Below are 72,089 nucleotides of genomic sequence, written 5' to 3' on the forward strand. Positions count from 1 at the left end.
TGAAACATATGCCTTTGACTTCCCCATTCAGCAAGGTATTTAAACAACATGTTTAGCTTTTGGGTCTAAAGAGTGTTCTTAAAGTTACTTTACTGAATTTGTGCCGAAATGCTAGTTTTGCTAGTTGCAGCTTCTTGTTTCGTTTGCTCCACATCAACAGCAATAATTTCAATTTACCGTGTGTCTAGACTCTGCTAGCCAGTTCTAATTCACAGACACTTCATTAGATATGTGTTGACTCCGAAAGAAATAGCCTTGTGGTTTACGAATCTTTTTGAGAATTTAAGCAACAGGCTTGCTGGCAACATGTTACTTTCCTCACAAAAGTCAACCTTGTAACTTGTATAACTATGCCTAACCTTAGCAATACTTTCAAAATTACTTGTACACACGTCAGCTTCCCTACATGTTTTGACAAATGACACATTTCCTTTGGTGCTTCTTTGTGGGTAACAGCGTGTGAGGATATGGTAGTGGTAAAATTTATTACGGTTATTTTGTAGTTGATATTAAAGAACATGATGTATTATATCAGGTGTCTGACCTTTAAAGATCTTAGGACCCAATTCATTACAACATAAAATTTACATATTATTCAACATTCTACAGTCCTTTTATGAAGAAGTCATGATGCATACGTACATGAGATTTAAGGCAGAGAACTATCCCTGCACATTGAAGATGTAGAGATTAAAGACAGCGTGAAGTAAAAAATACTGTATGTTGGAAAAGATTCACTTTTTTAACCCATGAAATGGATTTGTCTGGCTGCACCTTTTTGTACAAATTCTTAGGAAAAATAAATGGACCGCACAGAGGCAATGCTGTATTGGATATGAGCTGTACTCCTGCGTCTTTTTTAAATCCTGACAAGACCTACCCGACTCCATTCCTGCATTTGATGAAGTTTTCCACTGATCTGATATATGAAGAGTCAGCCCGGGGGATTTAATCAGTGAGAAATTGATGAGTTTTTACTGTGCATTGTGTTTGCACATACTCAGCTGGAACCCACTCTGAACGCTCTGCCAGCTTTCCTACCTTTTGTGCTCTGCTCTATTATTCTGACTTTGTGGTACAAGCACACACATTCTTTGCCACAGGAGATAGCAGCAGCTGCAGTCTACCACTCTCTGTAGCTGATCCACCTCAGGTCTGCAGCTGATACAGTGCAATCAGTTGCGGATATCTGGAGGTGCTCCAGGTGTTCAGACCGGCAGAACTGAGCTTACTTGTACACTGCATCTGTGCCAGTGCTCTAAGGTCCTGCTGTTACAGAGCACCCTATCATTTCATACCAGTAAAAGTACAAAGGCAACATATGGAGTTGGCTGAGACACTTGATATGGCAACTCTAAATTGTCCAAACTGCAAAATCTGTGTGAGGGAGTGGTAACAACAAATGAGCAGAGCACATTTATTCTTGTTTGAAGTTGGATCGCTCTTTCATTCTAGACATTCAGGTGTCATCTCTTCTCAAGGCTGTGCTGGTTTCTCTACCAGTTTTTGTGATGTTGTTGGCGTTTATGGCATCTCGAGACAGCCTTTTCCAGAGCACCGTAATGTACTGACAGATTCCAGTGCTGTGTCAATATCAAACACTCAACGTGGTTTTCACTTGTGGAAGGCTGGGTCAAGCACTTTGCTTTTTTCTTTTTTACTCTAATGACCAGATTCCTGCTTTGGGGTAAGATCCAGATGCCTAGCTTTAGGGAGGCAGAGCTGCTTTCTAAAGCTCTTCAAAACCCTCTACTTCTCTGCATTAGTTAGGCACTAATGATAGAAATTATTTGCCCACCCCCCACCACCTCCACCAAATTTGTATTCAAGCTCAGTGACCATGTTGTGGGCTGGCTTATCTAAGGGTTACTGATCGTAGAGCCTTTAGCAAAGACTTGGGCTTTGAATTTGAACTGATTCTCTGTGGACTGAAAATTCCACCCTCTGTTAAGATACAGAACATGGGTTCCTTTATCAGTACAGAAAAAGCAGCAATATAGGCAGTAATGTGCATAAGAGATGACAAGGAGGACTGAGACAAGGACATGCCCTGCCTGAGTTAAGCAGGGTTTAGCTTGCAAAGCAAATGTTGAAAGAATGTGTAGGATCAGAAGCTGTGTAGACTGATACAAGGCTCGGACTATGGTTTAATTCACCCCCACTGGACACACAAACTGGGACTGTTTTTATTTATATGCTCCACATACCTAACTCTTGCTGTGTTTAGTTAAGAGAGTGAACCTGGGCACTGGGTGTTTATCAGATTTCTGAGGATGCTGATGTTTTCCATTTATTTTCTTACGGAAAAGAATGTTACTCTGTGAGGTAAGCTAGTCTTCTAAACTCTGGGTGTTTATTTTAAGCCAGTAGTCAGTGGGAAAAGGTGGGCACCTCCTCTCCCATCCCATTTATATTAACAGAGGTTTAGTGTTCCAGCCAATCTGTTGATCATGTCAACAGAGAGGCATGATGACTAGTTCAGGGCTAGCTTCTAGGTGGTTCAAGTTTGATAAAATAATCCCACGCATAGAGGCCAAGATAAGAGACTGAAAAAAAAGGGGAAAAAAAAAGAAAATGAGAAAAAAGAAGGTGTCATGGTTAAGGGAGTCGAATGCAACCATAGGGAATTTTACTCTATCTGTGCATCTGTCAGGGAATTCCTGTGGGATGCTTGGCAAGTCACTGAACAGGTGGTCAATAATTGTGTGTTTCTTGTGTTATGGGTGTCTGGAGTCTGATTTACAGAAGCAATAAGCACTCACAACTGAAATTGAAGTAAATTGTAATTTTATTGTAGAATGCTACGTGCTCATAAATACTTGGTCCTGGTGTTCTTAAACCGAACATTGCATTCTAAAGAATACTTTGGGTCCCACATTCTTTGTGCCATTATTCCCAACTGTAAAATGGGAATGATGGCACTCGTCTCCCTGAGGTGTTATGAAAGTGAACTCACTACTGTCTAGGAAATATTTAGGAAAGTTTTACAAAAAAATCCTTAGGGAAATTAATAATTCTCTACTCAGAGCAGGATTTGAAGAGCATGCAGCAAGACCTTGGGCCATACACTGAACAGTGAGGATGCAACAGTATTGAGTACCTGTTTGTTAACTGAGCATCAGCCTTAACATGAATTGAATGAAACAAGGGAATAAAGTAGAATATGATGATGGCAATTTAAGGACTTCTTAAATTACAGGCATGGGGGAAAATTAGACTAAGGAGGTAACCTTAATTTTGATGTTTCACAGTCTTTGAGTGACAGACTTTTATAAAGTTATTTTCACCATGTTTTGGTTTATTTCTTAGACAATAAAGTGGGAAAAAAAAATCCCACCCAGAAATGTCATTTTATGTCATATGAAGAGCCATCAGTAGTGCTTTCTGGATGGTGGACATCAATCACAAAAACATTAGCCACTTGAGTTAATGGGTAGGAATACTAGATTACTGTGTTTGTCTTGTTAGCTCAGCAGGTTCATCCTCTTCAGTGAATACATCAAGAGTTATGTGGTGCATACAAATAAAGATAGTTGCACAATGCAGATGTCTGGTGGGGGCAATGTGGTTGATTTGATGTATACTGGCTCTTAGCAGACCTAGGAGTACTGGGATTCCTCCTACTCTCTAGGAGGGGTGTACTTCTGCACCAAACTGCATGTCTTCACCCCTAGCCTGGACTTACATTACCCTCTTCCCCCAAGCTGCGCTTTCTAGTGATTTTAACACGTACTTCACATCCAGCTCCCCGTTCTCTTAGCAAATCATGCTCAGTTTCTTGTCCTCAAGCTTTTCATCAAGTGGAGTAAATCCCATTTTCCCACCTTCCTGCTTCCTTTCCAAACTATTCTCCCAAACTATCTGCACACCTATCTCCAGCTCCATTCACTCTCCCAGCCAGTATCCTTTCACATAGTCCTAGTCCCATTTGTCGCCTTGTTTCCTTCCAACAGACTTGCACAAGTACAGCTGCAGTGTAGACACCTACATTTAGATAACCTGAAACACCTACATTTAGATAACCTGAGATCCATTTTCATTTGCCAGGAAAGCCCTTTTCATGTGATGGAGCATGTCTGTCTTGGGTACTATTGCTCAGGAATTAATCTGACCAATCTTCCTGTTTTATAAGCATTTTTCCATGGTTTCAGAGATTTGTAATTCACTTAAACGTGAGGTAGGCATACCAGGGGTGAAAGCATCTGCTCCAATGGTAACCTGGAGTTTCATCGCTCTGCAAATGTCCCCTGAAATATCTGCTTGGGATTGGGTTTGAAACAGCACTCCACTGCAAAATTGCCAGGCCATGTCCCTGCAGGCTGTGTCCTACAGTCCCAAAAAACTTCCCCAGTCTGTGAGAGACAATGAGGAGAGTCTTGGTGCCCTCGAGCCCTTTGCAGTCCTCCTACTCAGTACAGATGTGTGGATTTCTGATGTCCTCTAAGAACATCACTGAAGACAATGACTTTCTTCACAGCCCCACAGAGTTGTGCTTCTGCATGTGGAGTGTGTGAGCTGAAAGGGGAGGCATAAAGCACAGTGAGCAGATGCTTGGCTCAAAGCATCCCACCCAAAAATATTAATTTCAGTCTTGCAAACATCATAATGTCTTGAAGGGAGAAGTTCTGGATAGCCTTCTTAACAGACACTACTGCCATGCCACCTAAAAAGTCCTTGTCTCCTTGGGGACCTCTGTTTGTAATCAATATTTCTAAAATTATTTCATATCCTTCAGTGTGAGAGGCTAAGCATGTCTTGTGCAAATGATCAATATCCTTCTTTAAAAATGTGAATACTAACCCTATGAAAATTATCCCAAACAGCAAAGTTATATGCCCTGCATACTTTTGCTGATCTTTGCCACTAGAGCATTCAACGCATCTTTCTTTGCCCAGCTGTTATAGGGTTTTTTTGAAGTTGAGAGAAATAAAGTGAGCACCTAAACAACAAAGAAATTAAATGAATGACCATTTAAACACAAGAAAATACAAAATATTATAACACTTTTTATTGAAATAATATAAAAGGATAATAAAACTCACAGCACAAGTTTGTGAGATAGCCTAGTAGAGCATATAACTACTATAGAAAAGCTACTGATGATACAAGACATTATTTCCTGTAACCAGGGGAATAAATTGTCACAAAACCCATTGCAGATTTTGATACATTAGCTGTAGTGTGAGGACAGTGTATGAGCAGGCATTTTATAGATGAAATGTCCATTTATGTCCTATTACAGACTCTCATGATCTAAAGAACTTTGCTTTTAAGACCTACGTGCAACTCGCAATTCAGTAACCTTCATCCGAGCCAGGAAGGTGTTTCTCGGCACTCCTCTGGTAGCCATGTTGTGAGCACAAAGATTGCTTCAGCCACAATGCTTTGTCTCCCTAAAAAATGTTGGCCATTATCTCTGACTGGCTAGAAACATAAAGGAAAATGCCCATGAAACCAAGGCAGGGAAAGTGAAATAAACTGCTATGAAAAATAAATGGGAAAAAAAGGTGGGGTGTTTTTTTTGAGAAAAGGATTGATGAAGTGACCTAGAACTTTGTGTCTGTTTCTAAGTAAATTATTTCTTGACATTCTAATACCACATCAGCTTTGGATACTGCATGAATTTCCAAAGATTTTTTCCTTTGATCTGGATTCTCCTCATCAAAGTGCTGCTTGTCTGCAGGCCACCAAGAGGACTGACTGGCATTTCTTTGGTGCTGGGCCTGGAATCTCGGTGTTTGAGTCAGTAAAAGTCTCATTTCATGAATGTAACTCCAGGATCTGGCCTGGATGAATATGCATAAAACTTCACTAAACTTCAGTTAAGTGCTGAACCAGACTCCGTGGCTATGAACAGGTTTAATTTGTGAGTCCTAAAAGGAAACAATTAAATGAATACACAGAAAGTTCCCTGCTGTGCAAAATTAACAAAAAAAGAGAAAATTTAAAACGTTGTTTCTCAGCAGTGACAGCTGCTGGGATTTTTAATAATTTTTTTTTATCACAGTGTTTTTTAAGGAAGACTTCTTTCACAGAATTACTTTTTAACTCTGCGTGCACAGAGGAAATAATACTAGCCCTTCTGAGTCACTGGTTCCCTTTTTTCTTCTCTACTAGGACAAAACAAAGGCAATTTGGGCGTTGTGTGTGCATGCGTGCACATGTGAAAAGTGGAGTGCTCAAGAAAAAATAAATCACTCGTTACTTCAGCCTTTAGTTAAAAAAAAAGAAAAAAAAGTTTAAAAGAATCAACAATTGCTGTTCCAGCTGATTATCACAGTGCAAATCTCCTCTTCAGAAATGAAAGAAAGAACTTGGGCTGTCCTACACAGTACAGCAGTATCAGTCCCACGAACTGTGAGAAAAGAAGACTATTAGAGGAAAGAAACCCCAAGTAAAATTGAAATTTAACAGAAAACTGTGACAAGAAGCTGGAAGAAAGACAATTGGTCCAGAAAGCAATTTTTGATGACAATGTCTATCAATGCTGCTAATAATGAGGCATAAATCATACTCTGGCTGCAGGTATCTGTGTGTCTGTTAGCAGAAGTGAAGCGCACTGCAGAAGTGACAGGGAAGATGGAGTTTGGTCTGGCAGCTCACAGACTGCCCTTACCTGGATCCACACCGCCACGGATGCTGCCCTCCGCTTTGCTGGGTGCAGGATAGCCATGTGGAGAGAGAGGAGGGCACAAAGATTATTTGTGGGGATGTACCCAGGGTAAGATGGCCTGCTAAAAGTTCAAAATCTCTGCTGGGGTCTCTGCTGCCACTGGGAATTCAGTGAGTGTGGAGAGGAGAGCAATGCTCCTGACTGGTGTCCCACATGGAAAGAGCATCAGCCTTCTTGCAGAGGGCAAGTGCAGTGCATAAAACACCCTGAGACCTTGTTTAGTCCCAGAAGTTTAAGACAATATGACTTTGCCAGAGTCAGTACTTTATTGCATGAGAACATTTAAGAGAAAATACAGCTGTGAAAACGGGAGCTGTAGAATAAATGTGAATAATGCAGGAATTATCTGGTGCGAGATAACCACCACGTTTCAAACCTGCGTCACAAATTGGCCTTGTCTCACAGCCACTGTGTTTCCACGTCCCATTGTCTAATTACAGCAAGTTTGTTTTGACTGAGCACCAGTGATTGATTCACTTATTATGTTCTCTTTTGTTAGAAAGCCTGGGTATCTCTATTGCAGTTTGTAGCTTTTTATTTTTGTTGGTTTGTTTCCCCGTGCATTCCCAGCTAAGCATTAGAGTCTCGATAAAAATAGTAAAACAAAGGCATTAAAAATTAAATAAAAGAAAGAAAGAAAAGGGTAGGGAAAAAAAAAAAAAAGAAGTGAATATTATTTTAGATTCCTGTTCCTGCTGGGAAGTGATAAGTGGCTGCTGGGAGAGGCTGCCTGCCCTCAGTAGAGGGTGCTGTCTTCTCATGCTAGAGCTGGCTGAACCAGAAGGTCACTCAGCCTATTGATAAATCACTGTGCCGTGATTCCTAACTGACAGCTCAAACTAACATCAAGCTGGATGAGAGAGAACAAAAGGCCATCAAGCAGCCATTTTCTTGACACTTTTATTCAATCACCAGCAGATTGCTTACGACAGCAATAGCAGCTGTTTTGTCTTCATCTTTCCACATTTGATAAAAGGTGTCAACTCAAATTTTTGTAAATAATTCACTTACCCCTACTGCACACACCAGCACTGTTCAGCATATGTATTCTGTGCGAGCAGATCACTGAGGCAGGTCAGGGCTCAATGATATCAGCTGAAGGTCATCTGTGATCTAAAAGGAAGCACTGATAAAGCTACGGTCCCTCAAGGTCAAAGATAAGAACTACACTGAGATATTTGTAATGTGGACAAAAGGTTAAACAATAGAGAGAAAAGTGTGGCATTGTTTCAGTTAACACACTAATGATTTTTCTATTGTTCTTTAGGAAACACTGTTCCAGCGGGTTCGGGCGGTTAACCCTTTCCGAGCGCGGCGTTGTATTTCAAGTGCCGGACGTGAGCAACGGGAGAATATCACTTCCCAAAGTTGGTAATGTTAGGTAGCAGCTCCCAGCCTTAATATGCTGCTGCTAATACGTCTCAGCTGCAACAGGGAGCAACAGCGATTTTTATTGCAGGCACTGAAAAGAAAAATACCCGGAGAGCGCATCAAACAATAATGGTTACAAAGATTAATGCATTTAAGTAACATGTGGTTTAGCTTGAATTTCTCCTTAAAATAAATTCAGGTCCCAGACCTGAGGAGAATTAGAGAATGTGCCCAACATTTCCCGTTGTAACAGCTTCATTTACTTTAAAGGCTTAGAGAAACTAATAGAGAGATCTTTGAATTATTGCAATATGACACTATATCTGATGTTGGCAGTAGCCAAAGCACTGAGATTAAAAATGATACATCCTTCAATACTAGGTTAGGGATTTTTTTCACCCCGTTATATTTCTCTGAAAATAAATCTAAACAACAAATAGTCACTGTTTATCACTATTCGGTTTATACTTTCTAATAGCCAAAGTATATGTGCATTTGAGATTCTGTCTGTGCTCAAACAGCAGGGAATTTATTGCTTGTAATTGATGTACACGAAGATCAGAGAACAGTTGCCTTACATTTTCCTGTTCTTTCTGCCTCAGTGCTATGGTAAAAGCAACTTTCCTTATTCCAGTGTACTTGTGATAGGGAAATAACAAGATCTGCATAAAAGAAGGTCTCTTATTTTTAAGTTAAGCAGGATGGTACAGGAATACTTTCTGTCTGAAAGAAGGAATCCTTCCTGCATCAATATCATATTCTTTACCTACCCGGTTGTGTATGACCTAACAGAAATGATCTTAATCAGAACTAAGCAAATGATTTTCAGCAGCTCATTTTATTTGTGGACATTGCCTCATTCTCTTCTTGTGGAATACTTACATTGCAGTTTCTTCAAAGATACTTTTTTTCAATTTCTTTAATATTGTTGGTGATTTGAAAGGTATGAGTGAAACAAATAGGAAAGATTTTGGTGATTTTTTAAACTAAAAAAAAACCAAATTGTGTTTTATGGCATGGACTGTCCAAGTAGGTCACATGGTATTGTTTTCATCTGTTGGCTGCTGTGTCCTAGAAACAAAAGGATGGCTTGAAAATAAACTATTAGGATTTTGAAAGTCATCAAGAGTGCAAGATTAAAAACTTCAGAAAACTTTCCAATTTTGGTCTTGCTACTATCTTCTTCAAAGTGTTGTTCTTAGGGGAAAGTAGACCATCAAAAATTAGTGTCTGTGTGAAGAATTAAAATGTGATGTTCTTTCATCACAAAGCCATTGCTCGTGGAAGCACGCTCGTAGCAGTGAAGGGTGCTGTTATATTATTTAATTGTCATTGCAGAATAATACTACTAGAGATTTATGGAGACACTCATAATTTGTTTTAAGTTGTATTATGTTATATAAAAGCAATCAATGTATTCCATTTACCAGTTTACTAATTCTGCATTTACCAGCTGACACATAGTAACTGCAGAGAATGTGTGCTTTAAATCTTTGTGTCTTTAATATTGGTTTAAATCTCTTCTTCCTCAAGCATTAGCATAGGCAAACCTGCATTAATGTTGTTAACTCACGTTTACTTTCCATGAATGTATAAGAAGTATATGCCTGTGTGAAGTAAATTCATGCTATATATAATTTTGCAAATAGGCACAGAATTATTTTTCTGACATTTGCTTCTGGAGCCAGCTATGTATTATGAAACTGCAGCCAGTATGAGTAACTATGTCAGAAATTATCCTCCTGTCCAATACCAGTTTCACTGCCTACACTTCATCTTGACCAGTGCCTGCCAGTCTCCCTGGAATTTCATATGCTGTGTGTTATACATCATTTCAGAGAAAGAGAATCACAGGAAAAATTTAAAATTCTGAGGCTTCTTTCTTAGCTTGTGCAAAGCAACATGTGTTGTTCCAGGGTAAAAGAAGGAAGAAAGTGAAGATCTGTTATGGAATCTTAGATAAAGATGGCAGGAGAACACAGGAGTGCTGGAAAGTGAAGGAGAGAAACATGCAAGGAGCATTGGCACCAAAACTGGCATGGAAGATCCTATGGGACCTGGAACATGGACACAGGAGACAGAAGCTCTGACCAAAAGAGGGTAGGGCACGGCAGAGGACTTAGTAAGATGGAATCTTCCTTCCTTCCCTGTACTGAACTTTAACTCTTCCTTTTTTTCTAAATCTAAAACTATAGGCACTTAAAAAGAATTGCCAGGTATTGTTAATTTATTGCAAGTAATGTGAGTTTGGCCATTGCTGTGGGAGCATTTGTGATAATTGATTCTGGATGAAAATGCCTTTTTCTCATCCCTTAACTTGCACCCAAGGTTAAGACTTGCACTGAGCTCCAAGCCAAGAGATTTTTTACTCAATTCGATGTCCTCCATAATCTTTTTTATTAAACATCTCTCTAGGTAACTATCACTCACCCATTTGCCAAATAAGAAAAATAAGAGCTTGACAATGTCACTGAATTAAATCTATAAACAGAGTGTGTCTTGTAATATCTCAGACCCAAATGCCATTTGCTGTACAGCAATTAATATCAAAAGGAGTAAACGAAATTATGTGCTTAAGTACCACATAGTGTGTGCATTTTTTTTTTTTTTTGTTAACAGAGTGGATTATGGTGCCTGGCAAAAAAAAGCCCCATGAGTGCTTTCTTAACTCCAAAGCGCCAAGTTTTATCCTTACAGAAGGTCAAGTTTACTTATGACATCTGCAATCTTTAGTCCTCACCCTGAAAGGTGCCTGTAAGAAAGCTGGGGAAGAACTGTTCCCAAGGGAATGGAGTGATAGGACAAGGGGTGATGGTTTTAAACTAGAAAAGGGGAGATGTAGGTTGGATATTAGGAAAAAACCCTTCAACCTGAGGGTGGTAGATCAGTGGAACAGGTTGCCCGAGAGGTAGTGGAGGCCCCATCCTGGAGATATTTGAGGTCAGGCTTGATGGGTCTCTGTGTGACCTGATCTAGTGAAGATGTCCCTGTTTACTGTAGGGAAATTGGACTAGATGACCTCTAAAGGTCCCTTCCAACCTAGCACATTCTATGATTCTATGACAGGGAAATCACGTGTCATTGGTTGTCAACCAGTAAAAATCCCAACGCAAGAAAATAAACAACTCCAAATGCAAAGCCGGTTCAAAACTGGGGGGTTAAGTGCTGTGTTCAGTTCTGCAATCCCCAACATAAGAACGACATGGAACTGTAGGAATGGTTCCAGAAGAGGCCGTGATAATGACTAGAGGACTGGAGCACCTCTCCTGTGAAGACAGGCTGAGAGAGTTAGGCTTGTTCATCCTGGAGAAGAGAAGTATCCAGGGACAACTTATAGCAGCTTTCCAGTACCTGAAGGACCATATGAGAGAGCTGGGGAGGGACATTTTCGAAGAGCATGGAGTGATAGGGTCAGGGGAATGGTTTCAAATTGGAAGGGGGTAGATTTGGATAGGATATTAGGAAAAAATTCTTCACTACGAGAGTGGTGAGGCACTGGCACAGGTTGCCCAGGGAAGTGGTGGATGCCCCCTCCCTGGAAGTGTTCAGTGCCAGGTTGGATGGCAGGGGGGTTGGAACTTGGTGATCTTTAAGGTCCCTTCCAACCCTAACCAGTCTGTGATTCTGTAATTTATTCTTCCACCTTTTAAATACTCTTCCAGCCTTAAAAGAAAAGTCTGTGTTGTCTTTCCAAGATCTAAATGGTAAATTTTAAATATTTTTAGAACTGCTTTCTGGCAATAAGGCTAATTCACATAGAATGGCTGGCATCTATGCTGTTAAAACCCTTACCCTCCAAAAATTTACCCACGTGTAAATTGCTATCACTTAATCATGGTCCTTGGTACTTGCTAGGTCCTGAATTATGCCTGGGAATTTCTGCAAGAAAGCTGTTTGTCCTGGGCCAGAGCCACAGCCAAATCTGTTCTGATGGCTCAGCAATGTGAAGAACCAAGATCCAGAGCCTAGCAGTATTTCCAGGCAGCTACAGTTCCTGAGAAAGCACAGCAGACTGCTGCACTCCTTCCTAGCTCTCCTTGCAGTTATAGTGCTTCAGAGATTGGACACAAAATCATCTATGACTATGAAAAGTTTTGGTATGGTTGTGTACAAAAAACTCCATAAATTAATACAAAGTCCTGGCAAAATTTGCTGAAATTTTAACTTGTGATGCACACTTAGGAAGCAATCTAGGATAAATTTTTTGCAATGCTTGTTTACTACTTAATGGGGGTGGATCCTTTAGAAAGGGTTAGAAATATTTTATAGCAGAATGTGTCTGGTACTGAGACCAATGCATGGAGGAGATATTACCTTTGTGTCCAATGGGTGGACAACCTTGTCTGAATACTCAATAAAGGTCAAAAATTGAATTACTAAGCTTATCTTTCCAGAAGACAAGTTTCATTCTAGAAAGCATAACATTAGTGCTTACTAGGCTGCCCTAGGGAATCCCTAATGATGTACAAAGCTTTCTACCAATAGGTCACTGATTTTAATCCAACACATCTCAGCAAAGACCAATTTTTTTCTTATGAATGACTTGTGGCTTATGTGTATGTTGAGTGGGTTTTCCAGCTAGTGAGATTGAAAAGTACTTGTACACTTCAAATCACGCTTGTCTTGCACAGTAGATGTTTTAAAATTTATCCAAGAGGCTTCTGTGTCAAACCTATAACTTTTGGATAGCTGATGATGTTTTCAGAAAGCATCTAATTTAAATGTAAATCTTTCAAGTGGTAGTGTGTCAGCAACATCTCTGAAGAAATTATGCTATTAGTTAATTAATCTCAATTTTAAAAATACTGTATTTCTAATTAGAATTCATTGGAGAAGGAGGGATGTAAGTTCAAGACCAAAATCACAAACTCACTTTCTGTCTTTGGTCTGTGCTGTTAGGTTGAGACAGTAGTTGCCTCATCTCCAACATGTCTTTAAAATGTCTAGTGGAAAACCCTGTAACATAAACCTTAGTCACTTAATGGGTAGAAACTTACAGTTGGGAAAGAAACAATCCAGGACATTTGGATTGGAGCCAATGCAGATGGATAAAGTGGTGCCCTGCTAGAAGAACTGGCTGGGGATGTGACAATCAGTGGTAGTCTTGGGGATAGCTACCATTAAGCAATGCACCCAGCTTGTTCCAGGCCCTGACAACTCTTTCAGTAAAAAATTTTCTTCTAATATCCAATCTAAACCTGCCCTGGCACAGCTTCATGCCATTTCCCCTTGTTCTATCTTCTGTCACCTGGCTGAAGAGACCATCGCCCACCTCTCTACAACCTCCCTTCAGGTAGTTGTAGGTGGTGATAAGGTCTCCCCTCAGCCTCCTCTTCTCCAGAAGAGACTGAATTCATGACTGAATTCCAGTGCAAAAGATGGTGTAACAGGTGATGTTAGTGAGGACATGGTGCAAATAAAAACAGAAACACTGTGAATTTGAAACTGGAAAAGGGCATTAACAGCAAAAAGTAGAGCTTCTACCACCATCTACCCTATTGCTGGGGTTCTTGATGAACAAGGGGTCTAGACCTAAGTCAACATTGTGCCTGGTAGTGATGGAGGCTAGTAGTATCATGGGCTGTAGCTGCAGGAGCATAAAGCTGATCAAGGGACATGATTATTCTCAGATTTTTCAGCAATCTCACATATTCTCACACCTCTCTCTGGCTGCAAATGCTGGTCCTTCATTTTTTCCCCCTTCTTAGTATGCTATCCCAATGACATGTCCACTGTTGCTCATGGCCTTGGCCCTGGCCAGCAGTGAGTCCATCTTGGAACTGGATGGTATTGGTTCTGTCAAACCTAGGGAAAGCTTCTAGCAGCTTCTTAAAGAAGCCACCCCTGTGGAACCCCGACTACCAAAACCTTGCCATGCAAACCCAATACAACAGTATACCAAGGTGGCAATGGATCACTCTTGGTCCTTAGTTTGAATAACAAATATTTGTCACCAGTTATTATTACCTGATTGTGTTAGAAGCAGCTCCATCTGGTATGTAGTTCAATAACCTCTACTGAGATATTTGAGAGCTGAATGGGCAGGGTGCAAAAAGAGCAGCCCACAATCTCCAAACAAATGCGTTTGATGCTTATTATTGAGACAGCGTGGGAAAAATGTGTGCAGCCAGTGCTGGCGATGTACCTGTAATGTGCTTTAATAGAGCACTTCAGTCTTTGGGGCTGTCAATTTCTTAAGGACTGAATTTACTTTAAAAAATAACTGACAGATGAATTTAGAGAGCGTTTTGTTGCTCCAGTCCTGGAGTGGGGACCAGGAGACCTGGGTTCTATTCCCACGTCTGTCACAGACTTCCTGGACCATCATCTTACATCTTTGTTTCTCAGTTTCCCCTTGGGCATAATATGGATAATACTTACCCACTTTACAGGGCTTAATTCATTAATGTCTGTGAGGTGTCTTGAGATCTGTGTGCACGAGGCACATTAGCACTGCAAAGCATTTAGTATATTATTTTATTATTTAAGACATCTGGGACCATTTTCACTGATGTTCTCTAGCCATTTTGCACTGCTTTGGTGTTGCAGAGCAGCCGTATCCCTCTTTTACAGGGAGGCTGAGTTTACGACTAGCTTAAAATACCAGCCATCCAAAGCATCCGAAGCCTACTACCAAATGTGGCTCTTCTTTCTCTATCCTTTTGTTAAATTGATGAGCACTGATTTTTTTTTTTTTCCTTTGGGGGAGTGGGATCTGTGGAATTTTGCTTGTTTAATGATGGACGTTATTCCAGCAGTGGTACAATATTTTGGCAAAGTAAACACAGGAATGACATTGGTACAAAGTGACTCCCCTGTGTCTATGCTGGGTAACTTTTAAAGGTTAACTACCCTGAAACTCTGACATGGATGAGAATGTGAGATCTTCTGGAAACCTGGGATTGGCCTGAAAAACCAGTGGAGGCACACTGGCACAAGCTCTGCTAAGTTCAATGCGCTATTAATAAATCTCTTTCTTCTTTGTTTTTTTTCTTTAAAATGCTGATTTTTGTTTCTACATTGCCTTCTTAAATATGATCCCTGAAATTTCTTAAATGAAGTAGTGTACAGCAGTTGCTATTGCTGTAGAATAGCAATTGTGCACCATGGGGGTGATTCTCATTAAAATTATAGTCATTCGACTTCATACATGTCTATTCACATACACAAACACACATATGTGTGTGCACACATTTACGTGTTCAGTGTGAGATAGGCCTAAATATCAGTTAGCCAGTCCTAGGTCCTCTGAATGATAAAATTGTCATTCATTTATTTAAAATGACAATAAAAAGGAATGGTGAGCAAGGGTTTTACCCTTTTGTGGGACACATGGAATGGAGCCCAAGTTGCAGCACAATCTTGATATTGATCTCTCAGAGAGAGAGTTAATTTGTCAATGACTGTAATTTGCCAAGCTTTATGAATCCATTCTTCTTCCTATGGAGGAATATTTCTCTTCCAGATCTGCGCGATTACATTTTTTTTAATGCAGTAAAGATAAAAAATGATATAAATTTCTGAAGTCTTTCATAGACATAGAAACAAGTATCAGATTGGTAAAAGAATATGGGACCAGAAGGCATACTGGCAGTCTTCTGTCTATCTCCTTTCTTTTAAGGGCACTGTGCCATCTCTTATTAGTTATTAACCTATCATATCCCCTTGGAAACTGGCAAAAAGTTTTGCTCTCGCTACTTCTATAAGAAGGAAACTCCAAAAGCTCAGTCTCCTTTCTGCGCTCTCCTCCTCATCCCCCAGACTATTTCATTAGCCTTTCTCTAGACTTTTTTTTTTCATTTGAGTTCATCTTTCCTGAATAAACAGAGCTGCACACAGTATTCCAGGGGAAATGTGAATTGCATGTGATGACATGAATATTTTCCTATCCCTGCTGGGTATATCTTCCCTGATATGCTCTAGGAACTGTCTTTTTGCAACTAAAACACACATAAGTATTCTGTGATTGACTGACACAGTCTGCTCTTTCTTTTCTGTCATTTCCAATTTATAAACTCCCAGCTCATAATCCACATTCTTGTTACTAGTCCTCAGTTGTGCGACCTTCCATTTTCTACAATAATCCATTTCAGCCCATTTCTTGTATTCCAGCATTGAAGGTCACCCAGTCCCTCCTGTAGGATATTTAATTTCTTTTCCAGCCTGGATTTATTTTGTGGCAGGGGCAGAGATGTTGAGCCAGGTGGAAAACTGAGCTCCAGTGGTGCCCACACATGGGCCCTTAGAAACATGTGGATAAGGCTTGTCTCTACAGCTCAGAAGGGACAACTCCCCTCATTGATCCAAGCCACCACAACATTCTACTAGGTTCCTAAGGAAGCTCATAAAGGTCTCTACAGTCTGGACAGCTAGGTACTCTGAACTGGCAGAATTTATCTTCACCTTGTGTTTTGACTAATACGTGAATAATTTTTCAGTTATTAAAACCAGTGAGTTGACACTTGCATAGAAAATGTTCCCCTAAACCAACATCAAGAAAGATTTCAAAGTAGTGCTTGAAGTTACATTGAGAATATAATTTCTGAATTAATAGATTATATTTGTCATGGATTGGACTGAATCCAGATTGGGAATTATCCTGCTGGTTGTAAGAAATTCCAGCCATGTAATCTGGTCACAAATTCACACCTGGTGGGTACCTGAGTGGTCTTTACGTGATTAGTATTTCTAGGCAACACTCAAGGATGCAAGAAGTAGTTATTTATTGATTGACCTATGCAAGTGAATCTCTCCACACTAATTTTTTAGCTGTATTTGAATATGATCAGATAGGTAAGTACTACTGAAATTTTATTGTTGTATTTGCTGCCTGGCTCGGTTCTTTTTTATCTTCTTACAAGACTGTAGATTTAATTTTATATCTCTAGCTCTGGCAGCTGCTTGTTACAGTTTTACCACAAGCACTTCCTTTTCTTTTATTTCCAAAGGTCTTGAAAATACTTATCTTTAAAAGCACCTAAAATTCATAAGTCTATTGTCATGTCTGTATAAGAGATAAACTTCAACCCTGATAGTTTAGTGTACACTTCTTTATATTTTCAAAGGTAGATATTTGCAAAGAAAAGGTCCACGAATCTCCGTTATTAAAACCTGACACTAGCTATAATATTTTCCAGACCTCTGAATGAAGATGAGGGGGTTTGATAGCTGTACATTTTTTTATTTATGTTATGAGATGCAACTACTCTTATCACATCTCACCGCTTCCGTAACAAAAAAGGCTGATGAACTGTAGGGTGGTCAGAGGGCAAATGTGACTGGCTTTGACCAGTGAGTCAGCTCTTGTCTTAATGTAGACTGTCAGTGTGGAAAGAACAGAGATACTTAGCAACCACACTCACTAGACATAACCTTCAGAGTCATGCAGCAACACTGGCTCTCATTCCCTGAAGCCCACATATTACTGGCTTTAGAACTAAGAAATTATAGATGACTGGTGATCTCATGAAATAACACTTTATTTTTCAGAGCTTTGATGATGTATTGTTCAAAGAAATGCATGGAACTTTTTATACTAGTCTAATGCAGCATCACGATTAGAAACACTGTTTTGTGACATGGTATTGATGTTTAGCTGATGTCAAGTAACTCTATCCCTTGCCTGAAAGTGAACATAGATAAGGACCTTAAACAGACATGAGACGAGGTGCCTTCTTCCAAGTAACATCCTTTTACCAAACAGAAATGGATACAAAGGAGATCAGATGGTAGCACTTGAATCTGCCTATTTGTCCATTACGATAAGACAAACAGCAGTGATGTAATTACATACAGATACATTACATATTTGGTAACCATACTGAGACAGTAATGATGCTAATGAACAGCAAATTGATGGTCAGCATGGAAAGACTGCCAGTTTTCAGGGCAGAGCTGATCATACCACTGCAAATGCAAGTGCTTTGGTTCATACCTTTAAGGACTTGCATGTGTGGTGCAGATTTTAACTGAAGTGTGATGATGCTACAACAAAATTTGTGTTAGGCTGTCATCCAAATTAAATTTGTAGTATTTTGTGCAGTTGCCACAGCTGAGCTTGAATATATATCCCCATGCACATGCCAGTTGCTGGCTAGAATGCACACACAAAAAGAAGCACACATTTGAGGTTGAATTTTTAAAATGGGTTGAGGTACTCAGTAATTCTCAACTTTACTGAAAGGACTGCAGTTAGTACCTCTTCACCTCCACATCTGAGAAGCAGAGATTTTCTTGAACTCCCACTCCATAGCCTCCCTGCCATAATCAGTGTTCAAGGTGATTCTTGTCTCTAAGATTCAGTTACCCTGCTCTTACCTTGCTTTTATTCTTGCAGACATAAAAAAAGAAGAAGAAAAAGAAGTAAATTCTTAACAACCTGAAGATATTTAAGACCAAGCTGCCCCCAGATTGGTGTGCATTTACCTGTAATATCCTCGCTTTACCTGAGAACTTGGACTCCAGCAGCTGTGCCAGAAGGATCTGGGTTTCCCACAGGTTCTGTCATTTCTGTCAGCCCCATGTTGATGCCCAACATACTGAAGGCACCTCAAAAGGGACTGGGTGGCTATGCATAGGCAGCTGAGCCACTCCTATGGTGTCCACAGGGTGTGGTGTCTAGGCTACCACTGTACTCAAAGGTTTATGGTGAGATTTATAACTAAAAATATGTTTATACTGCCATGTTAGAATTTAGTGTAATTCCAGTTGTGGCCACAGGAGGTTACAGGTCTCTCAAAAATTCTGTGTCAGATCTACCAGTCTTGAGAGGATGTCTCAGATTCATGAGGATCTCTGAAATGGCCACAAGTGCCTTTTTTTAGGCAACTGAATTTCTGAATTTGTCTTTGAAAGTAAGCCAAATAGCTCTCTAGTTTCTATGTACTACACCTGTATTGACTGTAAAGAGACCTCCAACATCTAGGATGGAAGTCAACTGTCTGAAAAGAAGTGTCTTATGCCATTTGAGACACCCTTGACATGCACACAGGGCTGGAAAAAGTGACATAAGACCCATGGGAGACCCGAGCACCTCTGGGACAGCAGCTGTTTCTTCCAACCCAGAGGCACCGGTTCAAATGGCACTGGACACTGACATTTAGACTAAGATGAATTACTCTCCTAGTTTCGGTGGAGACACCTACACATCGACACCGACATATGGAAGATCTGATCTCAAACTGAATCCCACCCTCCAAGCATAATTTAGCTACCTGAGAGGGTGACTGCTGTCACTTGAGGCAACTTGGGTTTTCTGGTTAGTCTCCACCTGCCAATCCAGCCTGGACTTCCCATAAGTTGTGTGTCATGCCTGTCAGCCCTGCAAGCTTTCCTAGATTCCTCGGGGTATCTCAGGTGACTTGATGCCTAACTTGAGTGACTGAATGGCATTGAACCCTTGGTGCTGAACCCTTTTTTCTTTCACCAGCTTCCTCCTTAATCTTATCTTTGTCCTTGCCAAGTCCCAGACCCTCACTATACACAAGTAAGATTTAAAGATATTTTAACCTTTAAAGATATTTTAACCTTTTTGGTCCTAGTCTTAATGATCTACATCTGGACCACTATGATGCATTTAGGAAGGGAAAAATGCACAACAAAATATCCCCCAAACCCTTTACAAGATCGGTGAATCTTCTCAGAAAAATCCCCACAAAAAGCCTACTCCTCAAATTGCTAACCTGCTCAGCAGAGACAAGTGGAGAAATCTCTTCCTCCTGTGATTTTGACATGCAATCTTGATAAAGGAGAGGGCTTTTAAGGAAATGAGCCAGGATATCTTTTTCCTCTTTCCACTGAAGATCTCAGGCAAAGTATTTTCTATGCAAATATCTCTTCTTCCATGCACTGAGATAAAGGGGCAAGCATTTATTCTTACCAAATAACTCCACGCAAGTAACCGATCTGCAAAAGCTATCTGAAAAAATATCCTTTAATTGGTATCAAAAAAGAAGCAAGTGTAAAGATGGAGACATTTAGGATACTGTATTAAGGACATGTCAGTATTTTAGAGGTTCATAACTTAACCATAAAAATTTGCTCCAGGCTGAAACTTGGCATGGAAGGCTGCCATATTTGTAAGTAGGTTATTTAATTTTAGGTTACATTGCTAACACAGTAATGTATCGTGAGCTGTTATATTTATTAACCTGCATTGATTTTTAAATTTTTTTTCTTAAAAAAGGACAAAAGTATTCTTTTCCTGAACAGGTGGAAAGGGGGTAGATGAAGCTAGAATTTACCTTTCTACCTGTCACCATAAAGGAGGAAATAGAAGATAAAGGCTTTTTTCTTTCACACCAAAGGAAAAGCCAGCAGGTATTTCTTTTCAGATCTGGTTCTGTGATATTGTAAATGCATAATGACCCTTCTGATTTTATATTATTGATAAATTAAGGGCTCTGTAGGCAGAATTATCTGTATAAGAAAGCTCAAATCTTGTTTTCAAATGATGTGGAATATTAGGACCCACTATTAATTTTTTGCAAGATTTTTTAATGTTGAAAAAAAAATTGGGGTGGGGAGAAGATACAAAAACAAGTATGAGGAGATGGGGGCATCTAATGACATCAAAGTGGCCTTTAAATGACTTAAAATCTCCGTTTTGGATTGCTAACTGGACGATATTGAAACAGAACATCTATAGCAGATTTCTGAGATAAAAATATAGAAACAGAAATTTCTGTGACTTGTGTAGAGTTCTCTAAATATCCAATCCCCTTCTAAAACACAGGCCAACCACCTCTCCTACAGATTTGTCTGGTACAGAAGCATTGCCAGAATGTAATTTTGGTGAAATTTCTGTCACTGCTCCCTGTCATGAATATTTATTTACTTCCCAATGGAAATCATTGCTCATCTGAAAGGGAGTTAACAGTTCTTAATAGCCCTTTCTGATTTGATTGATGTTTTTGTCACTTCCTCCAGTAAATAGGTTTCTATTAGCATACCAAATATGCTATCTGTCCTTTTGCTTCTGCAGGCACTTAACTGACCACTTACTTAAGATTTAAATATCCCAGCTAGGGGTCTGCTGTCAGATCATGGTCTATTTTTTGCAGGTGAAGGACTTTCTGCGGAGAGCTCAGGTACCTTAGACAGCAACGACATCAGCTCTGCTCAGACTGGTTTTTTGGAGAGATTCTGTAAAACTGACAGAAATTTGTCCATACCTTATACTACAGACTTGTGAGGAGGATAATGTTAGTAGGTGAACGATGTGTAGGGACATATTTCAATTGTCTAATCATATAATGGGATGATCTTTCATAGGCAGAACAGAGAGTAGACTAGGTTTTTCATGGAAATACACCCCAAAGTCATGTATCATTTATATGCCACATGCTAACTTTGAAAAAGAAGTGTTCAAAGCTAGCAATGCAGCATTGCTGCTAACAAATAAAATCTTTCAATTATTATGCACTGTTTTCAGGGCTGAAGGCTCCTGGTTCCAAAACAAATGCCTCAGTGTTTCTCAGATGTTTTTAATACGACAAATAATGTGAATTTTATGTATTGCAGTTAGCATAATGGAATTGACATTTGGGTCTTTTCCCTGTAAAACTCATTTGTGTGAGGTCCAAATGTTTAAATTGTTGCTTATGTATTAAGCAGAGAGATCTTCTGGATGCTCTGGACAAACTAAAGTGAAAGACTTTCCTTTTTTATTAGTGGTAAGTAGTTTGAGGGTGAGGGAGGACTTGCATTAACGAGCAGTTTAAAGTGCAGTTGCGTACTAGTTCGTGTAAATATTACTATTACACTGTAAATCTGCATTCTAGTGAAGATAAAAGAACAGAGGGAGATGAGTTATGGAAGCATAAAATAGGATATATGATTGTTGGCGACACTAATTTTTTGATTGTCCTTATTGCTTAGTAAATTTCTGCCTCAGAAATTCATTTCTTGATCTCAAGCAGAAGCCAGGTTCTTCCCTGTAAGAGACATATAGGGAAAGATTTGTAAAAAAAAAAGTCTTTTGAAGGTCTCTAATGGAGAGAAAATCCAAGAAAAGGAGGTATGTGACTATTATTTAGTGCTTGAAAGTCCATGTATACTCGAGCACGTCAATGAAGTCATCTAGCCACCCTTGCTTCATAAAGGTCAAAGGTACTATCACCTTGTGTGAACTGACAGCCTGGTTCGTGACTGAGAGGTTCATATTGAACATACATAGGTCTGTCTTCAGCAAATCCCTCAGAGTGTAAAACACTTCTTTAAACTAGTCTTAATCTAAAGGAATACCTAGGAAAATATAATGGGATACCTTATGAGCAAAGGAAAGTCTAAGCAGTCCATGGTGCTTGGCCTTAGAGTAAAGCATTGGTTCCTCACCCAATATTACGTAGTGAGGTGGATACTGTTTGGTTCCTCGCTTTAAGGCAAGTATTTGGGTCAAAACACTTTTGATTTACTAGTCTACATTAGGGATGGGTTTACTGTAACAAAAGGGGAGATGTAGTCCTTAGCAACTAGCACTGTCTGATTTCATACTTCTACTTGTAGTTGTGCACAGCGCTGCACATGGTCTTGATCAATTAAGCAGGGAAATTGACATAAAATAAAATCTCCACAGGTAAGCAAGGACCTTACATTTTATTTATTAACTATGCATTTGTTTAAAGCATGTAAGGGCATTGCATTTAGTTTTAATGTACTAGTTGTTCTGTTAGGCTGGAGATAAACAGGACTACCAAATTACCTGAGTTAATGTTGGGCAACTGGTTACTGGCAGCATCACTGGCTACTGTCAGTTTTCATGACTTCCTAAACTCCCATTAAACCAAAATACTATGTTTGTTAAATCAAGCCTTTAACTAGGTCATAGTCTGATACTTCCTGTTTAATTATGAAAATTTTAAAAAATTACATCTATCATACCCTTTTAGCAGAAGGAGAAATGACCTTTGGTAGTTTGTAACCATACCAAAATTCAGTGCAGTATGATCTTATTTGTCTAAAATAAAAAAAGAAAACACCAAATAGTCCTTCACTGTGCCAATGCTACAGCAGCACTGTAATATTTTCTGCATTTTAGCTGTTTTCCAGTTGAAGAACAAGCAAGCAGTACTTAGTCTAAAATATAATCCTATCATTTTTACATAAAATATTGATAAGGAATAAACACTTAGTATCCCTGGTGTGAATTCACTGGACTTCACGAAACCCTAATATATGGATTAAGAAAAGTTAACATAATCCTTTTATGGGAACTAAAATCAATTACATGTCAGCTTTGTAGTATTATAAATGTATTTAGTCAGCATAGAATTTTTCCAGCAGCGCTCGTTGCAGATTGAAATTGACTAACCAGATGTTAAATATTAAATAGAACTAATCAAAGTATGGTTCAAGAGATTTTAAAAACAATGATCAAAGAGAGCTATTTATTACCTGATTCATGTTTCTATTCAAACACTGCTCCTATGATGTTATATCTACCTGAATTTAGCTTGCTGCAAGCTCTTAATTTTTTTTCAGTTTAACATGAATGAGAAATATAATTCAATAAAAGTATGTTAATGTGGTACCATAGACTAAAAAGCACAAAGCTCAGGGAATTACAAGCAAAATTTGCTGGAACAAAGTGTGTGTTAGGAACAAAATGAACCTTAGGTCTGATCTGAAGATGACCAAACCCAAAGATATTCTTTTCATCAGCTACATAGGGTTTATCTTGGGTCCACCCACTGTGCAAAAAGTAGGTTTTATATTATTTACATGATAAATTTCATGCATAACTTAAGCAACATGGTAATATTAATAAGAACAGCCTCTGATTCTGATGTGAAAGCAAGAGGGGCCCAGTCATTGCTAAAGCAAATGATTAGTTATTTTTAACTGTAGCATTGTTTTAACACAGAATATGTAAATTTGGGCTCCTAAATCCACAAGACATCACACAGTTAGCCTGTTTTATTTTAGGGGGCTAAACTCTTCCCAATCCCACTGAAGCCAACAGAAATATACGTGAGGGGCTGGCTGCTACCCCCCTCCCCCTATTCCCCCTTCATGCAAGGACGAAAGAGCTCTCCATGCAGTCAAAGAGCAACATTTAAAATAGATCAAAGGAAATGTTCTTTTACACAATGCATAATTAATATGTGAAACTCATTATGGTAAGAGATGATGGGGACCAAGGGCCTGGTATCCGTTGTAAGAATATAACTTAAAAGTGCTGTTGCACAAAGCGACTGTGCACGCTGTTGTGTTTGATAAAATAATTTCAGAGTGTCTGTCTCTACCCATTTATAGTGTGAAGTACAAGTCATCAGAGGTGGCAGAAAAACTTGCTTTCCAGGGGAAATTTTGTAACTGTCTGTTAGTGAGTTTATGACTTGATTTAACCAGCAGTAGATGCTATCAAAGGCAGATGACTCAAACAGATGGAATATTGTGCCGATTACATGTGGCTTCTCCTGTGCTGTAATGACGGGCTGCTCCCTGGTTTCCTCACACAGTCACAACCACCACATCAGGAGAAATCACAGTGAATATCAAGCAATTATCTCTCATTTCTTGTTCTGGGTGCCTCTTTCCCTTTTGAAACACAGCATTGAGTTAGGAATGTGGCACAGAGCATAGTCCTCCAGGTCCACAGCCAAAGTTACTTTGTATTGTTGATGGGAAGGAAATGACTCACTGATGCTTAAAGTCTCTCTCTCTTCCTTCTTTTGTATTACAGAGAGCCAGCTGGCCACCTAGCTTGAGGAGACTGCAGCACAGCAGATAGCTCTGTCAGTGACTGAGGGACAGGTGCAGATCCCAAAGCAGGGAACAAGCCCTTGGATGTGGGGGGCAGCAGAACCTGAATTCTGTGTGATTTAGTCTAGGAGATTCTGCTCAGGCAGGGGGGTTGGACCAGGTGATCTTTCGAGGTCCCTTCCAACTTGTAATGTTCTGTGATTCTGTGTTTCATCCAGGTACTTGTGGTAGGGACAAAATGCAGTGATGCTGGAGACTTGGGCCCAGGTAAACCTCATGAGTTTCAACAAAGCCAAGTGCAGGGTCCTGCATCTAGGTCAGGACAACTCCCATTATCCGTACAGGTTAGGAGAAGATGTGCTTGAAAGCAGCCCTGAGGAAAAGGACTTGGAAGCACTCATGGATGAGAAACTGGATGTGAGCCAACCACATCCTGTGCTGCATCAAAAGAAGTGTGTTCAGCAGACCAAGAGAGGTGATTTGGCCCCTCTACCCTGCTCTGGTGAGACCTCACCTGGGGCCCTCAAAACAAGAAGGATATGGACCTGTTGGAGCATGTCCAGAGGAAGGCCACAAAAATGATCAAAGGGCTGAAGCACCTCTCCTGTGAAGACAGGCTGAGAGAGTTGGGCTTGTTCAGCCTGAAGAAAAGCAAGGCTCCAGGGGGACCTTTTAGTACCTATCAGAAAAGCTGGGGAACAACTGTTCACAAGGGCATGGAGCAACAGGAGGAGGAGTGGTTTCAAACTGTAAAAGGGGACATTTAGGTTGGATATTAGGAAAAAAATCTTCAATATGAGGGTGGTAGATAAGTGGAACAGGTTGCTCTGAGAGATAGTTGAGGCCCGGTCGCTGGAGATATTCAAGGTCAGGCTTGATGGGGGTTCTGAGAGACATGATCTGGTGAAGATGTCCCTTCTTATTGCAGGGGGGTTGCACTAGGTGAGCTTTAAAGGTCCCTTCCAACCTAGCACATTATATGATTCTGTGATTCTATGTAATTCTGGGCTTCCAGTCAGTAAAACTCAGTTTGATTAAAATATATAATGTTGATACCCCCACAAAATCATTCTGTCCTTACTGTATTCAGTGGCACTGAAAAAAAAAAAAACCCTGAAAATAAATAACTTCTCTTGATTCTTATTTTTTCCCATCCTGGCTTTCTGGAGTGGCAAGTTTCATTATCTCACAAGGCTATGCAAGCTCCATCCAGCCTCTCTGGTCACAGGCAAAAATCTCCTGCCTTCTGTCACACCTAAGGCTCGACTGCATATTCTGCCATCCTCCCCCTGCAACCAGATCCTTTTCTCCTTCAGGAGCCTCCCAAGCCATGCTGCATGTCCCTGTGTCTTCCCATGTCCACCTCCTTTATTTTCCAGGAAATAAATCTCATTCTCAGTAAAGGTGCAGCCCTCTCTTTCTAGAAGTTTCACCTCTGCAACAGTGGAGATGCTAGAGCAAAAGGAACAGACAGCCATCCTTTCTGCTGCTTAGGCATAATTTCGTAACAGAAAAAAAAAAGAAAATGAAAAAAATACACACATCTATCTATCTACATATATTCTTTGAATATGTATGCACATATACATATGTAAATAATGTATGCATATACATAAATATATGTGCAAACACACACTAGAGTATGCAGAGACAGAGCAAATCAAACACAAAAGATGCATTTTTCATCCAACACTATGGGTTAAGAAGGTAACTAAAAAGTACAATCGATGGCAAATAGTCCCTACCTGACTGGGAAGATGTATGGAGTCAACTATAGTCTTTGTGAATAAAAAATTTTCTCTAATCTTTTTTTCTGACAAATTTCCAAAGTCCTCTGCTGAATTGCTTCTTCCTCTCCAACAAACAAGCTATAGCCAGACAGAGGCACAGAAAATTACAGCTTCATGATTCAGCTCCACCAAATTTATGATCATCTGAAAATAATGTTGCATTTATGGAAAATGCTACCTTTGCACTGAAAAGCATTTGCAGTTTTCAATCTTTGTTATTAGCCAAAAAAGAAATTTATCTTCTGAGTAAAGGATCTTTTTAGACTGAGTTTTATGATTAAACAGATTAGATGAGCTTTTTGTCTCCGTGTGTATTATTCTCTCTTTTAGAGTTTAAAAATAGTATTAAGCAATGGATTACTTTTTTTTTTCTTTAAATATTGTGGTAAACTTACTTAGTCAAACCTGGGTACTCCTTGGGAGGTAAAAAGCAAACGAACCACTATTCCTAAAAGCTACAAAATCATTTACTTTTATTACCCTTGCACAAAAAGGCCCCAAAGCCTCAGAGCTGTGATTCTCCAAATCACTGCTTTCTAAGCTTGACTGATTGATTTAAAAGCTTGCAAGAGATTTATAATGATTCACTGTGTAAGCCACTGATTTTATATTTAAGTCAGAAGACTGCCTTTAAATGACAGAAAACTTTAGACCTAACATTGGACTCAGCAGGTGATCCACTGTTAGCTCAGAATTAAAATGGTAGCATTTTGCTGGCACGAGTGTTTGAAGCGGAGTTTTGAAGCACACACACCATGCATTTTATCTCAGATTATTGCAGAAAGCATTGAAATCTATGCCAGAATTTTCAAAGCTCCCCCCTCTGTGTTTAATGCCGTAGGTATGCAAATAGCTGGATGATCAGTATTTTTCCACAGGTATTCTCAAAGATAATTTTAAGCACCTGTCTTTTGAGATTCTGTACAGATGGCCAGAATTTGAAACAAGATTAATTACTCCAGTAATTTATTGTTGGTCTAGGAACAGAATTAGTCTCACAGGCTGGTTGGCTGTGGGGGAAAGAAACAAAAGGCGTATGGGAGATGTAGAAAACCCATCTACATACACCCTAGTAGTGATGTGTTAGTGGGAACAGAAAAGAGAGTGAGGGGGGAAGGAATGAGGGAAAAGAGAAGAAGTCCTGTAAAGCAGTCCCAGGGAATATTTTATTTTATTTTTTTTAATTTTTAAAAATGTTATCCTGGAGTGGAAGATCATAATAGTGGCTTTAAACTGGTTTGTAAAATGAATGGAAATAAATAGAAATGCCACGTATTTATGGATTGAACCCTGAAATGTCTATTTTAAGTTCATCTTAAGTTCTATTTTCAATAGAAATTGAAATTTCTGTTTTAAGTTCTGTGGAAAATTACCAATGACCACAGGATGGTACGATGCAAACTATCTGGAATATATTTCAGCACCTTTTTGCCTCCTGCATGGTGTGTGTTTGGGAGATACCTAGGTGAACACATTGCTTTGCAAGTGCATGGACGAGTACTCTCAGGAGGCATAGGATGGAGGTTACTGCTCCATCTCTTCTAAGGCTGAATCAAGGACACAGTGACTGAGCACAAATGTTCTGTAGGGTGAGAACAGTTCAATAAAACAGCAACTTTTCCAAGGTCACTACAGTTTGTAGCTACAAGGAATAGCAAAGTTGCTAGGGATATTTTGTCAAAAAGACTTCTGCTGCATGGTAGAGCTTTGGAGGGGAAGATAATGTGCTGGGTAACCATCACTTGGGGAGATTCAGGTCTGCAACTCAGGCGTTTCCCGTCTTGATCAGAATGGCAAGAAATATCTGTCATCAATGCTCAGTTCAAACTGGAGTTACCAGCAGTAATCCCTACTGACTTTCCTCCTTCCCCTTCTATATTGGTGGAAGTGAATATTGGCATCATGGTCATCTGCCTTGAAAAGACACCTTGAACCACACCAATATAAAAAATTCAGTGCCAAACACCTGAAAAATTTTCCATATTGTTTCTACAGGATATTTTACCTATTCTTCCCTTCTCCTCTGTGGGCAGCAAGATTTCCCTGAGGTCCCAGTGACTGTAGTTCTTGGTCAAGTGACATGCTTAAAGACTCCATCGAAAGCATTTGCTTGATATTTCTTTACCCAAGATACCTATAAGCAAGGTCAGGATTGTCTTTCAGGTTAGGGACTCTAAGTGCAGCATGGAAAGTTAAGCCACACACTGTAATTTTGAAAGAAGACTTAAACATTTTCAATAACTCTTATGTCAAAAGTAGTGTGGCTTTTGAATAATCAGTGGATGAGATCTTTTACAGACAATAAAAGTGTAGGGGTATCTACCTGAGATGCATATCAGCATGATGAGTGTCTCTGTACAGAAGAAGGCTTTTTTTACTTTTTTAAGAACAGCAAAAAAAAGAGATTTCCTGTAATATTGATTCCATCACAACACATCAAACATGCTTGGGAACAATAATATAGCTATACAGAAGCATGCCCTACCCAAAAGTACGTCCCTTGGTAATTGTGACAAATAGAGAAACACTGTTTTATTGCTTCACATATCAAAAGGCGACTTATTTTCTATTTTTCTTGCATGAAGATTGCAGATTGGGGTCTTGGTTTGGGTTTCATTTATCATTTAAGCTTGTTGCAAAACAGTAAGTCAGGTTGCCTCTCTGTTGGTTAACAGCAGCTACTCACTGACACATTCGCTCAGATAATTTCAGGTCCAGTGCCTTCATACACTTTGGAAAATGAAATCAGCACCTTCTGTTAGCTTTTGGCCAGGTATAACCACCCATCCTCACCATTCATGCTAAAAATAAGGCAGGGCGGGAATTTTCTACTGCTTTCCAATTGGAGTTTGCAGAAAATAGCTTAATAATCATCTGGCCTGTAGCAAGGCAACAGGTCCCTGTAGTCTAACAGGTACCACAGGTTGACAGACTGGAAACAGCCTTAGATGAGAAGGGCTTGCTCGTGATTCCCAATGCATCACTGATAATCAGTCTTTAAATCAAAATGTGTGAACAAAATGACAATGGCACGAACCAGAGTGCAGCTCCTGGACCAAGCCATAGATGTGAGTTGCTCAGCTGGGTGAGGCCACGAGTAGGGAAAGCAGAGCCCTTATGCCACTTGCTTCAGCATTTAATTTCTCAACAAAATCCTATCCATAGCCACCTATTTCTTGTTGACTACTTCTTTTTGAGGGTTTAACATTGTATAGAAATCTTCTTCTAACAGCACTTTTCTGTAACCCAGCCATTAAAACATCATAGAACAATTCTAGTCGTATTAGGGCCATTTTGTGACTTGGTGTCACTGGTACCTCATTCTTAATTGTAGTATCTTCCAGCTTGTAAATAACTGATATATGTTTAGTTCTCCATTTGCCTCATTCTGAGAATCCAGTGTGACTGCACAAACTATTAATCTCCCTACAAATTGGCTGCAATATCTTTTTCCTTAGAAGACAAATTTTATTCCTTTTATCCCTTTTTAACCCAGGGAGTAATATTTTATATTTGAAACTTGAAAGCTGAAAAAGTAAAGGCTAGATTAAAATACCTTTGGAAAATCAGAAAAAAACCCCACCTTGGTTTGTTTTATCTTTTTTGTTCTAAAATCAAACCTTTGTATTCTATGAAATGTATATGAAATGTCTCCTGTCTATGCCCCTGCACTCTAGAAGTGAGCTGATGCCGAGAATTCTTAGTTGTACATTATATATATTTATTTAGAAAAAAAAGAAACCATTATGAAAATTATCTGTATTAACTGTTTCTTGTTAATGGTTTTTCCTTTTCCTTGTTTAATGTTGCATATCTGATAGAAGAGATGTCTGAAACAACAATTCGGGACCTGTCATAATTTCAATCCATTTCTTAATCTCTTTTTTTTTTAATTCATTTTATTTGGGAAGTAGTTGAGACAGGAAGCCAGCTTTCTTATGTGTCTGATGTAATCCTCCTAAAGTCACATCCCAATCCTCATTGGTTTTTGAACACTACAGCAATGCAAACAATACAAAGCATTTTTGTAATTACAATTCAAGATTCAAGTCACAAATGATTTGCATTATAGCCGTTAGCATAGGCTAGATTTACAGCAAACACATTAAAATAATTAGCATTATTCTTAAATATGAGTTGGTATAATTGAAAGTGACAGATACTAAGTTGATGAAGGTAATAAAAAAAACCCCTTAATCTAGTTGAGAGTGGCTGAGCAATAAAAAATATACCTTTGCAGGGAGCAAATGTTTCATGCCAGTGAGTCTGCAGAGAGATCATGTCCTGGGTGTATTCAGTTCAGACACTGCCACTCCTGCGCCTGCCCAGGGCTAAGTCCAGGCTCCCTCCGAGATGACCCAGCCTTTCTATACGTTCAGATCCTCAGGAAAAATGATGGTACAAAGCTGCTCAAAAGGCTCTATCCTTGCAGAGTCTTGGATCAATACCTGTTTTCAGCGAGCTTTGAGGCACACCGTGAGCTACAGGGCAGGAGAGGGAATAAAGCTGAGTTGTCAGTTACTTGGGGATAGGGAAACCTGTGATAGATGGCATCTGGGTTATGTGTTTACTTGCTAGTTTTTCATCAGTGTATGTCATCTTCTTTTTAAAGAAGGAGCCAAGAGAGGCAGCCAAATAGAAAGCGCCTCTTTCTTTGTTTTGGTGGATGCACAGGAGTTGCAGGAAGCTGTCTAAAGGAAGGGGAGAGCTTGATTCATCCTGGGGAGCAAGCGGTGGGAAAAGTTTATTGGGTGCTGCCATGGGCAGGCAGGGAGGAAGAGGTCCTGTGAGGAGGGAGCCCACAGGGTACTGGGGATGGGGAGTGCCCACAGAGAGCGGGAAGCTGACATGCAGCCAGAGTGCTGAAGGGGGACCCCCCTTCCCCAAGACTTTTCCCAAGGACCTGGGGAGTCATTCAGGGCCTGCTGCAATAGAAAGGCTGCTGGACAAAGTACAAGCCCAAAGAAAATAACTCATCCCTCCAGTTGGCAAGGATAATGGTGGTTTATCAACCCTTTCATTTCTATTCTGTGTCATTTTCAGTGGTTTTATTAAACTACACTCTCTGATAAAGAGTCCCTCTCCATCTTTCCTGTATGCCCCCTTCAAGTACTGGAAGGCTGCTATAAGGTCTCCTCTGAGCCTTCTCTTCACCAGGCTGAACAAGCCCAACTCTCTCAGCCTGTCTTCGTAGAAGACATGCTCCAGCCCTCTGATCATTTTTGTGGAACCTCCTCTGGACTCACTCAAAAAGGGCTTAGAAAGATTCACCTGAAAGGCTCTGACTGAATCGGGGTCCCATTGCTCAACTGTATTAGTAAGAAGAGGCAGACATGCTTTATGTGGCAATTTGTCAGCATATTTTATCTTAAGGGCAGACTTTCATTCATATGAATCTTTGTATGCAGTTTTGCTCCACAGTAGCTCACACAGAATATCCAAGGATGTGTAAAACTTGTTAATGTCACCATGCAGAGGCTGCACCATTCCATCCTATTGTCCTGTCTACATTGTCTTGTCTTGCTGCATGGGCCCTTCCCTAAAACTAGCGGCCTATTCATACTGCCACCTGGAGAGGTGCAGTACAAACCCGATTTTGAGCTGCTTCATGCCACCTCAAGTAGGAATAGAGATGGGTGACAGTCACAACCTTATCTTAGCATGAGATGATAGAAAAATGAGGCAGAGTTGAGACTTGATCTTCACCTGCTGGTTGTTTTGCTTTAACTTAAATAAGAACAAACGTAAAGAGTGTGCCAGTGTTTCTGCTTCCGAACTGGACTCCATCAAGGATTCTTCTCTTTGTTCTTTCTAGATTTCTGTGACCTGAAAAAATACCTATGTATCTTGGTGTCAATACACCATAGCTGATCCAACACAACTGAACAGCTCAAGATCCAAACACCTGATAGGAAAGAAAATTGCTGTGAGAGTCTTTCACATCTTCATAGATGTTAGAGACTGATGCTGTGTAGTGTGAGCCAGGAACCAGTGCAGCTCTAAGGAAATGGGCCCATGGAGACTGCCCCAGCTTATCCTACCTGTGCAGAGGTACGAGCACTTGGAGCAGGTGATGACTGGGAGGTTTGAGAACTGCTTACCCTGTACTATCAACCACAGAGCAGAAATCACTCACATTTTGTGTGCACCTATAACACCTGGAAGGGACTCTGTTAACTGCAGGTAAGTTTCAGCTATGAGGATGAGCAGCTATAGTTTTAAGATCAACCAAAAATACCCATGAAGGACTGTGGAGACAACCAAATCATTATAATTACAAGGATAAGTTATGGCTTCCCACAGCTGTTTAGAAATCCCATCTGTGGGATGTGAACAGCTCATGAAAAACTCAGACACGAGCTGCGTGGGTCTGTGAAAGACAAGGCTGTGAGGTTCGTTCCAATGTACTTTTCAGCGGTGTAGAAAATAAAAATTGGTGAATTTTGAGGGGGGAATTTTATCTTAAAATCTGGTTCTTTTTAGCTGCATAATATCACCATAACCCCTAGGTGGTATTCAAACTTTATAAATCAGGTTTGTCTGTTATTTATTCTATTTGTCATGCATTTGATATGTAGTGCAATTTTCAGAGATTAAAATGATATATTCCTAATTCTTGGATGCTCTTTGATCATGTTTATTCCTTTACTCCTTTAAACATTGCTGAATAATTGTATATGCATTCAGTGGCTGACAAGTACATTCCCTGTTTGATGGGCTAATTATGGAGAGACACTAGTCTCTTCATAGTTAAGTTTGTAACTAGCTTTGAGCTGTAAGGCCAGTTTTGATCTCTCTTCTAAATATGCTAGAATAAGTCCATGCAATAGAAACTTAAGATGCATGGTACAGATAAAGAAAATTTTATGAAGTTTTGTGGTTAACTGTATAGCTGCACCAGAGATAATTTCATTATTTTCTACATTGTTGACCTCTCTGAAATACTGCTTATCTCTGTGCTGGGAAAGTACATCGTATTAATTTTGATACTACTGGACATGTTTGGCCTGATTCTGAAAGAATTTTGGACACCCTATTAACTATATTAAGTGTAGGGAGGGGAATTTCAGCACCTCCCTAGTAACCTTTTGGGGATTTTGTACAAGTTTCTGCTAGATTCCAAAGAACAGCAAGCACCCAGGCTCCACAAGGGAGATATGCTCTGGCATGACCTCCCAGTCTCTGTATGGAGTTACACCTCAAAGCTCTACAGAACAAAAAGCAACCTACATAAACCTTCCAAAAATGAGTTCAGAACAGCACTGTCACTGAAAAATCTTCAATATCCCCCCAAATTCCAAAAGAATAGTGTTACTAAGGCGCAGTTGTGTGAGCAGAGCCAGCCCTGAGTATGTACCTGGTAAGAGACGTGCTGCTTGGCTAAATGAGGATGCTGTAGCTGTATATAACAGCTGTTTATCTCCCTGGGGTAAAACCAGCTAATGTTGCTGGCAAAGCTGGATCTCTCTTGGGAATAATAACTTCAACATGGTATATAGAAACAGCCATACTACCTTTGATCTGTCACAGGGGACTCTTCTGAGACAGGAGACACAGCGAGACAGAAACCTTTTATTTCCTTATATATATATATATGTTACACATATACATCTACGCATTCCATTTTATATGTATATAAATATATATATGCTCAGGATTTGCCTGCAGGTGTTCTATCAGGTTGCAGAGCCCTTAGGGCCCTCCCAACCTCCACACACAGCAGAGATGCCCACGGTTGCAGGAATGCTCATTTAAATACCAACAAAACACAGGCCTGCTGGACGCTGAGTAGAAGGCAGAAAAAACCTAAAACTACACAGAGCAGGATCGTTGGTATGGGAAAAATCCTTCCCATCCCTCACACCTGGCAATCAGCCTTTCCATCTGCAACACAAGAGAGCCGGCAATTAGATGCAGGGAGAGGCTGAAGCAGGCAATTGTAAGCAGCAAACCTTCTGAGGATAGGGGCTCCTGTCAGGAAACTCACTGAAGGGGAACCAGTAACTGGCCCAATTACAGGGTAAAGCTGTTTCTGGGAACTTTCATCTCAGCCTAACATTGTAATTCTGGTATTGTACAAGGCTCTGCTTCCCCTCGAAATCTGTGTTGCTCTATCACCTGGTGGAGGGGTCATCTTTATTTTGTGCTAATATACCGATGCAATTTAACTATAAATGTAGTTACATGCATACATGCATGTTTTTATATCCATATGTGCACAGAATGTATATGTATTTTTATCTCTTTCCATATATATAAAAGTTCTATATATAAAAGTTCTGTAACAGGACAGTCTCTTTTCTCTCTGTAACAAGGGAAGTTGTGCTGGTAAACTCATGCATGTAGGTTTATATTCTAAGTGCATTCAACACTGGGGTGGAGGCTATACTGGAAACTTTGGCTTTTATTTTGTGCTGACCAGAATGTGATTTTTACTCTTCACAGTGTTTCCATTTTGACAGAAGCTGAAGTGTAGAGGGAGCAACAACAACCAAAGGAAAAAAAAAAACCAAACCAATAAACCTGCTTTCACTGCTAGAGTTCCTGTTTGAAGAGCTGGCTTAGGAAGTTTTACTAAGTAAAGCACTCTTTTGTCAGCATAAGCTCTATTTATAGTGGAAAGGCTTAGTAGAATGCAACAACAAACCATACACCATCAGGAAACCTCACCAGGGGTTGCACCACTTCTGTTAATGTAGCTTTTCTGGGCAGAGAAAGCCCTCGTGCAATATTCTTTCATGCCTCTGGACAGAAAGGTTTAATGAAAAGGAGGTATGTATGGGTCTGTTGGTTTGGCACTGAATAAATACCTACCTAATTATACTTGATGAAGTTTTCCTCATTCTTTTAACCATTTTTCGTGGCAAATTATGTGGTTTATTCCACAGACCTTCTAGCTGTTTACTACTATCCTGTTTGCAAACCCCATTGTTCTTTTTTTTAGGAGGCAAATATGAAAAAAAAAATATCAGTTTTCCAAGTTGCAATGTCATTCTGACACAATGTTCATTAATACAGTGTGGTGGTGTGGTAAGAGCTATTAATTCAATTTCTTTCTCATGATCTTTTTTCTTTTCCCAGAGAAGCTCAGCCTGTTTCATCTTTTGAAAGTCTAATAAGTATTTTGAACAGGTTAGAACTATAAATCTAGTATTGCTAAATCCTACAGAAAAGAAATTGCTTATGAAATATATTGACTACAACTGATAATGATTTCCACCCCCCCCCCCTTCACTGGAGGCAAATAAATAACTACAGAAGTACAGTGGAATTGTCATGGCTGGAGCTTTTGCTTTAGTGTGGTATAGAAGCCTGTGAATACCCATAGCAATAAGCCTTATTTTTCAGTGTGATAAAGTTCATTGTCTGTGCTTCCAAGTTCTTACTGAATTTGATCGTGAATGAGAGTGATTAACAATTACATGTCCTCAGAATTCCTGATTTGTTTCCTGTGTCAGGGCTGTGAGTCTATTAAGAAGCGATTAGGGAGGATCTCCTTCAAGTCTCCTTCACATCAGGATTCTCCCTTTTTTGGTTCAGTTAACTTGAAGTGGGAGTTGCCTGTGATATTTTCTACATTTCACCTTCTGAGGTTATGGGCACTATTCATATGCCAGATCTCCCTCTGAGATGAATAAGTACGACTTTTATGAATTTTTCTTCACTTGTAGAATTTAATTTACATGAATAATTAGAGAGGGATGAGTTAAAACTCCTATTTAAAGAGGTAGCATCACTTTGTTAGCCTATTGTCCAACTTTGGAACCCAATTGTTTTAAAAAGGATCTGGGCTCTTCTCCATAGGGATTTTCCTCTTTGTAGTTCTGCCTTGATCTAAATCAGCAGCCTGTTGTAAAGCAGATTTTGGGATGAGCTTTGACAAAGAAGAATTGTTATCTAGAGAACTAAAAGGACTTTCAATTTTCCCTCGGAAATGTTTGCTGGCTTCTTTTTCTGATGTGGCCAGGGTTTGCTACCAGATTTATGACAATGTTGTTTAATTCATACATCAAAATAAATAAATGAAGCGCTTAACTTCATTTAGTTCTTTGCGCCGTTTCCTGTGCTGTTAGGGCTTTAATGAGCCCAGCTGCTCAGAAGAGTTGCCGAGGGTGGAAGCTGGTCCTGGGAGGGGAAGGAACAGCTTTGCTTTGAAGTGCAGTTGTGGCAGGATCACTAAAGCAAGGTTTCGAAGGGGAAATTCCTGTTTCCCTTCCTACTCAACTTCAGTGGGCACGACTCAACACCGCAGCAGTTAAAATTGCAAGCTGCACTAGGGCTTTCAGATTCCATTTCTTGGCCATTTGATGCCAGGCTTCAAGTGGGAACTGTTTGGAGAGAGCAAAGGAAGGAGAAGGAAGGAAACTAAAACCGCAGGGAAGAGCAAGGTGTTTATAATGGCTCCTTACCCACACCCACCTCAGAACAGTGCCCACCCGAGCTCTCTGTGGCTCATGCCACACTCAGTGTTGGAGCTGGGAGTGCTAAGGATACATGTATTTGTCAAGATTTGTTTTTCTAATGACACTGAAAGCTAGCCACTGGGGTTAGGCCATGAGAAGAGGTGCAGTGCAGCTTTAGCTGTGTTAGTTATGGCAACAGGAAGGTGACCTCTCAGTAAATGGTGTCTCATTGACATTCAGAGGGCTGCACAGTGTTTCATAGGTGTTCTACAGTCAGGAGTTAATTCCAATTAAATTCAGTTAGAGCAACTCTCTTTATCTCCTCCCAGTAATGTATTTGCTAGAAAATTATGGCCGAAGTTTCTTGCAGTCTTGTACAGTTAGCTACCCTCTGTATTTGTATCGACAGGTGTGAGTAAAACAAGTCACATACAGGACAGAGAAAGAGAGTGCCTCTGGATGACTTCCCCTCCCTTTCGAATTTGGAAACAACCTGCAGGAACCTGACATCCAGCATTTCTCAACAGCTGGCCAAAAATTTGGTCCTCATAAAGGTTAATTTTAGGGTGACATAGCCACTGAAGGTGCTTTGACTCCTTTTATTTAAAGAGAAGATGTTGGGTAGCAACCTCAGGTAAGAAATTTAATTTTTAGATAGCTGACAGAAATCCCTCTAACAGTAGCAGCCCTGGAGAGGCAAAGCTGTAATGTTGAATCAGCTGTTGTCAGCAAAGTACCTTCAGAGGGTTGCTTCTTACATCTCAGAACAGAACTATCCCACTGTTGTGGAGGAAAAGAAGGAAAGTAAAGAGAATCAATTAGTAGTAATAGTGTTATTTGTCTGCTGAGGAACCTCAGCAAGGGCTTCCCTTTTCCTGAAGACTTGGGTATGTGTGAAGTAGGTATTAAGCAATAACAGTACCTTACTACAATGAGCCTTTTAAAAATTTTAAACTTTAAATTCTTAATGCATTTTAAAATTTTGCCATAGCTATAAAGCAGAGTGGATTTGGGTCTTTAAAATACCTTCTGTTCTTGAACTGTGAGCCTTAAGTATTTGAGCTAAACTAATCACCGGATTTAAGAACAACTCTTTTTTTCCCTTGGGAGCAATATTTCAGGGGGAGATGGGTTATTTTGTACCTCTCTAGCAAGTTGTTCCTGTTGTATGCTAAACCATATCCCTGAGTACCTCGTCTACCCTTTTTTTAAACACATCCAGGGATGGTGACTCAACCCCTCCCTGCGCAGCCTGGCCCAGGCCCTGACAACCCTTTTAGTGAAAATTTTTTTCCGAACATCTAATCTGAATCCGCCCTGGTGCAGCTTTGTGCCATTTCCCCTTGTCCTGTTACTTGGCTGAAGATACCATTGCCCACCTCTCTACAACCTCCTTTAATATATATATATCTTGGTTTTGTTTAAACACATGCTAACTGTGGATCACTTTGCAGTTGTTTCATGTGTCTTCTGTACATGAAAGAGGACTTGGTTTAAACAGTGTTCAACAGTGTCCTGAATTCTGTCTGCCTGCCTGTATTCTGTAACATTGTGGAGTGGCATGGGCAATGCTTGTGTTCTTTCTTACTACTTTTATAGTCAAACAAGCCTTTGGAGTGCTTATTTACATAGCCAAAATGGATAGATAATCTGCAACATTTCAAATAAAACCTACTTCTTGTGTGCTTGACTTTGCAAAGCTAAGAGATCTAAAACGCTTCTTTTATGTTAAACATTTTTACATTACATTTGTTCATCACTAAGTCTTGTGGTGGCTTTTTTTTTTAAGAGAAAAGAGTAACTGTATTAAAGATATCAAATTGCTCCCAATGGAATAGTATTTTCTGATCCTTCTAAGGGACTTCTGTCTTCTAATGGAAAGACCTAGAGGCATTCTGAAAGCTCAAAGGAGTGAATGGAAGCTCTTTTCCTTTGATTTTTACACATCTGTAGTATCAAAAACACCTCAGCTCATCCTTTATTTATCTAAGCTTGCCCAGGAATCACATAAGATACCTTAAATATGTTTTTTGACCTGAATTAACATACAGATAGTAGTCTGAAATACAATATGCTTCATAACATAGTAACCAGGTAGCATCAATTTACATTACTGGTTTTGCTATACATGAGTGTACAAGTCTCTCTTTTTTTCTTTTTCTTTTTTTCTTTTTTCCTAATTCTTTCCTTTGCTAGAGACAGTGAATCTATTACTTTCACATTCTCATGTTATGTGTACAGGTTTTGAGTATTTTAATGGAGAGTTTCTTCCTGACTCTTTTTTTCCCTCCTTGATACTTTTAAGACAAAGGGAATAAAGTAATTTGTCACATTTTTTTTTCAGACAACAGAGTAAAGTTGATAGTTACCTTATAAATAGTTTCATTATTTGGGAAAGGGGAATGAACCAAAGTCATCAGTTTCTTTCATCATAGGCTTGTTATTTCATGTCTGGACTCTTGGTACCACACCTATCTATTTCTACAATAGCCTACAAAAAATTTCAATGGTACCTCCTAAATTCCCATTTCATTTTAGTTTATTTTCTCTTTCTTCTAGCTGTGTTTCTTACCTCTTCTCTGTCTTATTTTATAATTCCCCATTTATGGGATCTTTGAAATCTTGGTTTCATGGACTTGTCATCATCAGATTCTCAGCATCTTCTTGAAATCACCATGTGGGATCTACCAGCCATTTCCATTATTTTCAATTATCCTCATCTTACTGGAGAAAAGGGGCAGTTTCTGAAATCAGCTACCTGTACATCGCTCTCAGCAAGCACCTTTCTCCTTTGTCTGTATGTAAATCAGTTGAATTCCACATTTTCAGCTGCTGTGTGATTCTTCCTTCCTCCACTTGTATCTCTTTTTGGTCCAGTGAGATTGTTTACACCTACTGTAACCTTTGATAATTTCCACTTTTTATCATCTCTGTAGATTTAACTTTTAAGTTGTTTTCCATGCACCTAGATGTCTTTTCTGCTTCAATCACTGTTGGACACATCCTCAACTGCAGCTTCAGCACTCTAGCCTTTCTCAACACTCTTCTAACTGTGAGTTCATTACTTGCGTATGCATATCTAAAACTTTTTAAAGTCTAAAGCTCTTTCTTCTTAAACAATAATGCTGATCTATCTCATTCCACCTAGAGATAAGATACTTGCATGAATTCTCTTTGGTATCTACACAGGTTCAATGTGTGGCAGGTCTCCTATGCGTGTGTTACATCTTGAGTTGGCGGTTTTACCTGCTGCATTAATGTCTAACACTTCCAAACCACTTTTTTTCCATGATTTTATGTAATTGCTTTTAAAGCTATTTCATTTTAACGTGGCTTTGTTTTGATGTGGCTTCTGCAATATCTAATACGAGTTTCACAATGTATTTGTGTGCTATGTGAAAAAAATCCTTCCTCTTGAGGGTTTGGTTTGTTTTTTTCTCCCCTGTTGTCTAAAAATTCAACAATGTCCCAACACTTCAATATTGTGATTAAGACAGAAAATGCAACACTTGCTCTGAAATTGTGAAGGTCAAAAGTTCACTAACATTTTTGTGTTATTTTTGTTCTTAAAATTCTTCAACAGAATACTGTAAATAATAATAATAATTCTATTTCCAAATTGCTTAAAGGTGATACTTTATGGTCAAGTTACAAATTTCTACAGATAAGACCAACAGAGCAATAACTGCTTCAGGAACTAATATATGCCAGTTAACCACTGATTGTCTTTAGACAAAAAAAAAGAAAGAAAAAAGATTAATCAGCCATCACACAATGACAGTTAGAACTAGTAGAAACTGAATGGCTTTTGAAATCTCTGTGGAGGTGTGACAGTGAGGAGTGGCAACAGCTGAAGTTTTCAAACATTATTTATGAAAAATTTTTGGGAAAAGGAAAATATATCAATAATTGATAATGGAAACACTGATTTGGGTTAAAATATCATCTGCTTTTAGGTTTTGTTTGGTTGGTTTTGTTTTTAAACAGATGTATGTGCTTTCATCCTCATACTTCAGTAACAAGTGGATTCATTATGATCATTAGTTTCCTGTGGTGGTGTTACATCAGGTACATTTTCATCAGTACTGCTGCTAGTATCATCAGCTAATGTGAAGATTAAGATAAACAGAAGATTATTTCCTTGTATAGTCAATATGAGTCTTAATTTCAGGGAAGATGAAGAGCCAAATCCCTAGAGGACCTAAACACCTACACCTCCTGTTGATTCATCCTTTTCAGCCCCTCTCAGGATCTGGATATGGTAATAATGCCACTAAATTGCTACTTAGATCTGAATGCATTGTGTTAACAGTCTTAGTTCATCATTTGAGTTTCTTTCTTTTTTTTCTTTCTAATCTAACCTTTGTAGTCCTTTCAGTTCATTACAGAGTCAGGATCATCATTGTCTAGTGTATTTCCTTGCTGTCTGCTATCTCTTCCTCTTGCATTTAAAGAAATAGTTACTGATTCACTGTAATCATTGACATTTCCTCTGCTTTCATTTGTTTCTGTACCGCTAGCTGTTTCCTCAATTTCATTATTATCAAACAGCTCTTCAGTGATAGACTGCTGTTCCTCATCTTCATATTGATAATTTTATTTTAACATGCATCATCCTGATTTTCAACATCTTCAGCACAGTCCTCAGAAGATGAGTCATTTGCAAAAGACAGATTTTCATTACTGGAGTCATCTTTAGAGTCAGAATGTGTTGGTCTGTTCTCAGGGATATTGTTTGCTCCTATATGCCTTTCATTATCTCTTGGAAGGGATGTGCCTGATGTACTTGCTTGGTCATTATCCAGATAATTAAAATCAAATGTACTTATATTGTAAATTAAACAAGAACATTTTTATTATGATTGTTTGTCTTTGAGCTTTAAAAACATCTTAGTATAAACGTTGAACTTAATTTTGCTGGCTATTTAAACATTTAATGTATGAAATATTTTCACACAAGTGGTAATGTTAATTTTTGATAGGTTTGTTTCATGGAAATTTGTATGTTGACATAGCATCATTTTGTAGAAAGGGAGATACAAAACTTTGGTATAAAGACTGTCATTTGCATACATTAGAGCAGCTACTGGTAAAGGCCAGAAATGACAGATGGAAAGACAAACAAGCATGGCTGCAAGCTCTATGTGGGTGACATTTCTCTCTGGAGGAAGGCATAGAGGAAAGAGCATATATTTCATAACTCAGAGATTGCAGAGTCTGAGACTGCCCCAGATAGTCCATGGAGGAAAATTCCTGGGACAGTGTTGGTCCACATGTTGTATATGTCTGAGCAGAAGGTAAATTTCTGTCAGGAGATATTTCTTTCCATACACTGATTAAGGATTGAGCCTACCTGTCCAGATGCTGAAGCTGGCTGAGAAATATCCTTCCCAGAGACATATTAGATGAGTTGGTCGCTCTTGCTGATACAGAAGTCTATTCCTACCCAGTTGCTTTTGAGGGATGTCTTCAGCCACCCAATCCTGGGAGGCCAACTCTATCAACTAGTCACTGTTAGATATCCTTTTACATCTGTGTCATATAAAGCTTTTTCTATTAATGATGAGGCACCTAATAATTTGACTGTTCTTTGATTTTTGACACAGTTAACATTACAATGAATTAGAAAAAATGGCAAGCTCTTCACCTATGGCTTCTTGCAAATGACACTATTTATGCTAAATCCTATCAAGAGCTGATGCAGGTTTACAGCTTTGTGGTTATGGTCTACCCACCACTTCAGCATCCAGGCACCAAGTGCACCAATTTCTTATTTAATAGTGGGTTATTGGAAAATTGTTTTATTATCTGGCTTTTAATATTTTCTTTTTCATAGAATCATAGAAAACTGGGTTGGAAGGATCATAAAGCATCATCTGGTTCAACCTTTCTTGGCATCTAATCTCTGTCTAGAAAAGATGGCCCAACACTCCATCCAGCCAAATCTTGAAAGTATCCAATGTTGGGGAACCTACCTCAGGAGATTGTTCCAATGGCTAATTCTTCTCATTGTGAAAAACATTCTTCCTGTGTCCAGTTGGAATCTTCTCAGGTTTAACTTGCACCCATTACCCTTTTTCTTGTCCATGTGATTCCTTGTAAAAAGAGAGCCTCCATCTTCTCTGTACCCATCCTTTAAATAGTGTAACATGTCCAGTCTTTCTCAAGGTTGAACAAGCCCAGTTCTCCCAGCCCTTCCTCATATGGCTCTCCAACCCTTTGATCATCTTTGTGGCCCATCTCTGGACTAGCTGCAGGCTGTCCAAGTATATTTTTGTATAGCGGGGACCAAACTGAACACAGTATTCCAGGTGTGGCCTCTGCCAAGTAGAGTAGATAATGACTTATTTATCTCTGCTGGTGATGCCCTTGTTGATGCAACTCAGCATCCTGTTGTCTTCCTTTGCTGCAGTAGCACACTGTTCAGTCATACCAAGCTTGCTGTATACAAGGACCCGAGCATCCCTTTCCACAGAGCCACATCCCATCTGGGTAGATCCCAGCCTGTGCTGCACTCCTGGATTATGTTTTTGCAGGTGCAAGACCTGACACTTATTGTTCAACTTCACGAAGTTTGTGTTGGCTCACTTTTCCAGCCTATCTAAGGTCTTCTTGCAGCGTGTCTCTGACTCTGTCAGCTCACTTAGTTTGTTATCATTGCCAGACTTCAGGGTGCACTTATTCCCATCATCCAGATCACTTTTAAACAGCGTTGGGCCCAAAATCAATCCCTGGGGGACCTCACTTGTGTCTAGTTGTCAGTTTGAAAAAGAGCTATTTCCCACCATCCCCTGGGCCCACCCCATCAGCCAGTTCCCACCAACCACACTGACCACTGTCTAGATGCTAACGCATTAGTTTCTCTAGGAGGGGGCTGTGGAGAAGTGTATAGAAAGCCTTGGAGAAAGAAATACAGTAAGACAATGTCCACTGCTCTCCTGGCATTAATCGGGCAGGTTACTTTGCCCTAGAAGGCAATGAGTTTTGTCACACATGATTTGCCCTTGGTGAATCCATGCTGACTTTTCCCAGTCGTGAACTTCATTTGACTTGCGATATCCCCCAAAAGGATTTGTTCCATAACTTTCCCAGGCACTGAAGTAACACTGATGGACCTCTAAAGGAGGGAAGGTTTAGATTAGATATTAGGGGGAAGTTACAGAGACAGGGTTAAGGTGCTGGAACAGGCTGTCCAGAGAGGTGGTGGATGCCCCATCCCTGGAGGTGTTCAAGGCCAGGTGGGATGGGGCCCTGGGCAACCTTGTGTAGATCCAGGCCTGGAGGCTGGTGGCCCTGCTTGTGGCAGGGGGGTTGGAACTCTATGATCCTTGGGGTCCCTTCCAACCCAGACCATTTTGTGATTCTATAATTTCCTGTATTCTCCTTTAAGTCCTTCTTGTAGATCATTAGTCTTCCAGTCATCTGGGATGTCCCTCAATCTCCCCAATTTCTCAAAGATTAAGGGGGCAGCCTCACAATGACAACAGCCAGCTCTCTTAACACACTTGGGTGGATATTGTCAGGCTTCACCAATTTGTAGGGATGAAGCTCCTGTAATAATAGGACCAACTCTTCCTTCACTGATGGTGGGTCTGCGTTTGCATCAACCTGGGATTTTGTATCCAAGGCCTGGAGCCCATTGGTACTGGTAAAGACAGAGCTGAAGAAAACATTGAGACCCTCTGTCTTTTCATAATTGTTGATGAGTAATTCACCTCTCCTGGTTTTTTGTTGCTTTTGTAGGCATTTCCAAATCTGGTGAAGTAGATTTAACCTATGTAATTTTATTATGCATATCTGTAACACTGCTACGACATTTGAATCAATATGTTCTGTAGTACTTAATTCCCATCAATGTCAGCCTCCCTAAAATCACTGTGCTTGTATTTTCTTGTACACATTGTGTCTTCCTGACTTAATATTTCTAATACTGTTTGTACAAGATGTTCTGTAGATGCAGCCTTATGGTGCTAATCATGCTTGGCGCATTCCCTTGAACTGGATCCAGAATAGCCTCATTTTGCATTAGAGTTATCCTCTTTGAAGAGTCTTTACATCCGGTGGAAGGATTTAGAGTCTTAAAGAACGTGATCTAGTTAAGGCCATCTCTCTTCATATCTTTATGTAAAGTAAGGAGGGAATTAAAGCACTGTAAATGGAATGGAATTAGTAGATTACAGTAAATTTTGCCAGCATTGCCATATTTTTTTGCTTTTGGACATCTTAGTAATTTTTCATCTTCTTTTTGTTCGACAAATTATTTTTATGCATGTTCTTGGACTTTCATTTAAAAAAAACCCAACACAGCAGAAAAAACTAAACCCACAAACACCAAAATCCCCAAACCAGCTTTAGATCTCTATAATTTGAATTAAGACAGAATAAAGTATTATCCTGTGCCTTTTAAAGTATGTTACCACCCTGATTTCATTGCTAGGAAAAACATATATTATGGATAGTGAAAAGGAGGTCCTCTTTTGAGGAAGAATGGTCATTTCTGCATTCATATACCAAATTTGGAGGCAGATTTCTGGCAGCCTCTCCTTATTTTTTGTACACAGGCTTACTCTTCTGAAAAACAGATATTTGATTTTTTCCTTCTCTATTCTACTATCTAAGGAGGTCTGTATTCTCTGATTCTTTTTGGGTTATATATAAGTATATATAACTATAAAGATGCTGCAACTGAGAGTAATAACGTAAAGAAATCAAGATCATGGCATTGATAGTTCCTGAGAATTACTGACAGACCTTTTTGCTGTGTCACCCTCAGCAATACAACAAATATCCTCTTCTGAAAATAATGCAGAATATGTGCAAAGAAGAGAACATTATCTTTGGAAATTTGCAAAAGTCAAACAAAATAAATTTTGGCAATAAAAGTCCTCTGAGGAAAGCCAAAAACTTTTTCTGGATCTGGTGAATGAAATAAAAAATATAATAAAAAGACATTTTACTTTTAAAATTATTTCTCATTTTTACATTTCAGATTTTTGGAATAAGGATTTTTTTTCTTTTAAAAAATAAAAAAAAGAAAAGTTAAAAGAAAGAGTGCTACGAGAGCAAAAAATTGGAGCTTGAACCAGTTGAGCAAAAGTAACTCGCACAGCTTTAGTTACAAATCAAAACTGAGTCCAATCTCATAGTAACTAGTAATATTTTTTTTTACATCAATATTGATCAAAGGCATCTTGAAGGTCACTTTTTTTCCAATCTGGACAGTATACATGACTCAAAACGCTCTGTTGGCATTGTCATGCCAATCTGGCCAACCAATCTGGTCAACGACTAAGCAAATACAAAGGCTTAGCATTCAAATTGGCTTGAGACATTGTTCTAGAACAAGCCAGGGACATTTTGGCAGGTTAACATGAATAAGACATGTGAGATTCCGCACCTAATTCCAACTTTTAGTGGGAGTAGAATTTAAAACATCCCAAAAGGCTAAAATCATTTGGTATCTTCCTCCTTCTCAGCTTCTAAGAAAGGGTGACTATATGCAAATTAATCCTGGAAATGCGTCTTTGTAATAGCTATTCCTATGTGTAATCATTGAGATAAATCCTTGTCAGTGTCTGGAACAGTCAGTGCCTATGGTAACAGACACTATGGAAAATCATGCAAAAAATTTGCTCTTTTGTTTTAGCCACATTTTATTCACTAGCAGAGAGATATCACTTTCTCCAGGTCAAAACTGAATCTTGAAGGTGGATAGCATTGCTCCCTTCAGCTTTTTCACTGTTTAGATATACAAGGGAAATCTTGCAAAAGCTAGGGGCCTGTTCTCAGGGAATAATTTTGAGCTCCAAACAGCAAATGCTCACAGACCTGAGATATTTGCTTAAACTCTCAGAAAAAGCAGAACTTTAATCTTACCCTCATGCCTAGCACTGTTCAGAGGACTAGAGACCTAGTTCTAGGTAGTATTCTGTACGTCCAGAGAAACAAAGTGGAATTTTGGCCTACATGGTGCTGCAAAAACTTCATCAGCTGTCTGTTGGTTATTTCAGTGCAGAAGTCCCCAGTTACCTGTTACTTACCATTTAGCAAGAAGGACATCCCGTGTTCTGAAAGTGACATTGGGAGAGGAGGTGGACCTGAGGTGTGAAAGGGTTTGCTTGTTTTAATTAATATCTCTTTCCTTATTGTTCTGCTGCTGGCTTGGCTAAAGTAACGCAGTTGGGAGTGCCTGGATAAAGGCAGCACAATATAAGCGCAGGATATTCTGAGCAGATGACTTTGTGCATCTCCTTCATTATCCTGTGAATCCATACCTCACTTGGGAAGGGAGCCGCTTTTCATGTGATTGGTGAGATGATTGATTTTCACCTGTGTTTGAAAATTTCATACATTTTTGGGAAATGAAAAATAAAATACTTCCATGATGGTCTGCTGTAAAACATTGCAGCTACTTGCCATGATGTTGACTTTCAATAACTGAAAATTAAAGGTCTACTGAAATCATTTTGTTCCCCAGTGATTTAGAGACCCAGTCTCACCATAATTTAGAGTCAACTTTTCGTCCCTGCATAGTTCCATGATTTGCAAGCTGTTTCTGGCAGCCATCGTTGTCAAACCAATGATATTTCTTCTTCTCCTCCTCACTTTTTGGCCCTTTTCCCTCATAATTAACTTCTTCGTCAGATTTACAGCTATTTAGGTCTACCTTTCTAAGGGATATAAACTCCTGAATGAAAATACTGTGGTAGGAGTACTTTTTTTAACCTTTTCTTTGCCTGAAATTATTATATTTTTATACACAAAATTCAAACAGAAAATGCCTTTTCTTTACCAATGCACCATTTTATTTAATATACACCACATTCTTAGACAAGTAAAATTAAGAGTTTGCATTTTGAAATTTCAGAGTAAACTGCATGCTAATAAGACTTCGGAATGCAATTAGTCTTCCTCATGTACATCCTTTTATAGAAAATTGCTCTTGGTTTTTAGGCAAAAATGAGGAAAACATTAAGCCTGGATCAAAGTGGGAAACTGCAGTTAACTTTAATCTTTCTGGATCTCTTTGTAGCAAGCAAGTAGCCCGATGCACTTGTTACAAATAATCGTTGTACTTTACTGATATTTCTCATTTCTCTCGTGTAAATACCTAGGGCTGTACATATCTTCATGGGATTTTGTGTTTCAAATTGGTAAAAAGACAACAGAACAATCAAGGTTAAAATAAACATGAAATTTGCTGGAGAAGGGACAGATAAGTCCTTCGGGGTTGTTTTTTTCTCTGGACCTATAGAAAAGCCTTACCTTTACTTACAGTTATACCTTGTTTTTTCCCATTGAGACCCTAAGCAAAATTTTGGACCCAAACCTATTGCTCTTCCCTGAACTAAGTCACTTTTTAATGATAACTGGGTTAATGTTTCCAGCATTTATATTGCTGCATAAGTCCGGTTGCTTCTTGAGGTCCTCAAGGGCCTGTGTATGCTCCGTTTCATATCCTGATTGAGAAGGAATGCTCCTATCATCATCTCTGAGATTTAAAAACTTGTGCTTTCATTATGACCTGCAGATGCTCATTTCCATTGAGAAAATGTGATCTAATGAACTGTGAAATAAATCTAATAATTCCATTTTAGGTGGTGCTCTTAAACACAGCTTGTTTCAGAGAAATCTACTTCTGTAGAGTCTGTTTTGCCACAAAACTCAGTGACATGTATCATATAACTCAATGATACTTAATAATTCTGCTGAGATGGAGAGCCTTGAGTCCATTCCTCAGTGACCGACACACTTTCTCATATAAGTCAGAATCTTTTGATACCTTACAACTTTTGTTAACGGTCCTACAAACTAAACAAGTAGGATGGGTTACCAAGAAGCAAAATCAGATCAAGAGATAGAAATTTTAATCCATTTTATATCCTTGGAGATGGTTGGAAACATTGTGTGTTCTGTAATTTGGAAGTAGTATGGTTATAATCTCGTAGACAATGTATGAAATAAAACTCATACTTGTTTTCATAGGTATGAAAAAAATGTGTTCTGTTCTCATTGTTTGAATAATTATAAACCACTACTGTGAACTATGCCACAGTTGTGTTAGGTGCTGGACAAAATCAGAACAAAAAGGTGGTGATGGATATTACAAGTTCTGAATCAAAATGAAAGAAAACCCGCAACAGATTGATATAGACTGATGAGGGAGTAGAAGGAAACAATAAGTCAGTGTGATAAGAAGTGTTGCCAGCACTACCAACCTAACTGCTGTCGGGTCTTTCATAGGCCTTGTAGCAAATGGATTTGAAGGTGGATGTTTATGGAAAGCTCCCAAGCATGAAGGGTAGCACAAAAGAAAGTGTTTGAGGATGCAACAAATGAATGATGGGCACGGGCATCATTCACTGGCTGATGCTGGGAGCTGACACTCTGAAACAGAGAGGGGAAAAATAGCATGGGGGCTAGACCATGAAGGGCCTGGGTAATAAAAGATGTAGTTAGGGGAGGGATTTATAAAAAGGGGTGATATGGTCAAAGCAACAGCCTAGAAAAATGGAAGGCTTGCAGTTGCCATGAAATGTTTCCATAATCAAAGACTGAGAGGATGAAACCCTGGACAAAAATTCCCTATTGTGTGACTGTGTAAGAAAGGTCATGTATTAAGTAATACAGGCATTGAAAATATGCAAAATCTAAATATAACATCCACCTAAGCAATAAGTATGATGTTTGGGGTATAGACAAAAGTACTGTCCAGAGAAGACAAAAAGGAATAGTAGAGAAAGAATAAGATTGCAGAAGGCTCTGCAATCTCCAGAGCCTTCACTTCTCCAGGCTGAACAAGCCCAACTGTCTCAGCTGGTCTTCACAAGAGAGGTGGTCCAGCCCTCTGATCATTTTTGTGGCACTCCTTTGGACTTGGTCCAACAGGTCCGTGTCTTTCTTGTACTGAGGGCCTCAGAGCTGGACGCAGTGCTACTGGTGGGGTCTCACCAGAGCAGAGTACATTATCCTTTCTCTGTATAGTTTCACTGTATAATTTTTATGAGCTTTATTGAGAAAATTAGTCTTAGTTGGATCATCTGTTCCAGTCTTATTTATATTTCACAATAGATATGCTTAAAATTCCTACTTCATCTAGTACAACTTAAAAATAAACGCTGAAGACTGCTAAACCCAGGAAACATTTTTTTCTTCCATAAAAATTCTAAAAGCCAATTTAAAAAAAAAATACTATACTAAAGCTATACAATTAGCAGCTTTCAGTACAACCTATTTCATATTTCAAGATGTTTCCTTCAATTAAAAAAAAATTATATAACAAGTTAAAAATAAACCTTCATGGTGATTTAGTAGCATGAACTGAGATTAAACTTCAAAGTCAACTGCAAATGTGATGCAGTTTGTGAACATGTGATTCTCTGAAAACATCGTTCTGGAATATCAGAGTTAAATGTCAGAGTTCTGCACTTACTCCTGAATGGTATAGTTGGCCTATGTTCAATGACACTAAAGGAACAATGCTTCATTGTATCATTTTAAATACATTTTCCTTGTGATTTTTTTTTCCCCTCTGTTAAACATGCACCACTAAACAGGCCTATTACTGTATGGTAAAAGCCTGCTAATGTGAAATGTACAATGAACTAAAACTCCCACCTTCTTTCTGGGAACAAAATAATGAACTAAGAACTTGAGGCAGTGTTCAAGATAAGGGATTTGTGTGTTGAGTAACTGGCTTGATAAACTATTGCTGAATATGTATCACCAAAGAAAACCTAACAATGTTAAATACAAATAAAAACAAAAGCTTTTTTTTTTCCCAGTTTGCTTTTGAATTTTCAAAAATGGTACACATGCACGTATGCTTTATTAGCTGAAGGTTTTTATTCTCTTTTTTCTCCTTTTGTTATTCTGGGCCTGGAGTGCTACTATTTATCTGGGAACAGTGAGTGCAGTTTCTCTGCAATGTTAATAGGTGAGAAATAGACATGGCAACATTTCCTCAGTCAGCTCTTGGGAGATCGAATTTATGTACTGTACTGCGTGCCATGCTAAGGATTTCTGTCTGCTTTGTAACACCCAAGTTTGCTGTGCAAATATTGGGGGTCACAGGGTATGGATAAAAGCTGAGAATCACAGAATCACAGAATCACAAGGTTGGAAAAGACCTTTAAGACCATCAAGTCCAACTATTCCTGTCCTATGCTAAACCATATCCCTAAGTACCTTGTCTACCCTTTTTTTAAACACGTCCAGGGAAGGTGACTCAACCCCATCCATGGGCAGCCTGTTCCAGGCCCTGACAACTCTTTCAGTAAATTTTTTTTCCTAACATCTAATCTGACCCTGCCCTGGCACAGCTTTGTGCCATTTCCCCTTGTCCTATCACCTGTCACCTGGCTGAAGAGACCATCACCCACCTCTCTACAACCTCCCTTCAGGTAGTTGTAGGTGGTGATAAGGTCTCCCCTCAGCCTCCTCTTCTCCAGGTTAAACATCCCCAACTCCCTCAGTTGTTCCTCATATGATTTGGCCTCCAGCCCCTTCACCAGCCTGGTTGCCCTTCTCTGGACACGTTTGAGGACCTCAATGTCCTTCTTATGGTGAGGAGCCCAGAACTGGACACAGACGGGTTCTTTACTTCTTCCCTTTGAAGGAATTCCCTGATCTTCTCTTGGTATCTAAATATTGTTAATTTTCTTTTCATTTGCCATTCCACACCAGAAATTCCTTTGTAGAGGTATATTTTAGCAGAGGGTGATTAAAGATCATGACATTTCTGCTTTATTTAGTCAAATGAACCCAACAGCAGGTGTTACCTGGTAGCCCTCATCACTGCTTTAAAATTGTTACACTACTCTCTCTTGCATCATCTCACCAGAGAGATCCAGATTCCAGCACTGGGCTGAGCCGCAAACCATATTAACTTGATCACATCACCAAGCACAATTCACACTCCAGGTGCTGGCCCCTAGGGACAAGATGATAGCCATGGGTACCTGTCTGTCCTACCCCAATCAATCACACCTGAAGATTTTGATCTCACATACATGTTGGAGAAATTCCAATCTGTCTACCTGTTTCTTTGCATCAGCATAAAAAGGAAGATGGCCAAGAATGTGGATTCTCGGGTTATTCTAAATTTCACAATGTATACTCACAGATTTTCCTCCTCTGCAGTAGTACCTCCTCAAAACACTACCCAAATTCTTAGGTCCAGGCAGATTTTCCCTGAGGCTTTCAGATCTGTGCATCGCACTGCACATCTCATAAGACAGCGCATGTTCTTGAAGTACAACTGACAGCAACATGCCAGCAAAGTTAACGTGTTTCCTTCTCTGCTTCATTCCTCTGTAATAGATGTTACGGCCACTGTTCTTGCTTCTCTGTATCATTGAATAGAGGAAATGAAGGAAGACTATGCAACAGAAATTGTGTAGTGAAGAACAAATGATCAAAATATATTAAAAGTATTAATTTTGAGGATTTGATTGTTCAAAGGACTCAACATGTTTGTTTCCTATTAGTATCAGTGACATGTGTATACCATGAAGATATATCTGCTCAGTATCTATGACTCATGAAAACTCACTTTTTATTTTAGTGTAGAGCACAAGCTCTTTTGCTTATATATCATCTGGCTCTTTTATAACTGCCTTAAAGGATGGTCCTATATTGACAAAAATAATGGGTAATGAGAATGTAACAGAATACTTGCTCTTAAATGTCTAATTCTTATCCACTCCATTTCCACCTCAGCTCCCTCCTTCTCACTGGCCTAACTACTTATCATACCACTAGCAGCATAGGATAGGAAGCATAGGAGAGGAAGGGGTGTCATTTGGCTCCTTCCCTTCCTGGGTAAACATGCAGCAAAAGTCAGGTACTCATCCATAATATTATTATTGCTATTACTACTACTACTACTACTACTACTACTACTACTACTACTACTTTTATTACTGTTATATTTAATGCAGCTGATATTTTTTCTTTGAGTATTAATGACCTTGCTTGCTGGAAATACTACTGTTCCATTTGTGTCTTACCTTATATTTCCAGGTTTTCCTCAGAAGTAGAAATTGTGGAGCTGAAATTCTCTTCACATCTAGCAAGTGTATTGGCCACAGATGGCAAAGCATTTTGTCCTGCTGGTGCAACCTAAGGTTGTAGTCAGTGTCTCTTTCCCTTTCCTGAAAGAATGATTATGTGGCACCATTGCCATCTCTGCATAGGTCAACTTCTTTGTAAGATTTCTGAAACTTTTGTGACTGTGATAATAAAAGAGGTGGAGTTTTCACAGCAGCTCCATAGATTTTCATAATTTGCTTTGAATTCAAAGATACAGGAGAGGGTACACAGAATGATAAGGGAAAAAGTTTATTCCCTGGGTTATTCTCTTTACTGTGTTGTTTTTGCTGTCTGACTATCAGAATCCTAAACCCTATCACCTAGTGAAAATCTCTGCCTAGGAGCTGGATTTACTGGGAAATAATCCCACATATTATTCCAGGCACTATTTTAATGAGCGTCTGTGTCACTGATTAGCAAATTTGTCCTCTGTAGAGTCTTAGTTGAGATTCACCATAAATGCATTTATAAACAGTAAGTGGTACTGAATGACGACTGCCATATGTTGCATTTGTCATAATCTTTCAGAAGAAGTTGTCAATGAAATGGGGAAAAAATATTTTAAAATGTTTTTTAACATTATTCATGTATTCATGAGTATACAACTTTATGTCAGAACAAGTATATCAGTGGAGATAAACTCATATTTGACTGAAGAAGGTGAAATCTGTGGTAGTTCTTCTTTCTGTGGACACTGTTATATAATTCAGAAAGTGCCTGAAGACTTCTAAAAAGTGGTTTGACTTATGATGAAAGAAGTTTGGTTGTGCAAAACAGGAAAACTGTCATCATCCTCTAGCTTTAAATGATATTCTAGTATGCCTAAGTCTGAAAAATTAAGGAGCAGTAGAAACATTAAATGTGTTTGCGGTGAACAGTATAACACAAGTAATATGCAATATGTGTTGTTACATACCTTTTTGGATTTAGACTCCGAAGTCTATATGCCCAAGTATCACATAGTTGTAGTGTAGGCAAAATGTGACAAATGTGAAGAATTGAGGCCAAGCCACAATTTTCTAGGATGAAATGGAGTCACTGAGCCAGCTGGAGTGGGAAGAAAGTGTTTTTCATGAGCTTTGCCAGATAGGCTCTAAGGAAGCTTCCTTGCGGCTGCACCAGGAGCCATAAATGCCTTTGCTGGAAGGAAGGTTTTTGAGTATGTTACACCAACCCTTTTAAACTATCATCCCCACTGCCAATCGCAGGCACTAAAAAAAGTAATGAATAAGCCTCGAAACAACTTGGAACTTACTCAAAATTATAATATGTGGGGGGAAATGGCTTTTCTGTCTGTTACTGAGCTTCTAGATTGTTTCATGATACCCCTTCCTTTAGATTTCTTTATGAGGCTTGGATTTCATTAAAAGAATCATAAGGTGTATTTCATTATGCCCTGGGACCATGAGAAAACCCCAGAGTTCTGGAGGTGGGAGTGAAAAACGTGGGGCTCACTGGCACCATGAAGAGACCTGTGGAGGCCCAACTCCTCTGCGATGTAATTAGCTAGTCCATGAGTGGTCAGTCCGGGAAAAGAGAAGGAAGAAAGTTGTGAAAACAACCCATAGGGAATGGCTGCTCATTTGGGGGGCAGAAGAATGTCTATTGCTGTTCTTTCAAAAGTTTTATTAGTAGGTGAACAAGGGTTGAAGAGCTGGATGATCACACTACAGCACGACTCAGACTTCTGCTGCATAGTTTGAAGCAATCTAGCAGATGCTGAATTATTTGAAAACTTATTGTCATGACAAAGACCATAAAAAACTGGAAAATGAGACAATTAAAGACCCCGTGACAAATTTTATAACGAGTACAGAAAATAACACAAAGGTAATCCACAGTATTATCTTTTCAAGGTTCTTCTTAGATGTTGTAAATAGATTTTATAGTACTAGCTATTTTTTTGCTACTTTGCCATCAATCACCCTGAGGCATTACTAAACTGTTACTTATCTGCTGACAGGTGAAACGAAACTTTAGTGCTGATATTACTGAAGTTTTATTAGTGAGCATCAAGAGCTCAATAGTAACCAAGAGAGGAAAAAAAGCAAACTTTGTCAAAATATTATGCTGAGATTTTTAGATCGTTCCTTTTCTTTTGTTGTCATGGCAACTTTTTTCTTGCATCATTTGAACCAACTAGAAAGGGAAGATAATTGACCTTTCAGTTACTAATCGTGGCTGGCAATTTTTGGTTTTCTGGTTTGTTTATGTAAGTAAGTATTTTGTCATACCGTTATGTGATACCTAGAGAAACTTCAGGTTTTGTACAATTGCTCCTTTATAATGAATATATAATTTTTGGTTTTTTTTTCTTTTATGTTTCCAGTATGTCCAAATTCTGGGTGCAGGGAAATGTTACAGTACTTGATAGTTACTAATTTGAAATCAAAGTATTTTTATGTGATTAATTCCTATTACTAAATCCAAATATTTCTGCACAAATGCTAATGTTTTTCTTTTCATGTTAACTTTGATAACTATTGCAAAGAAGATAACACTATCTAAAAAGTAGGTATCCCTCAGAACAACAGGGGTTTAAATAGTGCCACCAAATCAGGAAGATACCCAAGACTATGAACTGTACTAAACACAGTTGAAATGAGGACAAATTGCTAATTATAACCACCTAGGTTATCTGTTGGTGAAGGTCCCCTCAAAATACATCTTGCCCAATCTTCTTGTCTAGTTCAGCACAAAATGAAGCTGTCTGAATTTCACCATAGTCTGCCTCTGCAAGCATAAATTTTAAATATATTGAAGCTTTATTTTTGCTTCATATTTTTCTTTGAATAAAGAAGACCAAAAATCAATCTTATATCTGGGATTTAGCTGCTTCAAATAGAGGTCAACTGAACAAGAGCTGGCTTCATATTAAAGATAATCTACAATGTCAAGGTAAATGTTTAAAGCAAGCAGTTTTTAAAATACTGATTTTAATAAGATGCGTGACCCTGATGCCTGTTATTTAGTCGTGCACATCTTGCTAACATTAGCTTTTCTAGACTTGGCCTGCAGAGAAGCTACTGTCATTTGCTTCAGCAGCAGATGTACGTATTAAATTTCTTCATATAGCAATTTCTCAGTATACCAAAGTTCTGTTCTGCTTGGTTCAGCGACAGACTCAGCCTGCTACTACACCAACTGGAAATTAAAAATATTTTACTACTTCATCCTAGAAGTGCAGCTTTTAACAAGTGTAGTTGTTCCCTTGTCATTTACCAGTGATATGCAGATAGGATATGTTGTAGGCCTTACAATAATGTCTTTTTCCTTTGACTTCTAGTTCTTCTGAAGGCATGAAAATACCTAGATTTCACAGACAAGGCTAAATAGAGATGGCATATGAAAATCAGCACGTACAGAAGACAAAGCCAAAGAACCTTACAGTGGTTCATGTATCATCAGGAAATACATTTAAATTCATCTTGTAAAAATTAGTTTGAAAGATAAAAAGAAATAATATAAAATGCATGGATAAGAAGACAATTTGGATAAAAACCTGAGAATGCTGAATTCTGTGGGAGCTTTGCCATTTAATCAACTCATCCAATACTTAGCCCCTGGCAAGTAATTCTCAAGGAGATCAAGGGATGGTAGATGGCAATAAACTAAGTATAAAGTTGTTGTTTGAAAAAGTTTGCTTATGTAGGCACATTGATATGTTGGATATGTCTCTGTTAAAGAATCCAATCCCAAGTAACATATTCTGTAATTGGTACCTCATTGCACTTTAGCTCCTGCTACAGACACGTCATTCATTTTGAACAATGCGCTTATCTGTGTGCTGGTTTTTTGTGATTCATGCAGCCAAGGGTGACACTGCAGTTAGTTCAGATTTGCTGAGCACAGCAGTGTGAAGAGGACTGTGCAGACCTTTGTGTGATCGGTGCTTCCTATCACAACATTTGCAGTGTCTTTTGAAGTAAACACCAGTCTGCTAAGCAGTTGACCTCGTGTGCTTTTCCTGATGGAGGACTTGTGGTTTCTATTCACAGAAGCCTGTGTTTTCCCTCACACGCTGTTCCATGGCTTTCAGTTAGCACCTGAATGCTCAAAAAGTGGGTAAGTTATGCTCAGTGTACCATGAGTTCAAGATGACCTTGAAGTCCTTTCCTTGAAGCCCATCCCTTCACAGTGTACTGCAGGACTGCTTGTCCTACCACTCTGATTTTTAGCAAATATATAGTGGTGAAGGAATTACTCTGCATGATCAGTGTACCTTCTGTACAACATCCCACTCTCTCACAAATAGTGCCATGACAGAAGCACAACATCAAAAGTGCGCTTACTTGCAGGTTTCTCAAAGCAGATATTGCATCCATGAATGCGGAGGACTGGAAATTTTCCTGAATATATATATTTTTTTTTTTGGTGAAAAGACTTCAGTTATCTAAAGCTTTAGTTATCTGGGCAGAGATGCAACTAGATGCGTGAAACTGGGAGATCGAAATAAGCTTTATTTTCACATATGTCCTAAAATACTTTGGGATGTACTCTATAACCACCAACCAGACACACATTGAGAGTTACAGTCATGTTGGAGAAGACATGGGCAAAACAGGTTTTCCTGTCATTCCCAGAGCATATATTAATTGATATTGCTTATGTCCTTGGGCTGACAAAGAATTTTGTGATTTCATTTGGCAATTGTTTTCTGTAAAAGGAAAGTGTCCATTAGTACTTGTTAGTGGCAGACACCTTTATTTCAGTCACCATACCAAAACCACTGTGTTCTTAAGATGGTCTAGCAGCCAGTAGCAGAAGTAATCCAGAGCAGGTGTGTTGGGCTCAGCAAGAAGGAGCACCTAGTAGTGATCATGCACAATGAAAATAATACAGAAATTTTAGAAGTAGAAATTTAGAAATTTTAAAATTTAGAAATTTTAGCATAGAAATTTTTAAAAGTTACAGAACCCACTGAAACATATTTTCTGACTGTTTATTTTTCTATAAGGGCTTCAGCCAGTGCTTTTTTTGCTTTTTTTTTTTAAGTGTGTTTCATTCTTACCCCTAAAGCTGAACCTGCAGAAGTGACTGCAGAAGATTCACAAAACTTTTGTGAAGGAGATTCCTAAGTCATGGCAGTGGGCAGAGTAGGTAGTGTGTTCCTTTGAAGTCAAAGTCACTGCATTAAGATGTAGGTTAGAATTTCAGAAACTGTTAAAATTCCTAGGAAAATTCCTTAGCCACAAGGATGTTTGGTTATTTTCTGTTGTTATTACTTTTCTTTGAGAAAAAAAGGAGATTCTAAAATGGTATGGGATATGTTGAATTTTAACAGCTACCCCCCTCCCAGTTTTATTTCTTCTTTTACCTAAGCAGAGGCATGATTTAATCCCTTAGATCTAAAAAAATGAATGTTGTGGCAATTTGTATCATGAATCACCAGATTCAGCAGAGTAATCGATAAGAAATGTCCTTGCACAGTAGTTTAAATAATCTATTTCATATTATAAGTCTACATAAGAAATATACAAAAGAATGAAAGAGCGTAGTTTATAAAGTGAAATTAATTTTTGAAACTGAAAATGCAATGCCTTTCTTGAGACATAACATCCTGAATTAACTTGGATTCACAAGCAGCTCAAACTTAATGTCTCATGCTAGGGCCATGAAGAGATTTAAGTGTGTTTTGTGCCTTTTTTTGACAAGTCAGAAGTATATCAACTGTTTGCCTCAGCAGGACCAGATTAGAGATACTAAGAGCCTAACCCACGGGATGATTTGAGGTCCCCACCTGTAGAAATGAAAATGCATAAATGTCGTAATTCTTCCTGCTCTCTGTAGCGGAGGCAGCTTCACTGCAGTACCTCACTCTGCCATTTGCTGTCTGATATGTCTAATCTGCCTCAACTGTCCAATCTCTTGCTATGATTAATTTCCTTAATATGTGTTTGTTCTCACACACAATTTTGCTACTTTACATAAAGAAGCAGCTCTTTCCTCTGTTGAGATACGAATACCTGAAAATCTAATTGTAGCAAATATTCTGGGATAGTGTAATTAATCAGTATATTCTCTACTTAATTTGTGAGAACTCTTTGGGTTTTACAGTTCGTAAATTCATAGAGGGGATCTGTTTCTTGCATCCTGTTTGGATAGCTCTGTGGTTCTCATTTTTCCATCTACCTTTACATCATGGCTCAACATTGGCTTCAGCTGCAGATCCACTTTTCCTTGCCTTCAGATTTAACTGTACCTACTGTTGTCCTTCTGTTTCCCTTATCATCCTTTTTATCTGTTTCAAATATTATTTCCCTTACAGGTTAAACGTTAATTTTTGTTTTAGCACAACTTTTCTGGGAATCAGTACATTTCTTAAGTGTCAGGTTCTTATATTCAAACTCTGATGAGCAGATCTTGATTTTTCATTCCTGTTACTTAACAAGAAAAATGAAGGAAATGAAGGGGTGAGTTTTTAGCACTTATGAACACAAAGTAAAACTGAAAAATGCAGTTTAAAGAAGGTATAAAGTCTATAAAGAAAGTTGAGGAGTATATTTAGACTAAGGTGTCCTTGCTTCTGATCATCTGGAATAGGGACGTACTTAGAGCATACTGCAGTTACTTCCAACGAAGGTGCCTGTGAGTCCTTTCTCCAGAAACAAAGGTCCACTGGGAAAGAAAGGAAGAAAACATAGCACTCAGGTCTTACCTTCATAAAAGTTCGGAATATGGCTAGGACATGGAGTTGCTCTGCCATCCCACTTTATAGTTAGCCAAAAATTATCACTTATACTCTCAGATTTCTTTCTGTCATCCTTGCCACCACCAGCAGTCCCTGTCACCCATCCCTTCCAACCTTCCACTTAACCCCACACCTAGCACTTGTCATAAACATCTTTACCCACATCTCCTGACATTGAAATCTCCTTTACTTTAAATGAGTTTAAAATTCAAATGGCTTCTTAATAGATGCTAGTGAAATGCAATATTGCCACCATTTGTCTTTGATAAAACACCATTTGTCATTATTGCTAAAGCCACTGTTCCTCCTCCCCAAAGTCTACTGACAGGAAGGAGGTGTTATTGCTGCCTTTGTTTCGGCCACTCCTTTTTTCTTTATTTCTTTTTTTTTTTTTTTTTTTTAATTTTCCCTCCTTTTTGCCTTGCTCAGAAGATGCCTGAGAGTGGTGCTTCTTCAGAGGTGGAAATTCTGCCCCTCTACTTCATCCACCCCGAAAGTTATTGAGAGTAAGAGAAGTAGAACCCATTACTTCTCCTCAAAGCAGGAGCAGCACAGTGCTTGTAGCATTCTTAAACAGTTTAATGCTGCCCTCAGATGTGAGAAATCCAATTCCTTTACCACCTTTTTCTCACACGAAATGGTCTCTTCAAAGCTAGCACACTGCAAGAAGGCACTCTGCAAGAAGAACAAGAACGCTCTCTGACTTGCCTTGTCTTCCCAGCTGTCAGGGCTGTTTATGCTTTTTGCTAGCATATTTTTACACTGGAAAGCATATGATCATCCACAAGTAGCAACTGAGGCCAGGCACCTTAGCCCCACCACACATTTACTTTAGGAAAGCCTTCACAATTCAGCAGTAGCAAATGGGCAGTTCCTACAGCAGCATCTTTTCTTCTTCCTGAAGGAAACAGCCCGTAGAACTGCGAATGTGAATTTATCTTGAGATTCTTGGCTAAGGGAATTTCAGTGAAGATTTAGTGTCTTATCAACACAAAGCTTTCAGATTGAAGTACTTTTGAGTAGAAAAATGAAGCATTACTGGGCATGTATAAGGACAACACAGGAAGTCTGAGGTTTTAAAAGAAGAATTTTTCAGTTTTGCCAGATATTGTTTTCAGTATAAAAACACTTTTGAAAGAAAATAATCCAGGCAATGCTTGGGAGAGCTCAAAAAGTCAGATCAGGAACTATATAGGTATATCTATACATTGGTATATCTGTATCTACAACCAGAACATGACTGGAGAGCTTGGAATTTCTTCTTCTATTTAAGTATGTCTGTTAGAGTCATATGCCAACTGAAGTTAACAAAATACTCCCACCAGTTTCACTGTGTGATGGATTGAGCCCTGAGGGCTCTGCGTGGTTGCGCAGTCAGGTACTGACTAGCTGCGCGTATCTGCTCGTTTAGGGCTGGGTTTTTTTACCCATCTAACGTTGCCACACAGAGAATGCTGGTAAGCCACATAATGTAAAGAATGTAAAACCAGTTTTCAGTAGAATACAGCCCTTGTGGGTAAATAACTTACTTCTCCTCCCCCAAGTACTGTGTTAGAAACAATATTCAGCATAAACTGATTGTATAGATAGCCTGATTGTAAAGCAAGATTAATATGAAAAGGCAAGAAGCCTGCAATAAAAACTACTAACTTAAATCATCCGCATTTGTGTACAAGCATTCATATTTAGCAGCAGTCCCAAGGCTGAGATTAAAGCTGTTTGGTAGGTTACTTCAAGGCCTTTTTATTGCTAAATCTTATTATGTCTCTAAAATGTAGAAATTAATCACCTGTCATCAAAGCTACAGTGGATTATTGACTTCTAAATGTCTCTACAAAGTGATTCATGACAGAATGAAACAGGAGACTGAACTAGCACTGAAATTCTTTTTGCATGTGATAAAAAGGGTCTATTAAAAGTGTTTGAACAAATGCTGGCTATTAGGTAATCATCACAAAGGATTTTGTTATCAAAACGTGGTGCTTCTTGAATAACCTTATTCAGTTACATAGATTTGCAACACCAATCCTCTAATGGAGAAGATATCTGGAGAATTTAGATTGTTCAACTGAGAAGCCTGAAATTAGGTAAATTGCAGCAGGATTTTCTGAACTACCCGCAGGCCAGTGATGGAGAAATGTTTGCATTTGCCCCCAGGTATTTTAACCCAAAAATCACAGGGAGTTTCCAATTCAGAATCATCGGTTTGTGACAGGGAAGTTTTGTATGATATGGATATTTTGCCATATATTCAATGTCAGTTTTTCTTAGAAACATGTCAAAAAATACCGTGAGGATATACTGCTGAGGGGAAGAACAATCTGGCTTCTGATTAAGTCGGTGTATTTCTTAAAGGATTGATAAAAACCCCCATTCAGTCATAGCTATCATGCTGTTGGATAGCTGTGACTATGTGGTGTGATCTGGGGGTGTAACCTGCATTGGCTGGTGTTTCTGGGAGAAGTCTGTAGATTCCGAACTGCTGCTGATAAATCTGTGTTCGTCCTACTCGGAGCTCCTTCTGGCAATCAGGAGGGAATTCTTCTGCAAAGGTGTGCTGATACACATTCCTTCTGAAAAAAAAATAGGAACCACTAAAACTATTTTCTAAGGAAATCATTATGGAGAACATGGAGATTCTGGGCAAATACTCTATGTGTTTTGCCATGAATATTAGAAGGCCGGGTTTACAAAAAGTGCCTTTGGAAGGTAATATTTTGATTGATTTTCAGAGTTTCCATCAGTCACCTTACAGGTCTGCAGAGTGTGCCTCAGTTTTCTGCTTTCAACAGTCAGGGTGCTAGGGGTTACCTACTCCCCAAAATTTCACAGCGTGAACTCTCACATTAACTCTTTGCAGGCTGGCAACAAGCATACACTAGATTGTGTGCTCCTTACATGCGTTAGAATTCAGAAACTCACTGAATTTTTGCTTAGAGTCACTGTGCTCTCTTATAAAACTCAGGGTAAAATGAAGGAAAGATATTCAGAAAGAGTGACCATTATGCTTTTTGTTATAAAAAATATAAAATTTTAGGGAAAGAGAAAGTTATAATTGTGAAAAATAACAAAACAGCAGGTTTTTTAATCTGTGTGCAAATCCAGAATTTCTCCCTAGCTATTTTTAGTATCACTCATCTGCAAGTTGCTGGGTATGTCTTAGCTGCTAAAGTCAAGAGCCTTGAGTTTCTGCAGTCATACTGCCTCGTGATGTCTTCCACAGGGCTCAGTAACTGCATCTTCCTCTACCCTTGCTTCTATTTCCCACATTGATTTTTACAGAAAAATGGTGACATTGATTTGGATAAAAATGAAAATGCTTTTGATGGCACCATGTGGAGTCAGGCAATTTGGGCACTTAAAATGATTACCCTTGTTCAATCTGACCTGCTCAGATGTGGATTTGTGTGTGCATGTGTCTATGTTTGTCTGCTTCCTATGTGCTGTGAATGACTCTTTTTGTAAGCCTTGGGATATGTAAAGGGTTCCCCCCCTTTTGCTCCTTGTCAGATCACTGCCACTGTCTTAGCTGGGTTGTTAATTTTGAACTCCAATGGCTTCGTTGTGACTAAGAATATTATATGAGACAGCCTTAGATGTGCATACATGCTGTGCATGCATACTATGTGGTCATGGTCCCTGCAGAGACCCCAGATTATTGATACAGAGGATAAAAACAAGTTGCTCCACATAGACATGCCAGTGTGAGCAAATGCTTTCTGTTCTTACTCCTACCCTCCTCCATTTTAACTGACATTCCTATGTTTAATAAGAGCAAAACACTGCTGTCACTGAGTGTTTGCAGCCTTCCCAGCAGATGCACACTTGCCAGTCACAGAAACAAGTGAGAGTTGCATACAAGTGTGTGGGAAGGGAAATCTTGTGGTCATTTAATGCAAACTCCTGCTCCAAGCCTGGATATCACCAATGCCGGAGCACATCAGCCACGGCTGTGTCTCACTTGAGTGCTTAAGGCCTCTGGGGATGGAGATGCCACAGCCACTCTGGGCAACTAGTTCCCTCTAAAGAAAGTGGTTTTTTTCCTTAATGTCTATCTGAGGATTCATAGACCATCACCTGTAACCCTTGGCCTTTGTTATACTGTCTGCCACTGACAGAAAAGTTTGGCTTCATCGTCTTCATAAACTGCTCTTCATTTGGGTTGTGGGTTGCTGTTTAATCACCCCTTTGTCTCTTTGGCAGACTAAACAAACTCAGCCCCTCGGTCTGTCTTCATAAACTCTAAGCTCTAGGTCCCAGACGATCTTTATAGCCCTCTGCTACTACCTTGGGATTCAGTTTCTGCATGTCCCTCCTGAGTTGGGGACCACAGACTGGACACTGAATTCTGGGTGTAGCCTCACTCACAGTGCACAGAGGCGCAAACTGCAGGGCACACTCCTCATGTATCTTACCAAGCTGTTGGATCATATCAGTGATGTCTACTGTGAACTAACTCAGCATTAGATACCTGCAGGGCTGTCCGTTGGGCAGTCATGTCCTGGCTTGCCACTGATGCATGGGGTTATTCACCATGCAGAACCTTGCAGGTTTCCTTGATGAGCTTCACGAGCCTTTTGTTGTCTCAGTCCTCAGGTTTCTCAGAGTGCCTCTGGACTGGAGATCGGCCACGCATCGTGACAGCCACCCTTTCTAAATTCAGTGCTGCCTGCAGATTTACTGAGGGTGCAATCTGTGTCATTGTCCATGTTGTTAATGGCAAAGTTGAAAAATACGGGCCCTGGTATTGACTCCTGGGGTACTTTGCTTGTTAGTGGATACTAGCCATGGGTTGAACCATTGATCACTACCCTTTGGGCATGACCGTACAGCCAATTTTCAACCCACCTCACAGTCCAGCCCACACAGTAATGCAATTAATATAGAGTACTGTATTCTTCAGGGATTTTTTTTTTTTTTCGTTTTAGAAAAGACAGTGATGCAGAAATACCAGCTACATAAAATGAGGCAGGTGTGGCCAGTGATAAAATCAGAGTCCACATGGGCCTCATACTATATTCAGTTCAGTTTTGTTTAATTTTTAAGCTAACAATGACATCTTAGAGTCACTATGAATAACTTCATTTTAGTTTTCTTTTTAAAAAAATATTTATTAGCTGTCAAAACAGTGCCTTTGATTGTTTATTTTTTCCTAGAACTTGGGGTCCAGTTAAGGTGAATGCAAGCTTGCCTGAAAACCCTAGGGATATAGCTAGGTCATCCTGAAATCTTTATCATTAGTATTTGCAAACAGCTCGTGGCGATTTTGTAGAAATGTAGGTGAAAGTAAAAGCTATTAAGATTCAGAGATGACTGGCACAGACATTGTAGCTATCAGCTTACTAATATCTGTGACAAAACTGAGAAATTAATTTTCTAGATGTACAGCCCTCTACCATTTTCAATAAAAATCTGTAATGGTCTCTGAAAAGCCTCATACTGATGAGTCCGAATTCTTGTGCACTTTTACAAAGGAAAATGAAAGGATTCTTTGCTATTTTGAATCATAGAATGGTTTGTGTTGTAAAGGATCTCAAAGACCATCTAGTCCCAGCCCCCCTGCCATGGTCAGGGGACATCCTCCCCTAGATCAGGTTGCCCAAAGCTCCATCCAACCTGACTTTGAATGCTTCCGGGTGTGGGTGGGGAGGGGAGGCATCCACAGCTTCTCTAGGAAACTTGTTCCAGTGCTCCACACCACCCTCACAAGAAATAATTACTTACTAATATTTACTTCTAAGCTATATCTATCCTCTGTTAGTGGGGATAGGGTAGAGGGGCAGAATACCTTCCCTCAACTTTCTGGTCACACAGTTTTTGAAGCAGCTGAGAATATGGTTGGCTTTCTGGGCTGCAATCACACGTAGTTGACTCATGTCGAGTTTCTCCTCTACCAACACCCCCAAGTCCTCCTCAGGGCTGCTGTCAATCATTTCTCCACCCAGGCTGTAGTTGTGCTTGGGATTTCCCTGACCTATGTGCAGGACCTTGCACTTGGCCTTGTTAAACTTCAAGCAGTTTTCACGAGCCTACCTCTCAAGCCTGTCAAGGTCCTTCTGGATGGCATTCCTTCCTTCCAGTGTTGTCAACCATGCCACACAGCATGCTGTCATGGGAAAACTTGCTGAAAGTGCACTCAATCCCACTGTTCATGTCAATGACAAAGAGATTAAACAGTACCCATCCCAGTACAGACTCCTGAGGAACTCAAGTTGTGGAACAGGCTGTGCAGGGAGGTGGTTGAGTCACCATCCCTGGATGTGTTTAAAAGTCGGGTAGATTAGTTACTTAGGGATATGGTTTAGTAGAGGACAGGTATGGTTGGACTTGATGATCTTAAAGGTCTTTTCCAACCTAGTCATTCTGTGATTCTGTGAAGTCCACTCATCACTGGTCTTGATTTGGACATGAAGCCTTTGACCACAACTCTTTGAGTATGACCAGCCAATTCCTTACGTACCAAGACTTCCATCTGTCTAATCCATATGTTAGAAATTTATTACTGTTTATCTTATGAAGCTGTATTTATCTGAACCTAAAAAAATTGTTGAAGACATTTTTTAGTGTAAAAGCTGAGGTGAAAATTCAATATTGGCCTATGATTACACAGACTCAATAACATGACACACTGTTTGAAGATCACTGACTTTATGTTTTTGTCTCAGACTAGCTAGAGATCCTGGCCTAAGATGAGCTTGCAGCTGAAGAAATTCAGAGGCACAGGTAACTAAAGAGACCCTGTCATTAACTGCAGGTCTCTTGTGGTCTTTTACCATCTTCTATAGGTTTTCCTTGCTGATAGGCATCCTCTTTCCTGGATTTTAAATCCTATTCCCTGTAGATTCCCATAAAATTGAAGGAAGAAGTTTGAAAGAAGAAAATACAAACTCGTAAGTGACTTCTCAGCTGATCTGTAATAGCATGTCTATGAGGCATGGAAAAAAGTAGATGTTGGAGGATGGACTTTAGGAGAGAATGACGTTGGTAACAACGGTGTGGATGACTCCTGATTGATGTTTTCATCACTGAGTAGATGTGTGTATCTGTCAGGGAAATGGGGCATGCTCATTCTACTAAAACACCAACATCAGACACATGATTTGATTTAGATTGCCTGTGCTCAGAATGACAGGAAAACCCTTTTTTGGTGTTGCATGTGAAGATGAGGACAGTGAAAGCTCCTTGTGCTGTGTTCTCTAATGCAAATATTGTTGATGTATGTATAAAAAGATTGGATAGGTAATGACATTTGTGAAAATTATGTGTTTTGAACTTATTTGCTTTTACAAAAATGTTCTAAAACACTTTGTGTGGGGGTTATCTAGTCACACTGTGATCTTTAATGAATTAGTTGATGTACAGTGTGTGAGTTTCTTGGGAACAGAACTGTGAATTCAGAACCAGAGCCATGTGGTGTGAACAGGCTTTTTGGGCAAAAGTCACTTCTAAAGTTTCAATAAATTCAAAACCTTATTCAGAGACCAGATTCCCTATTAATCAAATGAAAGAAGGTAGGCACTCCAGCGAGCCTTTCAATCCCTTCTCTCTACATCACTATCATCTTTGGGTTATAAAGTAGCTGGGCTCCTGTATAACATAAGAAACCATCTCAGACCTTGCCTATCGGGAGGAGGTAGCATCTCTGTAGCAATGGGGGCATTCAAGGCACACCTTTTTCCTCTAATCTTACAATGGCAGCTAGGAAAAAAGGTTTACGTGAGAGCACCTAAATCATAGTGATCCCTCTCTAATCATGATGTATCTATCTCAGTCTGGATACAGCACCTTTGCAAAGAGAATCTGCTGGCAGTGCAGCACAAAGGTGCAGTTTGTGAATGGTTTTACTGAATTCAATTGCATTATGCTGGTGTAAAATATGTATATGTGAGATCATAATCAGGTACATTAAATTAACTAATAGCTACCCTAACATCTCATAGTCCCATGACACCTGACACTTAGTTACATGTTTTATTAGATAAGTCAAGGGTGGGGTGTGTTTGTCTGTTTACTCATAGTTCAGTAGTTCAAAGGAGAATTTCTGTTAATATGTTGTATATATTTGTGCCCCCTGAGGCACATTCTCCTTTGTTTCCTCTACACTAATCCACTGTAACATCTCTGATGTCAGATGACTTTCTTGTCCAGAGAGTGATGTTCTCTGCACAATACTGGATTCATGGAGAGCAAAAATTGGGCTCTCATCCTTAGGTTCTTTCCTGTATTTCTTTTCAAGTTAACTTCTTGCATCAGGTTTGATGGCACAGTTGGTGATCCTCGAATTCTTTTGCAGAGCTACATTTTCACTAGTCGCATATGGCTATTTAACAGGTGGAGCAGACACTGTACAAATGAGAATTTGCCTTTGGGTCTTTTCATACTCTGGCTTCTGTGAATCTGGCTGTCACATTTACTATTCTAAACTTGGTTGTTTTTTTTTTTTTCACTCCTCTTCATCCAGCATGTTTCTGATGCATCTGAACAAGTTTAAAAGATGGTAACAAACTGAAAAGCCCCACATTCACAACTTTGTTTCTCACTCCTCTTACTCCTCCTCCTCCTTCTCTCTTACTGTGCTGTTTAGGCTTATGATACCCTTTTAGGTGTGGCAGTACCTTTATCTTGTCTCCTGCCAAGCAATCTACCTTCCTTAGTGACTTTCTTCATCGTTCTGCATAAGCTACCTGCTTTGCCTCAAGGGTAGATCACCCATTTGTATGCCCCATACTTGCGCTGCCTCCTGTGTCTTTACAGCAGGGAAGGTGGGCAAGAATACGAATGCATCACCAATAGCTTAGAGAAGCCATTGACCTCACCAGACAAGATAAACAGCGTGGGTTAAGGACTGCTTTGCATTGCTGGACTCAAATAACCAGTGAACCTGTCCCACAATCTTTATACATGTGTACGGCATCAAGCACACTATTGGGACTTAACAGACAATAAGATAATGGATGCGTTAAAAATACCTATGACAAATTCAATAGAAGAATTGAAATACAGGGTAAGTGGAAAGGTGAAGTGTTGGTGAAAGTCTTAAATCTCAAGCTGACCTTTTTTTTTACCCACAGGACTTGCCGTTGCAACTTCTGTGCTGCTCCGTGGTTGCTTTAATTTATATGACTAATGACATGAAAGATGTAAAATCTGTAAAAATACAGTGTTTGGCTGCTTAAATTAAGTTTATGAGTTTTTCTTAAGCCTGCCAAACAACTTAAATATTTCATGGCTTTCACAGGCTACAGTTCTAATATTTATAACTCTTGTGTGCAGATTTCAAAAATTATAATTACAACTCCCAGGATCCCAGATATAGCAGATGTTCAATATTTTGTACGATGTTGGCAGAAATGCTTTTCATGCTCTTTTTGATCTCAGTACCCCATGTATAGTATCTGCTACAACAAGCTGTTGATAAGAGAGTTTATTGTTATTTCCCTGTAAAAGACTCTGTAGGGCAGATTCAGGATGGCATATAAAGGAGAATGAATGGGGATTCAGCCTTAATGAATAATGAGGAACCCTGTGCAGTGCATTCTTTCAAATGCCGCCCTACTAAATGGAATATAAGATGTCTCTCATCACATAGATCTGCATAGGACTTTTAGAGTTACTGTGACCCTTTCATTTTAGGCTATACATCCTTGCCCCATTCCCCTTTATTGATGGATCATGTAATTTCCCATTGTCTCTTGTATATTCACCCCCATGGTGCCTGTATTCTCTCTATGACAGTGCAAGAGTAGCCTTATTTGAGTCAGATGCCAAAGCCTATATATATATGTTTTAATCAGAGTTGATGTGTGATAAAATTATGGCGCTGACTCTGATTTCTTTAATGATCCACTTTCATGAGGAGAAGAGAAATGAGCTTTAAGCAGCTGGGTTTGTCTCAACTCTAGCCATGTTTTACTTATATTGTATTCCTTATTATTGTAATTGTGGCAGTTTCTTTTTTTCCCTATAACCGTATTGGGTGCTCAGTTAAACATTTAAACTTTACTGTCACTCAAATGATTGCCCCAAATTTACAGCACTATAACTGTAATCACAGTCTACCCTTTACAGGCAGATTTTAATGCAGTCCACAAAGGTCAAAAAAAAAAAATCGTATTAGAAGGTTAATACAATATCCTACAGTAAGTCAATGCATAACAGTAGCAAATAGTAGAGGTCATTATATAAATGAAATTAAGTAATTTTAATTATGCAATCATTAATTTCAGCCACAATTAGAAATGTATGGAAGACATTAACATGCACACTGTTTTCTAAGAATAGCTTATAAAAAAGTCAAATTAGGTACCTGGCATTTAATTTTCAGTATTACCTTAAAAATATCCATGCAAGTATAAAAATTAGATTAAAACATAATGAAACTTGAAGAAAGCATCATTTAACGATATCTGGACCTCTTCTATTATTTACATTTATAGTCAAACTGTAAGAAAAGGTATAAACCATGTTTTCAGGAAGTTATGTACTTATTAGGTTTGACGGTGTGATTGGGGTTTTTTGGGTTTTTTTGGTTGGTTGGTTTTGAGGCTTAGGGTTTTTTGTTTTTACAATCAGCTATAGCTGATTGTATGATAGTTAACATATAGCTCATTTTGTGAATTTGAACACCACTGCTCCAACAGTACTAATAGATTTAAAGTTGCATTACTTAGGGAATGTTTGAATGCAGTGTTTTATATACTAAATATAAGCCAAGTTTAAAAGAGTAGTTTCACTGGCTACTCAGGTAATTGAGGATGTTCATTCAGTGACATATTATGTACCTGTCTGTTAATGAGGCAATATAGAAATCACCACTGCATTAAGGAATTGGATGTCTGGAACTAAAGCAAAGTTTTTTGTCATGTTCCTCAAACACCCTTCACTGTTTTCCCTTTCTCATCGCCATTTCTTTAAGCATCTTGGAAGTCCAGTGCATTTATTACCTTTCACATCTATGGAGCAGGTGGTCCTTTTGCTTGAGCAGGTGGTCCTTTTGCTTCTCCATGATAAAAATAGTTTTTCTGATGCAGATCTAAACATCAGTGTTCGTTTTGGCACAGCTGCAATACTTTTAGTTCTGTGATTTTGGTATTCAGTATTTATAAAAGGAAAAGATAACTTTTCTTTGATGCGGGGAGCTCTGGGTTTTCCTGCAAACTGTGTTAAGAAGTGTTTTTAACTCTGCGTTTCTCCAGAAGATACATTACCATCCAGAACTGATTGAGAGGAGCTATTCAAAAGCCTGTAAAATTAACAGCATATCCATGAGCAGTGGACTGAAAATGCTAATTAATGTAGCATCATGGACTGTGGGATGAGGCAAGATTCATTATGTCCTGGCTCTACCACTTAGTTCAGTTCTGGAGATTTTGTATTTTAATGTAACTGGACCTGTGTATCTGGATGAGCTTTGTTAAACAGTCTGTTCAGAATATTTTCACATGCTTCCATGGAGATTAAATGCCTTACAGAATTTTCACTGGACATTGCTGGGCTGTTCTTTGCCCAGAAGTAAGTTTGTCTATGGTGTCAGAACAGAAAACGTTCAGATATCTTTAAAAACACAGTTAGTTATTTTTTATTTATACTTTACTATAATACTTTAATACTTTACCTAAGATATAATCTTACACTTTCTGTGAACTCATGTCTTATGTCAGTAAGTGATTAAAAGGAGTTGACATTTGGAAAGGAATAAGTCATGTTTTCTGGCTTTTTAGTATCTTCAAAATTTGCTTCTTATTTATGCACTGAGTTTTTAACAGCAGATCTCCTATTTACTGCAAATGCTGTGTTAGTAACAGTAAACACGTGCGCTATCTGGAGAAGCCTATAATTTCTGCTATACCTCTGGTTACTGGAAACGCGCAGACGTGAAGAATGAAGCCACAGCAATGTGATGGAAGGCTCTTCCTTTCACTTGTCATCAAAAGGACCATCTGAAATAAAGTGTGGTTTGATGGAGCAAACAACTGAAAATGCAGATTGCATTCCCATCACCCAAAGACTTATGAACATGCTGACATCAGTTAATGTTTATGGAGTTTTCTGACACTTTTTAGATGTGCCATAAAAAAACATCCCATCAAGGAAAAAAAACCTTACTTTTGAGATGGGGCTTGGGTGAATGAGGCATGGGACTGTATTCTCAAATATGAGGCTAACAGGAAACAGAACAGCTGTCTCATTCATAGAGCATTGTCCACCTTGTAGACCAAATTTCTACGGAAATGCATTGTGCAATTGTACAATAAAAGACTGGTCAAAATAAAGATGACAAAATAAACACTTCTTTTTAGGATTGATTTCCTGACTTTTGATGGTTTCTCTTTGCAACTCTGAAGTGAAGTTTGTTGTAAGAAAAA

Source organism: Gallinula chloropus (assembly GCF_964237585.1).
Source record: "Gallinula chloropus genome assembly, chromosome: 1".
NCBI lineage: Eukaryota > Metazoa > Chordata > Aves > Gruiformes > Rallidae > Gallinula > Gallinula chloropus.